Source organism: Nicotiana sylvestris, chromosome 1 (genome assembly GCF_000393655.2).
Source record: "Nicotiana sylvestris chromosome 1, ASM39365v2, whole genome shotgun sequence".
Taxonomy (NCBI): domain Eukaryota; kingdom Viridiplantae; phylum Streptophyta; class Magnoliopsida; order Solanales; family Solanaceae; genus Nicotiana; species Nicotiana sylvestris.
In genome coordinates, this window is record NC_091057.1 from 5,537,367 (window position 1) to 5,609,455 (window position 72,089).

At 39.0% G+C, this 72,089-nt stretch overlaps 3 protein-coding genes and 1 pseudogene across 3 annotated transcripts; 1 reads left to right on the top strand and 3 right to left on the bottom strand.

The window, feature by feature from the left end:
- The first annotated feature begins 4,566 nt into the window (after positions 1-4,566).
- On the top strand, positions 4,567-8,240 carry LOC104236452 (transcription factor bHLH62-like). The gene is made up of 8 exons (XM_009790373.2): positions 4,567-5,558; positions 5,859-6,050; positions 6,264-6,329; positions 6,423-6,491; positions 6,595-6,666; positions 6,951-7,163; positions 7,381-7,459; positions 7,835-8,240. Exons 1-8 carry the CDS (start codon positions 4,818-4,820, stop codon positions 7,870-7,872), a joined length of 1,470 nt encoding a protein of 489 aa, XP_009788675.1. The 5' UTR covers positions 4,567-4,817; the 3' UTR covers positions 7,873-8,240.
- A 7,696-nt stretch (positions 8,241-15,936) lies between these two features.
- On the bottom strand, positions 15,937-25,752 carry LOC104236453 (kinesin-like protein KIN-12B). The gene is made up of 16 exons (XM_009790374.2): positions 25,233-25,752; positions 24,505-24,642; positions 24,235-24,318; positions 24,010-24,135; positions 23,852-23,911; positions 23,713-23,766; positions 23,494-23,586; positions 22,639-22,734; positions 22,217-22,362; positions 21,234-21,383; positions 20,987-21,116; positions 19,650-20,879; positions 19,469-19,567; positions 19,234-19,386; positions 18,353-19,153; positions 15,937-16,463 (listed from the first exon to the last, which is right to left on the bottom strand). Exons 1-16 carry the CDS (start codon positions 25,560-25,562, stop codon positions 16,155-16,157), a joined length of 3,999 nt encoding a protein of 1,332 aa, XP_009788676.1. The 5' UTR covers positions 25,563-25,752; the 3' UTR covers positions 15,937-16,154.
- Positions 25,753-31,150: 5,398 nt separating this feature from the next.
- LOC138889577 (uncharacterized) lies at positions 31,151-33,697 on the bottom strand. Its single transcript, XM_070172910.1, has 2 exons — positions 33,026-33,697; positions 31,151-32,932 (listed from the first exon to the last, which is right to left on the bottom strand). Exons 1-2 carry the CDS (start codon positions 33,695-33,697, stop codon positions 31,151-31,153), a joined length of 2,454 nt encoding a protein of 817 aa, XP_070029011.1.
- A 3,353-nt stretch (positions 33,698-37,050) lies between these two features.
- Positions 37,051-37,508, bottom strand: LOC138878611 (uncharacterized; annotated as a pseudogene).
- Positions 37,509-72,089: the final 34,581 nt, after the last annotated feature.

Sequence of the window (72,089 nt, forward strand, 5' to 3'; positions counted from 1 at the left end):
GACCAATTTTAGGCAATTTATCAGACTTCTTAGTTCTATTTGCCTCTCTCCTTCTAACCTTTTTTGGTCTACCAGGCATGCTTTTGACAACGGTGGTGAAACAAAAGGGTTATTCAGGCCACATTGGCATATTACTCACTGGTTGAATGAAATTAGAATAAGTTAACAAGTATGTCTCTTTGTTGTAGCAGCTATCAATGAAGTCGGTTCAACATTATCATAATACATTGCACATATAGCATGTGGACATGGTATCCCCTTTAGCATCCAAGATCTGCAACTACAAACCTTCTTTCTAAGGCACACAGTATGTTGTTTACCATCATCTATTACTTCATATCCTGTTTGTCCATTAAACTCAATGGTACATGTCATTGATTTTTTAATATTGTCCTCCAATATCTTTAAGGCCATTGGAGAGATGTTGCTGCTCCATGTGTTTGCAAATGCCCTTAGCTTGCCTATTCTTGTCATCATCTTGATTCTAATCTCTTCAAGCATGCTAATAATAATCTTGTGCCTTGCTGCCAAGATCCAGGAATTAAAACTCTCTGACATGTTATTATCCACTATATCACACTTGACTTCATAGTTAAAATACACCTTGCACCAATACTCTTTGTCATAGTATAGTAGATCATCCACTATGTTCTTACCAAGCATTGACAGTGTTTTCAGATTTTTTTTAAATTCAGCTTTATAAGTGCTTCTGACACACTTCCAGAATAAGTTCCTCCTTTGGAGGCCTCTCCATTTCTTTGACCAATTAGCTAAGGTGTGCCTAGTATACATCCTTTGTTCACAAGCTTTTAATTGCTGAATCCAAGCCATGTAAATTACAGTTTCATGAAACATAAAAAATGAAACATAAGTCAGTTTTAAAGAAGGAAAGTGAAGCTAATGAAACACAAAATTGCTTATGACATGAAATATACCTTTTGCATGTTAGTGATCATAGTGAAGCCTGTGCCATCACCCAATCCCAAGTCTTCCTTCAACAAAGTTAAGAACCATGACCATGTACTTTTCTTCTCATATTCTACTACAGCCCAAGCAAGTGGAAGCATTTGGTTATTACCATCCTTAGCCACAATAACTAGTAGTTGCCCCCTACTTACACCCTTCAGGAAACAACCATCCAATCCTATGCATTTTCTACACCACAAGAGTGCATTTTTAATGCCTCAAAACAGATGTAAAAACTTACAAACACTAGCCTACCAAGTTCATCCGGTTTACCAAGATTCACAATACAAGTGCTCCTAGGGTTAGTCCTTAACAACTCATCCCTGTAATCAAGAATTCTACCAAACTCCACTTTATGATCACCCATTATTTGCTGCAGTACTTTAGCTCTTGCTCTCCTGGCTGTGGTCTTATCAACATGAACTTTGAATTTCTTCCTAATTAATTCTTGCAACTTGAAGACTCTTATATTTGGTTGTTCAATTATTCTATCTTTGAAGACCTTGGCCAAGAATTTAGAATTGTACAAATAATTTCTGGAGGCCGTCTTACACTTGTGAACTGGATTGTAAGTCCTTATAACAAAATTATTACTTACACTATCCAAGCTTGCAAACAAAAGCCAATTGCAGTTATCCTTGGTGCACCTCATCCTGACTCTTGTTGGCTCAATTACATACTTTTCAATCAGAACTCTTTTTTGTAGTGCATACCTAGTTAATACATCTCTAAAGTCATCAACACTCTCAAAGATCATACCCAGCTGCCATACAATCTTTTTACATGTTTTATCAAACTTCACACTCTTTGTAGATTTGGATCTCCTTTTTGTTAGCTTTACCTTCTTGTCTTCCCCATCTTCATCCCAACATTCATCTTCATCAGTTTCAAAGCTACAAGCATCAGAACTTGGATAATATGACTCATCACCACCTAGCCTGCCTTCTACACTTTTTTTACCTATTTCAGTCTCATCAAAACCAATATCTGGCCCAGCATCACCACATGGTACATCTTTAGTATCAACAACAACTTTCTCCTTTGAAATGACCTACTTTCCTTCCTAATCTCTATGTACTCCTCATGTACATCACTGCCATAATCGCCCCCCCCAAAGAAGTCACTTTCAAGATCACTTGAGTAATCTTCAGTTGGAGAAGATACTGGATCTGAGAGTGCAACTGCTGTGAATGTTGGATCAACAATTGGATCACCAGAAACAACTGTATTTGGAGGAGAAGTGTGTGGAGGAGCAGAAGTGTTTGGAGTAGGAGCAACATTAATTGAAGGAGGAACAACAATGTTTGAAGGAGCATTAGTGTTTGGAGGAGCAGCAGAACCATTAAAAGTAGCCCCTTTATTAAAAGCTGAACAAGATTCCTCCTCAGGCATGTGCATATATACTTCCAAAACAGCCCCATATTGTAAAGACTTACCAATTGCTAAAAGAGCCCTGTTATTTTCAATATCTCCTAAAATGTCACAGTTAGTTGGCCGAATACTAAATTTATAACTTGAGTTGTACCCTAATTCTTTAATATAATCCTTCAACTCAAAATAGGATAGGGTATCCACGTCAACATCCAAATATTCACTCATTACCCCACCAATATATTTTGGTTCCCCATTTCTAAACTCTAACACCCCACCATGATATAGTCTTAAAGTGGTTAAAGCAAACCCATTCATAACTATATGCAAACAAAGAAAAAAAAATCGATAAAACAAAATTCAACAGAATTCGACAAACTGTAGATACTAGTATTAGAAAGTACTTACTTGCTAAAAACCAAAAGTTTTCACTGAACCCATGCACAATCGAATCTCTGGGATTAATATGCAGACAAGAAACCTCAAATTTAATCTGCCAATCACAAAATTGCAATGGCTAAAAATATTTAAAAACCCTAAACTAACATAAAAGTAATTAAATGCAGTAAAGAACTAACTTTTGCTCTTGGATTGTGACGAATAAAAAGCTTAGCCTTCCAATCTGACCTTCAATCGATACACAAAAAACCCTAGAACATTATTCTTGTTTAACCTTTGAATCTGACCTTCCATTCCTTGAATTGAACCATTAAAATTGGGCTTTATACTTGTTTTCGATCTAGTAGTATTCAATTGCAAGAGAACAAAGAATTTTTTTTATTTCTTGATAATTTGGTTAAAGGATCGAAGAGTGCAGTGAAGAATGGGAGAAATTTTTGGGTCTCAGATAGTCTCTTGTGTTATGTTTTAATGAAGAGATAAAAAAAAGATAAAAAGGGGAATGGAATGGGGGCCCATCGATTAATGATGCACGTGTCTACACCGCATGTATTTTAATTGGGGTTCCAGTCCAGCTCAGCACAAAAGGTCCAAGATATTAAGGTAAAAAAATAGTTTGGGGGAGGGGGGGTACTAGGATTCCCGTGAATAAAAAATGTGTAGTTGAAACTTTGGGTATAGATTAGGGGGATAATTATGTATTTTCCCGATTTTTTTTATAGAAAACTTTAAGACTTCGAGTCTAAAGCTTTTTATTTATAAGTTTCAACAAGAAAATTTGTAAATATTATCGTCATGATACCGAAAATAACTCGTACGGATACGTAAATACTAATAAAGAGAACTTAGATCCACTCAACTAATATGACATCCCTATGAGTGGAGTTTCCTTATTTAAAAAGAAAAATTCCATAAATACACACTAATAAAGGCAAAAAAGGAAGAGAAGAATATTTTATTTTATTTTAATAAAAATAAAAGAAGAAGGAGAAGGAATTGAAATGGAAAAAATGCCAAAAACACAAAGGCTTTCCTACCTCTTTCCTCTAAATAGAACAAAGAATGAAATAAATAGCAAGGAACAAGAAAAACAAATTCAATATTTTTTTTAAATACTTACTATCTATCTATACTTAGCATCTAATGCGAAAAAGATACTTTCAGCAGCAAAAGGCTAGCAGATACCGTCTGTGATTTATAAATCCTGAGAAATCATATTCAACCTCTATAGAAAATTTGTGCTTTTTAGACTTTTTAAACTTAACGAACTGAAATATCTTAATATTATAAGAAATCAACCCCTATTTAATGAGAAAATGACAATGTATAGCCGATGTAAAAATAATAGTCAAAAAAAATATAAAATTTGTATATTTAAATTTTATATACTTTTTCGACTAACAAATATAAATAATTTCTAGCACAGACTAAAAATAATAATACCCCATATCTAATCCTACAAGATACAAAAAAACAATAGGTCTTTTCATTTCAAGCATCTATTTCCATTTATCTTATACTTAACGTAAATTAGCTCGGATACTACTTATAAAAATACTCCACTTATCTTATACTTCTATAGTTTTTTCATTTATTTCCATAAGAAAGGAAACATCAGCTAGTTTGACGTTTAAGGCCCGGCAACCACCCCCCTACTTACCCCCATTCCTAACCCCACCTCCAGCCCCACCCCCACCCCACCCCCACCCCACCCCCACCCCCACACCTACCCAACCCACCAGCTATTAGGAAAAGGTCAAACAGACATGTCCATTTTCTTTATCTTTCCTCTTGCTTCCTCTTTACTTTCCTCCTATTTTTTCTGTCTCACTTTCCTCATTTTCTTCTTCCATTCTCTCTATTTCTCTTTTCCTTTCACCTCTTTATCTCAATGATCATAACCTTCTCATTTTAAGTGAATTCAAAGAGCAAAGTCATTATCACAATCACCTTTTCTAGCTCCCCTTAGTTTCTAACTTCATTTTCTAGTCTTGTTTCTTCTATATTTAGTAACATAAACATTCACTCTAGTTCCCATTTTCTCAAGAAAATTCCTACCCTTTTCTTTTCTTGTTTTTCCAATGGAGAAGGGAAATTTATTTACAAATGATGGTAACACTACAATGGGCAACTATGGAATTGGAATTCAAGAAAATGAGCAAATTCAAAATTGTTTTTTTAATCCCAATTGGGAAAATTCTGATCCATTTGAGTCAGCATTAAGTTCAATGGTATCATCTCCAAATGCCAATATTCCAAATGGTAGCACAAATAATAGTAGTGGTGAGAATTTTGTACTAAGGGAATTAATTGGTAGATTAGGTAGTATTTGCAATTCAAGAGAAATGTCACCAAATTCCAATATGATTAATAGTAGTACTAACAATTCTTGTTATAGTACTCCATTAAATTCTCCACCAAAATTAAATCTTTCTATGAGGGGGAATTTGTCACATAATCAATTGCCACAATTCAGTGCTGATCCTGGATTTGCAGAAAGAGCAGCAAGATTTTCTTGTTTTGCTAATAAAACTTTCAAGAGTTTTAATGAAGCTGAATTGTTGCAACACAATAGACTAATTGTAGCACAGCCAAATTTGGAAAGTGGGAAACTTTCAAGAGTTTCAAGCAATCAGTCTATTAAAGTCTCATCTGGATCTCAAATTCAAGAATTCAAAGATGTGAATTTAGTTCCAAAAAACTCTGAATTGGGAGATTCAAGGGAAAATTCTTCAGTTTCTGAGCAGATCCCAGTTGGTGAAAATGATACCAATTCAAGAAAAAGGAAATCAATTTCCAAGGGAAAATCCAAGAATGCTAATGTAATGTACCTTTCGTTTAGGCTTTGTGATTGCATTACTTAGTATTTTTCTTGTATTTTCGCTTCGGATTTTTTGATTGGTTTGTTTATTGTTGTTCCTTCATTTTATCTTTCGTGAGCTTGAGGCTTTATCGAAAACAACCTCTTTGCCTTTTTTAAAGATAAGGGGAAGATCTGCTTACACACTACTCTCCGATCCCACTTGTGTAATTTCACTGGATTTTTTTTTGTTGTTGCAGCTACTTGGAATTCTAACTAATATTAATTGGTAATTTTTTTTTACTTTGTGTACTTTATGCAGGTTTCATTAGAGAAAAATGAATCAAATGCTAAAAGAAGTAAGTCTGAGGAAAATAATGGAAATGATAAAGCAAAAGAAGAGGAAAAAGCTGCTAAAAAAGAAGAAAAAGCTGTTCCAGAGCCACCAAAGGATTATATTCATGTGAGAGCTAGAAGGGGACAGGCCACAGATGCACATAGTCTAGCTGAAAGAGTATGAAAAAATTTCAATTTTTATGTTGGTCGGATCTTCCAAAAAATGCTCTCTTTTGCGGGTCGAATCCTCAAAAATTATGTTTTTTGAGAATTTGATACGGTCGCGACAACATTTTTGGAAGAGTCGGGCAACATATATTCCAATTCCTCAAATTTCATGTTTTTTCATTTTTTTCCCAATTATATTCTGACATATCCTTCAATTTAACAGGTGAGAAGAGAGAAAATAAGTGAAAGAATGAAGCTTTTACAAGATCTTGTACCAGGCTGCAATAAGGTAGTACTTTTTTTCTTTTTTTGAAAATTTTCTTTTTTGGCTCTGCTAAAAATATTCAGTACTCTAATAGGCAAAATTGAAATTTTACTATAGGTGACTGGAAAAGCCGTGATGCTTGATGAGATTATTAACTATGTACAATCACTTCAACGGCAAGTTGAGGTAAAAAAAAATTTAGTACTAGTCTTATGAAATTCAAATGCCAATAGTAAAAGTTAAAGCAAGATTTACTGAATTCTTATACTTGTTTAATGTCATATTGTAGTTCCTTTCAATGAAGTTAGCTACTGTGAATCCAAGAATGGACTTTACTATGGAAGCTCTTCTTTCCAAGGATGTAAGTCAATTAAATTCTTAGTACTACTTCACCAATATAAAAGGGCAGTCAGGTGCACTAAGCTCCCGTTATGCGCGGGGCCGGATAAAGGCCGGAGTATAAGGGTATATTGTATGCAGCCTTACCCTATATTTCTGCAAAAGACTGTTTTTACGGCTCGAACCCGTGACCTCTTGGTTACATGGCAGTAACTTTATCGTTACGCCAAGGCTCCCTTTCACTTCACCAATAAAGCAAAAATAAAAAAGATTTTGAATTTATGTAATTTTGTGTTTATTTTTCAGATGTTTCAATCTAGAGGATCATTGTCACAAAACATGTATTCATCAGAAACTTCAGCACAAGCATTTCCTTATGGATTTCAATCTCAGCCAGGGCAAAGCTTTCATAAAGGAACAGAGTTTCCATTTCCAATAAACTCCTTGAATAATAATTTGGCTAGAAATTCAAATATGCAATTGCCTTCTCTAGATGGTTATGTTGAATCTACCCCTCAGGTAATGAATAATTTCATTTAATTCACCTATGTTAATCAGATCTTTCAAAAATGTTGTTGCATCTTTATCGGAATTTTTGGAGGATTCTATACAGTTGCAGCGGTATTTTTGGAGGATTCGAGCGATATAGAAATTTATTAAAGTTTGTAATATTCTAAGTGAAATTTTACTTTTTTTAGTAGTTTGCTTGACAAAGGTGGTTTAATTGTTTTTTCAGGTCCCCACATTCTTTGAGGATGATCTCAATAGTGTTGTTCAAATGGGCTTTGGCCAAAATCAGAACCAGAGTTATCCTGGTTAGTAAACTTGTCTCTTTATACTGATACAATCAGATTTTTGTATAACAACAGTCATATATAACAGTCATTCACTGTAAAAGTCAAGTTTTTCTCGGAATCGATTTTTATGTTATGTTATAATATATGTCTTTTATAACAACACTTCACTGTAGCAACCAAAAATTATCAGAACAAATGAGGTTGTTATAGAGTAGTTTGACTGTAACTATTTTAGTAGGTAACCGATACGCTACCTTATATTGGTATATTTGGACCTATTTTAATAGGTAATCTGCCTTATATTTCATGTCACTAATCTCACTGTTTATGATCAGTTACTTGTAGTTATCTTTTAGAGAAGAACGGTGTAACGTTTTTCCTTATGGAATGCAGGTAATGTTCCTACTTCACAAATGAAAGTTGAGCTATGACCAAAAGAGCCAAAAATTGTTGAATTCATTTGAGGCCCCAAATGAGAGAGGCTTCTGTATATAGAGAGACAATTGGCAATTCAGACTTATTCAGAGCAAATTTGGATTAAAGAAGAAGAAAGAAGTAAAAAAGAAGGGATTTTTTCTCTCTTCCAATTCTTGATCTATTTAGTGATTAATTGGCTGATTTTGATTATTATTATTATTACTACTATTTTTTCTTTTCCTATATGGAATTCTTACTACCAAAATTGGAGAGGCAATTAGCTTACACCTTTATGGTGTTGTGAGAACTCTACCAAGATTTGTACTTGTAAAATATAATTTTAGTTGCATTGGTAAGAAAGTATGTTAGAAGAGTTGATGAAGATGGATATGTATTTTTTTTTTTTTTTTTTACATATTTCTTACCATTCTAATTTTTTATCACTAATTCATTGAAGACAAATTTGTTACTTGTATATTATTTTCTTAGTTATATTATTGTTTGTAGCTTTCTTGAAAATTGTCTTTTTACACCCTAAAATTCTGCGCCAATTGCGGTGAGTGTTGCAACTTATCCAAGCTGCAACTTGCACGTCTCTATTGTTATTTGTCATTGGAACTTATTACTATTTGATAAACCTTTGGTATAATATATTTTGGTATGGCGGTGGTGTTTGAATCAGCTTGTCGCATGGAAATTTTGTTTGGCACCATGTACTTTGCCAACTACTCATGCAAGGTTCATAATCAAATACCTGAACCGTTGATTCTATCTATTCATTAAATTCTTTTTTCGTGTGAATCCTCCAAAGGACATATTCAAAACTTGTGTATTTTATTTCTGGAGCCACGAAGAAAATCCTTTATGGCCCTACTCTTTGAACAGAGACGGATCCAAGATTTCAAGAGAATTGAGTGCATTATTATGAAGAGGTGGATTTAAAATTTATATTTGAAGTGTTTAATAGTCCCTTACCATGAATCCACTACACTTTAGAGTTTAAAAATTATAGGTTCAAAATTATATTCTTTTTAAAACTTTTGTAATTTTCACGTATTATTTATATTCTGTGCCGAAAATAAGACCGTCAGATATGGGATTTGAATCGCCAATTTTGCTCGTAGAGGTGCACCCAATAATTATTGTACGATAGGAATCTTTGAGCATGGATGCGCATACATATATTTAAGTAATTTTTAAAAAATATTACATTATTATACATAACCGATGGAGAGGAGAACCCATATCCTATAGCTAGATACTCCGAACTCCATGTATCTTTGACTTTATGTATGTGTGCACTTGATACTTTTGACGAGATAATTTAGACAAATATTAGGAAAAACTAATTCTACAAAAAAGAACATCGTTAAATCAGGAAAATAATTTTTTCTGTTTACTGTTTTTTTCATTATAATCTCTATAATTTGTGCAAATGGTGGGAAGAGAATTGAATCTAGAAATTTGACTTCATATCATTGTCTATTGAGGGGTAAAATGATAAATTCAGAAGTAGTTATGCTAATGTTTTTTTTAAAAAGAAGTGTCATAATCAAAAAGGAAGGGGACCCTTGGATCAATATAGTTAAGTTGTCTTCGTGTGACCTATAAGTCATATGTTCGAACCGCAGAATCAGCCATTAAGGTAGATTGTTTATATCATATTGTTAGGGTACGATTCTTCTCCGAATCCAACGTGAATATGAAATACTCGTGCACTGGGCTATCTTTTTTATGTCATAATCACAAAGCTAAGGGAAAAGGTATTTTTTTTGGGGGGGGGGGGGTCAAATTAAATAAAAATGATTTAAAACCTTAAATAGAGTGACTTGAGGGAGGGATTGGATTCTTATTACAAAACAGCTGTTAGTGGGGACAATAGTGTCTAAGTCCAGTTGTTTTGATTAAGAATGATGGTTTGTTAGTGCAATTGAGCTGGAATCCAAAGTTACCTACTTTTAAGAGATTAAACCACTACTAATTTGTTCACACTATAGATTATTTTGATCAAAATTTGCTATCCATCAAAAGTAACTTCTAATATTTTTGGGGGAAATTTGAAATCCCACTTCTATGGTTTTTATTTTATATTATAATTGTTTTAAAACAAAAATGTTTATTACTTAATTTATATCAATTTATGTAGTATTTTCGCTTCTCCAGATTCATACGATGTGAACTTAGACCACCATTTTAGGATATATATTTTCATCAAATTGACATGAGAAGTTGCAACTTACCACATTTTTGTGTAGTTTTTAACTATTAAATTTTAATATAAAAATATCGAGTTGATCATATTCATTTTAGCTTTAAAGATTAGTCGAATTGACTTCTGATAAGCAAGACATATAAAATTGGGATGGATGAAGTACTTTTTTTTTTAAAACTTCACCCTACTCAAATTAGTGGAATTTAATAAAGTTTTTAAAAATAAATAAATGATAATTTTGATAAATACATGCTATTAAATGTTTTTTTTTGAAGTGTGAAAAACTTTAAAATTGAGATAACATGAATCAAAATCTCATTTAGTATAACCGTGTGAATCGCATGCTTTAATTGATATTAAGTGAAGAAGAACCTCGATATACCCTCTTCCACCCTAAAGAAACAACAACAACAATAATAATAACAACAATAATAAATAATAATAATAATAAATAAATTACCAAAAAAAACAAAAAAACAAGAAACAACATTGTAAAACCAGGTTGGCAATGGTGAAGCTCTGACTTGGCTAAAGAATCAGATGACTTTTCCTCAAGTATTTTCTGCTAAGAACACAAAGAATGGAATAAGTAAACCGAGACATATACTTCTCTTTCTCAATTTATATATCATACTTTAATTTATAAATAATTTAACTTTAAACTTTCTATTTTATTTTTAATAAAATAATTTATAGTTAGAGGCGAACCTACCCTTAGGATTGGGTCACCCCTGGTAAAATTTCAGAAAAATGTATGTATATGTATGCATATAACCTAAATAGCATGTAGTATATTTTGATTGACACCCTAAAATTCAAAGCGTTAGCAGTTATATTGGTCGATTTAGGCTGCACAACTTGATTTTTAATGTGTTGCCTAAGGTCGATTCTACTCCAGCATTTGCTCAAATTTTTGTTCAATAGTAATATCCCCGCCACATTCAAATCCTAGGTCCAATTCTACTTATAGCAACATAAATATCCATAGCATATTTTAGATCAAGAGTCAATATAAATTAGAATGGGTGGAGTAATAATTTATTTAAGAAAAAACAGATAGAAATGGATAACTTGAAAACTTAGTACGTAAAAAAGAAGATAAAACTAGTGGAGTTCAGATTGCTTTAAGAAGCAGCCATGAGGATAAGGAAAGTCAAAACTTTTTCTCCATGAGAAGCTGTCAGCAAAATCCAACATCTTATAAAAACCAACAAAAAAATATCTGCAGCCATAACTTGTTTTTGGAGGCTTTTTCTAAAATTTATTTGATTTGAATTTTTGTAATTGATTTTTTATACTATATATATAATATTTTTATTTGATCACTTATATTCTTTCTGATCCCAAATATTCGTCGTATAATGCATTTATTTTAAAATATTTGACGTTTTTCTAAGAACAAGTCCTTTATTACTTTCAAAATATTTGAGGTTTAAGGAGAGACAAAGATTAGTGTATACAAATGCTCTTTAATTAAGATTATTAAGTGGGCGTTTGGACATAAGAATTGTAAAATTCCAAAAAAAAGTAAAATAAATAAATTCAAGTAACAATGCTATTTGAAAATTAAAGTTGTGTTTGAATATGAATATAATTTTGGGTTGTTTTTGAAGTTTTGTGAGTGGTCTGAGTGAATTTTGAAAAATAGTTTTTTGGAGTTTTTCATATTTTTGAAAATATCTAAAATTCATCTTCAAGTGAAAATTAGAAATTTTATGGCCAATTACTGATTTCGAAAAAAAGTGAAAAAATTCTTATGTCCAAACCGGCTCTAAATATATTTCTTATGAAATATGCAACTTTTTTTCTAGTTTTCAAACAAGTTAAAAATCATACTTCTAGAGAAGATACATGAATCTTCCTTTTACTAGTCCTTAAAAAGGTCAACTTGGTTTGGTGAATTAGAAAGATCTGCAGTTATTTGTTAAATCACTTTGATCATACCTAACCTTTTAAAATCATGAGAGGAAAAAAAGACGAAGAAAGAATGATGAATTTTGACTGCATGAAGAGATGTTTAATCATAGCATTTCCATAATTAACTCCGGACATAACGAACAATTAGGGTCCACTAATGAAAGGGATAGTTTGAGGGAGATTGATTGAATATGTTATTTTCTTTTGGGATAGTTGAGATTATTGATCAACCAATTATTTATTTAATTGGATGTTCGATATCTGTATTGGGATTCCAATCAATTGATTTTCAAGATACGGTAGTAGGATTTTGGAGAAATTAAGTAGTGACATTAGCAAAGTAATTTCATGCCGGAAGTAAGGGCGTATTCAGTGTAGAGGCTAGGGGTAGCTTTCGCTCATACCCTATATGTTTGCCTAAAAAAATATTAAATATATACAAATAATAAATTTTGAACCCATTAAATTAGATGAGATGCGGTATAATTGCAAATTTGAACCCATAAAGTTTAAATTCTAGATTTGCCTCAGTCTGCAAGTGTTGTACATTATGCTACAAGAGTTGTACGTTGATATGGCAAGGTAAGAATATAAAAGACTTCATCAATTGCGACAAAACGAGATTACTCGACCGTTACTTGAAGCAAAGAGTGACAGTCTCTACAAAAACAATTCTTGAAATTTTATTCAGCTCATAAAAATCACCTTATATAATTCTTATTATTGTTTATCTTAGAATAATTTGTGTACTTTAATCCCTATATAATTAGTAAGTTAATTAAACAACTCAAATTATAGTACTTTGGATTATCAAGTCTTTGTTGTGTGGTTGGAAGAGGGGTCCAATTACCAGGCTGTCAATCTTCAACATCATGCTGTATATATCATACCTTCCATTCACTTGATGTCTTTTTCTTTCAACTTAAGCAGCAAATTTTCTCTGATATCGTTTGGTATGATATTAAGTAGGGAAAAAATATAAGTACCCCTGACTTACAGGGAATTTTCAACTATAAACTTTATCTATGTGGAGGTCCCAGTACTCTTCTTGAACTGATTAGAAGCAGAATTATTGTGATTTTTCAGAGTTTCAGAATTTGAACTTTATGAGTTTTGAATTGCGCAACGACGGCTTTAAATACTAATAACTGAATTACAAAATTACAAAATTTAAAGTTTATCATATTTAGTGAATTTGATAATATATTATAGGGCTTAAACCAAATTTAGTAACGTCGATTGATCCATAACTTACCTTCTAGATTCGCCTCTGGACCCCAAGTGAGAAGAAAAAGCAGGTTGTGATTTTGAAGATTGAATAACCAGCCCCATCATTTTGCTTTCACCAACTAGATCTTTTACTTTCATTTCTTCAATCAATTGTAATCTCTAAAGAATATCTCAAGATTTCTACTTAATGTCTATATCAAGAGGTACATAGATTTGGATTATAGCACAGATTTGCGTCTTGTCAAAGTAATCTTGCTTAAGATTAATTTATTAAAGCACATAGTACTAATCTTTAAAGCACATCTTACTCTAACGAGACATTAGTACGCCATTGACAATGTCATTATTGAATTTGATTTTGTAAATCATGTAATAATCAAAGATAAAAAAAGACGAGAATCTGAATAAAAAATGCCATAGCTACATCTTTTTCTTTTTTTTTAAATAACTACTCAGACAATGTCGCACGATTCGAGGAATGGTTGATAATGGATCTGCCCCTCTACTCAGACAATGTCGCACGGTTCGAGGAATGGTTGATAATGGATCTGACCCCCTACCCCTCTCCACTTGAATAACGGGTTTTTATCTATAACATGATTCAAACTCGTAATGTATATCATGTTCTATACTCTTATTGCTAGACCTAAGCCATGAGGGCAAATGTCGTACCTACATTTAATTTGACTTTATTTAATAATGAAGCAGAAAGTAGACAGTATTTTTTTTCTTCCTACTTGGTAAATTGGAAATAAGAAAAATATTTATAGCCACAGAAAAACAGTCTCTTTCTATTTTAATTTCTATTTTCTTTTTTGCAAAGATTTGTTTCTTTCATTGGGCCAAATGAGATATTGTAATTACCAAACAGTGTATCTTTAATGGACCACAAAGAGAACCAAAACTTGCCCCATGTTACTGTTCCATTTCCCTTTCATGATCAAAATGGTAGGTTTCATTTACATGTCATTTTCATCATCATTTGCACCATTGATTTTCTTTAAAGGAGGTGTCTATCCCTTCCTATAATAAAGGAGAAATATGGATATATGTCAAATTCTTGGGTAATTTTAAAGTCTCATACATGGGTTAAAAAGGTATAATTTGTAGTGAGTTCTCGTGGATGGGAATAACAAGTGCATTTACCCTAGATGTGATAAGTGGTGCTTTTAATCACACAAATAAGGTAAAAAGATGTTATATGTACAATTGGATAATTTGAATAATCAGCCACCAGACATGTCTTACATTAGTTGGTTTATTTTTTTGAAACTTTCAGATTTTAAAGATTTTTCGAAAAATAATTTAGATAGGAGATTCCTTTTGAGCCTTGGCGAGTAGAATTTCTCAGTACATGTGTTGGTGTGAAAAAACATGTATCCAATGGAATAGTGAAGACATGCACAAGTTAATCCACACCAATATTATAAAAAGGAAAATTATGGGATCCACATCTCAATTCCATGGTTAATATATGGCCAGGGTATGAGTAGGAGTGGTAAACGGGCGGGTCGGGTCGGATATGGTTCAGGTCAAAACGGGTAATGAAAAACGGATCAATTATCCGACCCAACCCATATTTAATACAGATAAAAAACGGGTTAACTGGCGGATAATATGGGTTACCCATATTATCCATGACTTCTTGTATATGATCACTTTTGGGAGAATTCTTAGTCTCCCTAACTTGAGGAACCCCCAATATGAGGCTTCACAAATGTAAAAGTTAGACTCATTGGTTATCCATTGGTTACTTATGGTTCTTATCCATATTTGACCCGTTTTTAAAAAGTTCATTATCCAACCCATTTTTTAGTGGATAATATGGGTGGTTAACTATTTTCTTTGAACCATTTTGCTACCCCTAGGTATGAGCCTACATGTATCTTTTCCTATCTTTTGTATTTAAGTGAAAAAGAAGTGTCTGTGCAAAAAAGAGAGAAAGAAATGGTCCACAAGTAGGGAGAGTTACATGTCAGGGAAGACAATCCCACAAGCTACTTGTTTAATGGTTCCTTGACAGGATAGACTACAATATCAACAAAGCTGCCAAAGTTTTCACAAGTACTAATGGACTGTCTGTTCTTGGCTTCCAATACTTACACAAAAATGCAATGGCATACTAGTCTGAGCCACTTGAAGATTGCCTCCTATCCACTTGACACCAAAACCAAGCAAATAAATGATCTAAGCTACTAGTAAACATCCATGTTCCTTCTTGGTATCTTTCTACAGTTCCTATTGTCTCTACTTCTGGGTCCTACCCTATCCAAATAATGCACAGTCCAAACTTTTCAAAAAATAAATAAGAAAATGTAATCTCACTTTACCACATTTCGTACCTTGTATATGGTGATGATATGAGTTGAGCTTAAGTGAAGATGTGAGGATTCATTACGCCGATCTCCCACTTGTTTGGGATTGAGACGTTGTTAAAGTACCACATTTCAACACCTACATAAACATATAATTTTATGTCTTGTAAGGATAAATATATAAAAAAAAATGCTTGATTCTCACTTTCCTTGATGCATCCATTGAAAGCAGGATAAAATAGGAGTACAAGGTATGAATCCTTAATAATTGTAGAAACTTTGATAGAGATTGAAATATACCTTTGTTGGAGGCTTGAATCCAACACTTGTACCAAGTCCAAATTAGTCACTAGCAGTATGCCAGAGCATGTTGAGATCTGAAATTAAAAAGTAAGAACAAGAACTTGGGCAAAACAAATCATTTTTTTCATTCCCATTGAGCAATTTTAGAAATTGGATACAAAGAGCTTGAATGATCCAGTAAGTTGTTTTTTTCACAATTGGTGATACAATTCCTATCATTGAAATTTGAAGAGAAAAGCTACACCTTTCCAAAACCATATCATATAACACTATTATTGGTACATACAACACACCACCTTTACATCAAACATTTCCTAGTCTATATGTTGCATCTGTCATATCCTGAGAACCAAGAAGATGGCTCTCCTAAATTTGTCAAGTCCTCTTCTCTATTGTAGATTGACTTGAATTCTTCTGTCCACTGCTTATCACCGTTGTTATTCACCTCCCCTACTTCATATGTTGCTGTCACGGAATTATCGTATATGGCTTCTGATCTTTCTTTAGGTTGAGATGATACTTCAAGTAACTGATTCAAATTGTTGATCTCCCTTTCATGTTTCTTCTTCAGTTTATCAATCTGTTTGTAAGCCGCGTTAGCTTCTTGCTCTGCTTCAATGGCTCGTTTCTGCATAACATTAAAACTTATTAGATAACTCTGGCCAAAAGTACATATCCAAGCAAGAGTAACGTGCTTCAGGGCAACCAAATAACGACATATAAGCTGTTTCAATTTCTCATGATATACATCATGAAAAAGCAAGGTTCAAAATATTTGTCATAGAAAAATCACATTCAACGTGATTAAATATTGTAACACCAGTAGCTCAAGCTAACATAGCCAATCTCTTCAGTGGATGCACTACATCATTCACTGTCAATGAGCAGACACTTCCTTCTGGAGAACCAAGTAATCAAACATAAAACAGATCCAAATGCTTATCTGACATAGCTGTAATATATTCAAGAAAAGCACGGAAAGATATAAATACTGTAAAAAGAGTTTGTAAGAGATCAAACAATAAAAACATTCTATGTAATCAGATGAAATGTCAAGTTACGTATTGATTGAAAACCTTTGGAGCATTTTCCCATCCATAATCTTAACAACAGAATTCCTACAAATGAAGATCTAACAAATGCAGCCTAACGGAAAAGAAAAAACAAAAAGGACACATAAGCTTCTTCTGAAACGTGATGTCAGCTCAAGAAAATCATGTATCCTGCGTCGAAAAGTAAATCAAGAAGGTAATATGTGTATTAAAATACTAAACTTTAAATAGAGCTAGTTGGGATCGGCTTATGAATCATCTGTATTCATTTTGCCCTGTTTGGGCTCTCATTCATTTAATACAACCTAATTGTCTTTAAAGAAAAATTGGCAATCCTCTAAATTTGGCACTAGTTTGACTAGCACTGTGGGATGTCACAATCTGTAGTAGTAGTTCAAGAAAATCCTGTATCCTGTGTCGAAATGTAAATCAAGAAGGTAATATGTGTATTAAAATACTAAACTTTAAATAGAGCTAGTTGGGATCGGCTTTTGCCCTGTTTGGGCTCTCATTCATTTAATACAAACTAATTGTCTTTAAAGAAAAATTGGCAATCCTCTAAATTTGGCACTAGTTTGACTAGCACTGTGGGATGTCACAATCTGTAGTAGTAGTTCATCAAATTGTTTAATTCTAAAATAACAGCATACTCTTTATTTGATATGATCCCACTGTACTTATCTATTTACATAGAGATTTATCAACTTTATTTCAACTCTCTAACAATCCTGATCTATTTGAAATGCTTAGGTTCTCTACATCTCTAACTAGACTACAGAAACTCCTAAAGTAAGCTTAAAAACAGCTAAACTAATCCAACTAGCTGGTATCACCTATATGGATCCGTTTATTCCCTTTTTTCATGTTCTTAGCTTATTTATACTTTGTAAAGAAAAATGAATAGACAAACAAATCAATACTACACATTACACGTCATTCAATAAGATGTGACATTGGTCACAGATTACGTGGCACATAGTAAAAAGTCAAATAAGCATGCCAAAATCTGAAGAACGAAGAAGAGTGGCATCTGTTCAGATAAGACAATAAGAAAATTTTCATTATTATGGGAAGAAAGCAGTAAGATTATATGAGAAAGGTTTCCTTGTTACGAGACAAAAGCAGGATCTCTCTATATGTCTCTAATCCTGGTTGCAATGATGTTAGTTCAAATACTCGTTAACCTCACCTACATGACGAGCCTTGAATTACAGGGATACAATTACGCAAAAGCATTCAAAACGCGAGACTCTTTATGTAGAAAATTAGAAAAAGAAAGTAAAAGAAAAGGATTGGAGCAGAGGTGGAGAGAGAGACGTATAGGATACATAATGATGCAAGGAGTAGCATAATGAGTAGTTGACTGTAAACGACCTGGAAAGCAAGCCATACTGCTGCAATGATGAGAAAATACATGCTGATAAAATAAAGTGCAACTACGAAATGAATGATTCCAAAAACTCACCTCAGCGGCTGCAATAGCTTCTTCTGCCTCTTTAAGCCGCACAAGCAATTCACCAGCCGCTTGTACAGCTTCAGCAGTATCCCTCAGTTGAGCCTGAAGCCCCTTATTTTCTTCTCTAAAAATTCGCCTCTCCTTTTCCCTTTCGACTTTTAGAGCTGAAATTTCTGCAGCAAGAGCATTGATAAATTTGGATTCAGCACCCCTGACTCCTGCCTTTGCAGCTGCTTTCTTGACATCCTCTACACCATCTTGGATCTTCCTATGCCTGATAAGCAATTGCATATGTTTCTCCTCGAGTTCAGCATACTGTTCAAGCATGCGTGCATGTCCCTGCATTGCCATCTGCATTGCTTCTTTTAGCTCTTCCGAGCACTTCTTCTCCAAATCTAGTTCTTGTTTATGCTTTTCCGCCATGCTGCGGCTAGCATCTAAGTCTAACCTCAATTCTTCTACAAGAGAAATCCACTTACTTTCTGTTTCAGCCCATTGAATCCTCTCTCTTTCAAGTCTCTGTTCAGCACTCGCCTCAGTTGACTCTGGAATAGTGGATAAAGGCGAAGGCTCACTTGACTCAGATGGATAAGTTAATTGCAGAGGTGAATTTCCTTTCTTGGATGACTTTGGTGAAAAATCTACATAAAACTGGAGCTGGCTTCTCAAATCCTGAATCTCCTCCAGCAAAACTTCCCTCTCACCTAAGTCAAAGAAGTTACGATACCGTTCCAGTTCATCTTGAACTCTTCTTAATTCAATTTTCGCACTTGAAATTTCTGGATGATTTTCATATTTCTCCTTCAGAAGCTGAAAACCATGAGTTAGATATGTATAGCAGGAGGAGAAATTGTAGATATGAATAGCCAAAGTTCAAGTCAGACATATACCTTATGCTCATGAGTGAGTGATAACAGTTCATCCTCCATGAACTCGTCTGTTGGTAGGATTCCATCCATTAAGCTCTCAAGGCGAACAATCTTATCCTCCCGTGTTTGGCCAATAATGGCGTTGCATTCTCGCTCAAGTTTGTATTGTTGAATCTGCCATTGTTTGCAAGACATGTTAAAGATCAGAAGGAAATAATGAAAGTAGAAAGTTGCACAATGGACCAATCAAACCTACCAAGCGGTTGAGTTGCATGATCTCAGAAGTTTGCTTGGCACATATTTCTTCCAGTGCCATCTCTCTCCGTATTGCTCCTGCCAATACCTTTTCTACTGCCTGTAAACAAAGAAAATATTGCACATGAATAAGTACTTTACAGATTACAAAAGCCAAATATTCATAAAATCTTCAAACTTACTTTGGGTACTTGAATCTTGAACTTTCCACAGGACTGTGATCCATCAGCAGGTACCAACTGTGATCCATCAACTGGTACCAACTGCATATTTGAGTCATTTTTGGCATCTTTAGTCTCTTCCTTGGAGTTTCTTGCCTTACATTTACCACACAAAAATATTGAATCTCTAATACTTGTTTGGACGCCCACATCTGCTTTAGCAACTGGTATAATTGCTCTAATATCAGCAGGTTTGCAAGAAAATCTGAATGAGGACCGCCTCAAAGATGTACTTTGGTGATTGCTTATAATTTCAAGTCCCCTATGTAGACTAGCAGCCAAATGCTCAGTCGACGTGAAACAACTTTTACTTCTCTGATTAGGTTGAGAGTTCAAACAAATACTGTTAGAAGGCTTTGCAAAGGACAAATGTGGTGCGTCCAACTTACTCTCTCTAAGATCCTTCTGAGAAGCACTCAGCATCGATGATGTCCTAAGACTTTTCCTACTGCTATTAACTCTTGGTGAAACGCTTGGAGTGGGAGACTTTAAAATGGGAGATTTATCATTTGTGACTATGCTAAGGTCCGTAAAAGCTGCATCACCATCCAAGCATTTAGAAGAGTTTTCAGTAGTTCTTTCATTGTAGTCTTCACATTGCTCTGAGGCTGTTTCTTCTACCAATTCCCTTTTTACTCCTTGATGCAAATTAATGGCCAGCGATGGAAGACACTCTACTTCAATAGGCTCTCGAGAAAGATCACTATCAAGCCTCTTCGACATGGATTTCTTCAAAGCGGCCTCAACATTTTCTTCTTCACAACTTTGATGAATGGATTCTCCAGCCATGGAACAATTATCCAAGGTCCTCACCCCAGCACAATCAATAACTTTGTTTTCAGGTTGGACATGTTCAGATACCTCTTCCTCCATGGTAACGTCTGTATCCTCGGAACCTTCCTCTCTCTTGGCTGTGTTCTCCTTTTCTTCGTCATGTCCTTCAGGAGCAACAACCAAGGAACTCCTGGAAAGAGTTTTTCGCAAGATTCCAATCTCTTTACTTCCTTCTGGTAAGAGACCTAATAGTTCGGCTTCCTCAACAATTTCCATTTCTGTGTCACCATCATCATCTATTGGACGTTTGAGGCTGAATTTCAAAAGATTTAAGCTTCTACGCGCATTCCACCCTGATGAATAATTTCCATTTTGATCTGCTTGAGAGCCGTTGGCCTTCACTCTTATCAGCTCATCCTGTAAAGAGGAAGGAAAATAAGGTGTTCATTCAACCAAGACGCATAAGCAAGGACTACGCTGATCGTTAAGATAGATATTAACAACAAAAGGATTTAAGTGTTTGCCTTTAACTGTCGTATAACTTCCCTCAAGACATTTACATCATCCTGCATTTCCTCATTGACAACTGCCTTATTCTTGATTGCCTTTGCTCGTTGGGCAAATCTCAGGGTACTGAAAGTCTCGCTCTTACAACTGCATTACCAAAAAGAGTAAAAGACCCTAAAAATTATCAACAATAAAATAAAATAAATTGAAATGTAAGCTTTAAGAGAATGAAATACAAATAAGGAAAGTACGTCCTGACTCTACCTCGGGGCCGGAGAAATGGCACATATCATTGCAAGTTTTGCATTTCCACCAAGAGATTCCTGTAACAAAAAAGTCAACTTGGAATCTCTATATGGAATGTGCCGATGCTTTCCTGTTTGGGAAACTTCTGCTAGAATGTTTATCAAGTTCCTGTAGATCTCAAAAAAAAAGTGTAATCAGAACCAAATGTGAAAAATTTAACCTAAAACAAGAAGACAGAAGGAAAAGATGAAAAGTTACAAATTTGACACCCTACGTGAGGCAAATATAGTAATTCTTGAAAACTCTTACATGAAAAGGAAGCTTCTTATTTCACTATGTTGCTATTCTACAAATAAGGGAAACGGTGTTCACGCAATCCTGTATAACTTTGGCAGGAGATAGAAAGGAACAGAAATAGGCAACCCAGTCTCATAATGACTTCTAGTTATAGGAGAAAAAACAGCAACAATGTTACACACAATTTTAGATTTAATAAGATTTATATCATTTACTGGGAACACTATCTGACATCAATGAATATTCATGCACTCGCTCTAGAGGATCCTGCCCATGTTCATTGATAACAGGTCTCAAATGTCCAGATTCCAGGAAGCTACTATTAGACACGGACTTTTCTAGCAACCCCTTTTTGAAGAATGTCTTTCGCTTGAGATTAAAGACAAACTCTTTTCCCTGTCAACAATGTACATAATCGCACCAGGAAAGCAAACAACTACCAGAAAGACAAAAGGATCCCTAGATGGATCAATTCAATGGTGCTGACTCTTTTTGAACCAAAAGATAAAGGAAATTTTCCTATGGTGCCAAGGCCAAGATTGCTGAATGAAGTAAAATTTGTTACATCTTTAAATGGACCAATCCTTTCTTCTTCATTCAATTAGCTAATGAGAAATATGAAATGTGTGTTTATGGACAGTAGATGAAATAGCTAGCTTTTTGAAGGCCAAACCACAGAGAATTTGATCAGCTTAAGAAAATACCCCAGCTGTGATAGGGAGCGATTGATGTTCCCAGCTTCCTTCAGGCGTTCTCCAGCTGCACCAGTTAGCTTTTGCCTTTCTGACCCGGCAAGATCTACGAGATTTATCCTACTTGACTTCAGGCAGCTTAAGCCATCGGCCATCCTCTGAAAATAAAAGTTTATATAAGATCAACAACAAACATTTTCAAATCTCAAATACAACAGACGACTATGAATTATAGCAAGTTTTTCTATGCACCGTCACAGACACCTCAATATGTAAAAGTTCTTTACAACCAAAAATGACAAAGAACAGACCATGCATAATTTAGTCGTTGGTATTTTTAATAGAGATTAGATTTGTTGTAATAAAGAAACGTAAAAGGTCTATAGGATCGTTATAAATCAGATGATAGTCACAAGGACACAAGAAGCTATTACCTTGCATCGTGATTCAACAACACAAGTAAATACACTGTGAGAACGTGAACTCTCAGCGTTTATACTAGTAGCGCCAGTTCTCCTGTTTGACAAGCCCTGCAATATTCATTGAGCAAGTTCCATTAGCTACCTCTAAGTACATCAGGCCATTTTCATAAGGCTACTCCCAAAATACAAGTAAAAGAAGTAGAAGAAAAATAAATTTTGACACTTATCTCAGATGTCACTTGCTACATAACTGACTCTACTTAACAAATACACAGGTTGAAACCTAGAGGATGACGACAAATCAAAATATGTTATCCTCTCCTATTTAATGTGAAGCATAACATTGAAATAGGGAAAAAAAAAGATAACAACAAACTGCAGCCCTAAGCTCTGCCCATAGGAAAAAAAAGTAGATAACAACAAAAGGCAAGATCGTTAAGTTAGGGAAATTAAGACTTTTGCCCTTCCTCTTTTAGGAAATCACAACAATGAAAAACAGTGGAGTAAGAGAATCCCTAAGGCTCTGCCCATTGTTCCAAACTAGAAGATAAGATCAAGTTTCTTTCAAATACATGGACATTTCAATATGTCAAGGAACTGAGGAATAAAAATGTAGTCGTGTTTCATAAAAAAACACACATATCTGTAGCTAAACAGGTTTTTGTTTCTTATCTATTCCATGATAAGGTTTCATAGAATTCCATTTAGTAATCTCATCTTTCAATGGTGGTGCAGCCACCTCACGAACTGCTAACATTTACTGCACAACAGTTGTCGTTTCGTGGTCCTTTTATCTGTAAAAACCTAGACGTGAATGCATTATTCTTCTGTCTAATAAAATGTAATAAAAAAGGCTGCAGTCTGAACCTTCATCAAAAGCTTTGTCACATCCTTCATGGTAGAAACACATTCCTCGGTCAAATTTTCAACATAGACACCAGTCCTCACATCTTCCCTAATCTGAAAAGTGAAGCCAATTAAAGATTATTAATATGAGTTTCTCAGAAATGAGATGATGAATGCAATATCAGTATATGTTGTAGTTTCCTTCTAAATAATCCATCATTATATGTTAGTTCCTTCTACCTGGAGGTTTCGTTGACTAGGATCCAACAAATCAGTGATTTGCTCATTGTATATCTGCAAGTTATGGGACTTAAAGAACTTAGAAGAGTTATGTAATGACCTTTCACATATTGCAAAAGAATCATCCAGATTGCCTAACCTCAAGAAAAGAGCATCTACATTGATACACGAGCTGCTTGTCAGAATGCTTAATTTGCTCCTGAAAAGAAAATGAATTGACAGTCAATACTTATACAACCTACAGTACATCTGGGAAAAAGCAACATTCATATAATAAGAGAGACAGCAGAATATCACCTCCTCAATTCGTTCAAAAAGTCGTTGGAAAACACGTGGTGTCAAGCCTTGTTGATCACTTGCCAAGTTTTCTTCCAACAATGCGTTGGCTGGTCCCCATATTGTATATGTCTTTCCACTACCAGTCTGATTAAGGGGACATGTCAGCAAAAAAAGATTACAGTAGAATATTTGGCATCCTGCAGTTTATATTTAGCATATCGCATAATATGAGGCTAAAGTTACCTGCCCGTAAGCGAATACTGAGCTGTTAAATCCAGCAAGGCAATTTTCAACAAGAGGAGCTCCCACAAGCTGAAATATATCTAGCTGAAAGAGCAATGCAAAAGCAGAACCAATCACATTTAGTTGATATCTCTCACCGAGCACACTAATCAAATTCAAATATATCAAGCGCAAACATAAAAAATAAGGAAGAATCAAGCATGTTTATTTTAAATTTTTATGCATTACTTGTTAAATTTATCTCCTCTACAAGTAAAACATTATGTTTACCTGTGTTGATTGGGTGTCAGCAATAGAGTCAAATGTAAAAGTATGTCCCGATATTGACAAAGAATCATTAGAGACCTTCTGGAGAACAGTTTCACCCTCTTCCTCATCCTTGATTGGTGGCCTCATCCTCACTATAACCTGATTTGCATGGAAAACATTGCAACAAAGTCATTCCAGGATCTACCATAACTACCATAAGCTCTCAGATTAAACTACTTTGCACAAACAAAACAGTAATTTTTTCAGCAAATATGTTCAGTAGGATCAATATTTCGACTAATAAAATTCATCCGTCCATCACATCGAAATATTGGACTCAAATAAAGTACCACACAATTGATGACATTCAGTTTAATCAAAATTTCATCATAAGTAACAAAGAAATTAATTTTCAATTAAAAAAAAAAAGCAAACAAACTGAAATTCACATTTTCAATAAATTCAGAGCAATTTTTCGTAAATTCACCTCAGATTTAGCAATAAGACTGTTCAATCAAATCGAAAATTCATGAACAAACAGTTAATTTTCAAGAAATTCCTTCACCAGAAACAACATTTCGCGGAAAAGTCAACTAAAATTCATCTATTAAAAAATATCAGATGTAATGACAATTCAGATTAATAAAAAATCATTAAAATCAACAAGGATCAATTAATTTTCAAGCAAAAATAAAACCTGAAATTCACATTTTCAATAAAGTCAGAACAATAAATTTACTAGAAATTACTTTGACGCCAGAGTCAGAAGATCCAGCAGCAACGGTGGCGCCGTTCTCCGATTCAACACTGAGCTTCCGCTTTAAAGGATTGGAATTAGGGTGCCGAGGCGGTAACGGACTCTTCATCTTTAACACACCGGTAACAGCCGGTGAGGAATTCAGATCTGAATTGGGATTAGCATTCTCTTTAGACGACGACTTGTTCTTCCGGTACGGTGGTGGCGTTAGCCATTTCTGCTGCTGCTTCGTAGTAGAGCTAGGGTTTGGACTCGCTGGCGGCATCGCTTCGTGATTCTCCCTTAAGATTGTGCTTCTTGGTTGTTGTACGTTGTGCTTCATCGTTAGTACATGAGAAAAATGGTGGATTTTAGGGATAGGGTTAGACAAGAGAGAAGAGAACGAAAAGAAAAGAAACTAGCCGTTGAAGAAATGATGAGATTTGAATTTGAAATAGGGGAAAGAAGAAGGGGTAAAAAGTGCTGGGAATTATCTAAGCCGTTGATTCTGATCACTCGGTTGAAAATGTAGGATTCGAACCGGAAATGAATATATTAAAAATTGGGGTTTGAAAAGTGATAATTAAAAATGTATTGGATCTAGAAGTGGAAGAAGACAAAAGTTAAAGAGAGCGTCTTTTTAAAGAGGGAAATTTTAGAAAAGGTGCTGTTTGGTTAGATCTTGATGATGGATAGTCAAAATTACATTTATTGTACAACAAGTCAAATACTATGGTTTTATTTTTTAGTTTAAACTATATAATATAGTGACAGTATTTATATAATAACATGTGTTTTATATAATTTGTCATAACAATTAAAATTATACTGATAGTATTATATTTTACATTGACATGGATCGTGTTATACATTTAAAAATCTAATGTTTTAATCCTTTGGCTCTTTATTTAACTTTTGTTGGTGAATGCATACAATTGTTTGATAAAATGTCCTTTTAAGTTTTATACAGAAACCTCATATTTTCGAAAAAAAATTTCATTTTTTTTCGAAATCAGTGTTTGATCATAATTTTTCGAAAGAAGGGAATTTTTTTTTTTTTTTTATGTCCAAACGGGCTATGTGTTAGCATTAGTTCTTTTCATTATTTTGCAAGATTAATCTGTATATCTTTTCTTATTTGTTTTTTTTTTTCCAGGGAAAACCATTTTACATAGAAAACTAACAAACAGAAAGAACAACATAAGAAATGAAACCTTTCCAATTTAACCTGCTTTCAAATTAAAATTGCAATATTGTTAACAAATCAGTCTCAGCCTCAGTAAGGCTAGCAAATTCATCGATCCTATAGTATTGTGGCTATCTGCCAAATCTGGCCACAACTCAAAGACATTCCTTAGCACCATCAGAATGCTACAAATAATTGCTGCCAACCATGTCTGTCATCCACACTTATAATCCCTCAAATAAAGACCAACAGTAACGGCACACAAGTTAAAAATCCCAAAGTCACTAGTCATGACTGGCTTAATTAGCATGAGCAGGGGGCGGATTTAGGGTGGCGGAAGGGTGTTCACCCGAACCCCCTTCGCCAAAATATTACACTGTATATGTTAGTCAAAATCTATTTTTTAACCTCTATATATTATGTTTTGAATCCCCTTGATACAACCCAAAAGTATAGTTTAGTGGTCAAGGGGTTCAAAATCTTTGTAAGGTCCTCGGTTCTATTCTCACTAAACATGACCTTTTGAACTTTTTCCTTTTTTGAACCCTTGGTGGTAATCAACATATGGTTCCTTCGGAGACATCCGATAAAATTGGTAGCATAGCCTCATGCGCAAGGATGACACAAATGGTCCATATTTTAGAAGAAAAAAAGAGAGGAAGAAACATATGTATTAATAGGCCAATGGATTCTTGGCTGTTTACTATCATTCCGACCCACAGTCCCACAAATGATCCAACATTGTTGCATGCACGAGCATATTTAGACACAATAACTGTACTTCTTGGGTGCACGATATCAAGATACTTTTTTCTTAGTTCTTGCGCGAATAACAGTAGAGTTAATGTATGGGGTGCCATGCTGTATTACACCTGACAGGGGTGGATTTACATGGTGGCAAGCGGTGTCACAGGACATCGCTTCGTCGAATTTTTTTACTATTTATATATATAAAAATAATAAGTAAAATAGAAATACAAGATAAAACTATTAAAAGTGACACCACCTGTAATAAAACATTTCAATATTATGTGAGAGGTCTTGGGTTCAAACTCCTTGTCCATAAAATATTTTTTTGTAAGCATTATGTGAGAGGGTATCGTACGCCACTGATACCTGGCAAGCAAGGAACTGGAAAATAATTAGGAAGGTAAATGTAAGCATATACCTTGTATATGAACAAATTAGGAAAGAGATTGTAGATAGATTGGAAATAGTACAACAACAACAACGACTCAGTATAATCCCACAAGTGGGGTCTGGGGAGGGTAATATGTACGCAGACCTTACCCCTATCCCGAAGGGTAGAGAGGCTGTTTCCAGGAGACTCTCGGCTCAAAAAAGCAACAGGAGCCGATATATTAGTACCATAAAAATGCATAATAAAATAACAGCAATATACAAGAGATATGAAACACAGAATACGAAATACGAAATAGATGGCTGGTATAGTAAAACTAGAAGGTAAAGCCCTGCATCAATAGACGACCAATGACATTCTTAGTCTAACTTCTAACTGGCTAGTCTCACTCTATTGTGCTGTCGAAATATTCACAACTCTCCCCTAACCTACAACCTTAATATAGGGAAAAAAGAAATAGGAAAAGCAAGGTGTAAAAATTATTTTTGGTTGTTATGGTAATATTCACATTTGTTACCAAAAAAAAAAGTAGAGTTAATGGAAAAAAACATGAGAGCAGCTATAGTGTAGCAACTTAGTCTAGCTTTTCCAACCACATTAAATGAACCTTCCCATCGCAAAAATATCGCGGAAATAACATAAACAAGCAAAAAGAGAGCATGCCACATCTTCTGTTCAAGATTCATCTTGCTAAAAATGTAATAACAAAATGAGACTTGATGAGAAATGTGTGTTTGTCTTAATATTTTTTTTCCTTTTCTCAGCAAAGGTTTATTTATAGACATACCATACGCTTCTAATTAAGCAAAAAATACATAATATTCCTGCCCGGGCAATGAAAGGAATGGCTACAAACAAAACAAAAAAATTACACGTTAATTTGGGCTTATTGTCACGTCCTTAGTTGTTAGCTAAGTACACGTGCGGCATTTGACAACTCGCTCACGATCTTGCACAACTTGCTCACGTTCTTACTATGTCAAGTCAGCCTTACGACACTCAAGATCGCTAAGAGAATGGAAGAAAGAGCACAAGAGAATTGTTAAAGGAAGCTTTGTATTAGAGAGAACTTGAATTGTTTGCTTGGTGAATTACAAATGAATGACCCTTTATATACTAGTTTCCTAGGGGCTAGTGTGTAAATATTAATTATTACACAAGTCCTTGATATTTACAAGATAAAGGCTTTTTCTAGAATTCTCTACAAGCCTAGAAGATTCCAAGGACTTTCCTAGTAAATCCATAAGGATCTAGGTTCTTCCTAAGGAAATGTCCATACCTCTCTAGAATCTTCTCACAAATGCTAGCCTTCTTCTTATGTAAGCTTCCACATGGCATTAATGTATGCCAAATGGCACCTATGTGGCATGATGACATGGCGGATTATCACACTCTCCCCCACCCAATATTGCGACGACCGCGGCGCAATGCTGCTGCATAAACTCTCGGATCTTATCTTTGAATTGCCACAAGTCTTCATATCATTCCCATGTGGCCTCTTCCGGTGATTGCCCTTTCCAATGGACGAGGAACATAGCGGTGGCTTTTTGCCCTTGTTTTCGCCTGGCCTGGTAATCTATGATAGCCTCAATCTCCCGATCATGCGAGGCGGTGATAGTCATTGGCGCTCGACTTGATTGGCCCCTACTCGGATCATCCTTATCTTCATGATATGGCTTAAGCATGCTTGCATGGAAGACAGGGTAGATCTTAAGATACGATGGCATGTCAAGCTTGTATGAGATCTTGCCTACCTTGGCGACGATCTTAAATGGCCCCTCATACTTGCGAATCAGATTCTGATACATGCCCCGTAGTGCCTTGAACTGTCTTGGGTTAAACTTCACCATGACCATGTCCCCAACTCTATAGTCTGTGGGACGCCGCTTACGGTCCGCAAACTTCTTCATCTTCTTAGCTTCCTTATCCAAGTAAGACTTAGCAGTGTCGAGCTGCTCCTCCCATCCTTTGGCCATATGATAAGCCCCCAAACTCTTTCCCTCGAACGGGGCTGGTAATGAATGTGGAGTTTGTGGTTGTTGGCCTGTGTCTAGCTCAAATGGTGTCCGCCCCGTGGACTCACTCCGTTGTAAGTTATAAGAGAATTGGGCAATGTCTAGGAGCCTTGCCCAATCTTTTTGATGCGCGCTTACATAATGCCTCAAGTAGCATTCTAGTAAGGCATTGACCCGTTCTATTTGTTTATCCGTTTGTGGGTGGAAACTTGTAGAAAAGTGCAGTTCCGTGCCAAGTATGTCGAACAACTCTCTCCAAAAGTTCCCAGTGAAGCGGGGTTCTCGATCACTGATGATATGCCTTGGTAAGCCCCAATACTTTACCACGTTCTTAAAGAATAGCTTGGCGGCTTCCTTAGCTGTGCAGCCCGGTGAGGCGGGCATGAAGGTGGCATATTTGGAAAATCTATCCACGACCACTATAATAGTACATAACCATCGGACTTCGGTAGGCAAATAATAAAGTCCATAGTCACCCTCTCCCATGGACGCTCTGCAACTGGTAGTGGCTCCAAAAGTCCTCCGGACTGTTGTTGCTCCACCTTGTCCTACTGACATACAAGACAAGTTTGCACATAACATTCTATATCATCTCGCATGCGTGGCCAATAGTAGACTGACTCAACTAAGGCCCTGGTGCGACGTTGGCCTGGATGACCAGCCCACATTGTATCATGACTCTCCCTTATGATCCACCGTCTAATGTCTCCAAACTTAGGCACGTTGACCTGCCGACCTGTGGTAAGTATTAGGCCGTCTTCTATCCAAAACTGTCTCGTCTTGCCTTTGTTGGCTAAAGCGATAAGCTGTTTGGCTGCTAGATCATGCTGCATGCCTTCTTTTATAGCCTCCCGAATGTCCCATCTCGCTGAAGTGATTGCAGCAAGCTCGGCTTTCCGGCTCAAGGCATCGGCTACAACATTACCTTTTCCCGGCTTATACTCCAGCGCATAATCAAACTCGGCCAAGAAATCCTGCCACCTAGCCTGCTTTGGTGTAAGCTTCTTCTGTGTCTGAAAGTAGCTAGTAGCCACATTATCAGTCTTGACCACGAACCTCGACCCGAGCAGATAATGTCTCCATGTACGAAGTCACTGCACAATGGCAGTCATTTCCTTCTCTTGCACCGTGTAACGCCGCTCCGTCTCATTTAACTTGCGGCTCTCAAATGTTGTGGGATGCTTATCCTGCATCAGGACACCCCCAATGGCAAAGTCTGAGGCATCTGTGTGCACCTCAAATGTCTTGGCAAAGTCAGGTAACGCCAAGACTGGCTCCTCTGTTACAGCTGTCTTAAGGCCTTCAAACGCCTTTTGACAATGCTCCGTCCAAACCCATGGTCTGTTCTTCTTTAGCAACTCAGTCAATGGTGTGGCCTTTGCTGAGTATCCACTGATGAACCGACGATAGTAGTTAACAAGGCCAAGGAAGGATCTCAACTCAGTTACCTTTATGGGTGCCTCCCACTCTTGGATAACACGTACGTTAGCATCGTCCATGCGTAGCTCGCCATTGCTAATGACATGGCCCAAGAAGTGCACATTTGATTGCGCAAACTCACATTTCTCCCTCTTGATGTATAGCTCGTTCTATTGCAAGACTTGGAAAACCTTCCTTAAGTGCTCCATGTGCTCCTCCAAGGTGTTGCTGCAGATGACTATGTCGTCTAGGTAGACTACCACGAACTGATCAAGGTAGGGATGGGAGATCTTGTTCATAAGGGTGCAAAATGTGGCCGGTGCATTGGTTAAGCCGAAGGGCATCACCAAACACTTAAAGGCTCTATATCTCGTCACACATGCTGTCTTTGGCTCATCCCCTTCTGCAATGTGAACCTGATAGTAGCCCTTTCGAAGATCCACCTTGGTAAAGTACTTGGCTTGCCCAAGTCTATCGAACAAATCAGCAATGAGTGGGGTCAGGTACTTATTCTTTACTGTAACCTTATTAAGTGCTCGGTAGTCTATGCACAAGCACAACGATCCATCCTTCTTCCTCTGGAACAATACTGGTGCGCCGAAAGGTGCCTTTGATGGGTGAATGTGACTAGCATCCAACAACTCTTTCAATTGCTTCTTGAGCTCCTCCAGCTCGGGCGGTGCCATACGATATAGGGCAAATGCAGGTGGTTTAGCCCCTGGCTCCAACTCAATCTTGTGATCCACCTCTCGCCTAGGCGGCAAGTGCTTAGCCAACTCCTCGGGCATGACATCTTTGTTATCATCAATCAACTTCTCTATGCAAGGCGGCACTATCTCTTGAAAATTCTTATCTTCCTCTAGACTTGCAATGGTTGCCACGAACGTGGGCTCCCCCTTCTTGATCCCCTTGACAACCTGCATAGCTGAGAGTTGTGCTTGGATCTGTCTGTGTGGCATAGTCACTGTAGGTACCATGCAAGCTCCTTCTCGCTCCATAACCAAGAGACGTTGGAGGTAGGGGTCGATTAAAGTATGACAATGTCTAAAGAACTCTTTCCCCAATATGATATCAAAGATATCCATAGCGGTTACGGTAAAGTTTGTCATACCTTTCCAAGTTCCCAATTTGACACCAACTCCATTAGCTACCCCACGAGCAATCTGTATCTCGGCATTCACGGTCTTGACGCGAGAGTTGGTTGGAGCAAGCTTCAATTCCAGTCTCTTTGCGGCAACCTTAGTCACAAAATTATGAGTTGCTCCAGTGTCCACCATTGCACGAGCGGGCTTGTTATTGATGGTGAGATCCACGTACTGATTGTCATTCTCGGTAGGTTGGATAGCTTGCTTCGTGACAGCACCACATAATCCGATCATACCCAACTGTGTGGTTCCCGGACTCTCTCCTTGTGGCTGCTCCTTCTGCTCATGTACCATGGCACTGAGGCTCTTGAGGTCAGGACAATTCCTGAAGCCATGTGGGCCTCCGCATATATAGCATCCCTTTTTCTCGACCTGTGCCTTCTTCTCGGCGTAGCCCTGATGGCCACTCGACTTTTTGAAATCTTGAGTCTTGGAGTATTGTTGTTGTATCTCCTTGCCTTTGCCACGGTCTCCCCCACCTTTGACATTGTTAACCTTTGACTCATTGCCATTGCCTTTGTCGTGCTTGTCATGCCTGAAGTCCATCAATGATTCGGCCTCCACTATGGCTTGGTCTATATCAGTAACTTGTCGGTGTTGCAACTCTTTCTTAGCGCAATTTTGCAACCCGTCCATGAAGTGGAACAACAAGTCATCATTGGTCAGGTTGGGAATTTGAAGCATAAGGGTATTGAATTCCTTGACATAGTTACGTATGCTCCCTGTTTGCTTTAATTCCCTAAGCTTACGTCTTGCCTCATACAAGACATTGTTTGGAAAAAACTGTCGCTTGAACTCCGCTTTGAACTGATCCCATGTGGTAATAGTACATAGACCTTAATCCACGTCGGCCATCTTCCTTCTCCACCATAGCATGGCAGTCTCTGAGAGGTACAATACCGCAGTATTGATCTTGGCCTCGTCGTCCCTCACTTTACCGTGCCTGAAGTAGTTCTCCAAGTGCCAAAGGAAGTTTTCCACTTCTTGTGCATCACGAACACCTTTGAACACCGGGGGTTTGGGAGCCTCGATCTTGGCCTCCCTCGTCACCACAGCATTACTGGCTACCTCGGTCACACCAGCATTAACATGCTCCTCGAGTGACTCTATCTTTGCCTTCGTAGCATCGATAGTCTTCAAAGCCTCCATGAGTCTGCACTCTAAGGCAATGATGGTTTGCCTTAGTTCCATCTCAATCTGTGTATGTCCCTCCAAGTCATTTCGGATACTCTCAATCTCTTCAAGAGTGTGCCCATCAAGAACGTTAAGGGTGCCTTCCACCTTCCCCAAGCGTTGGCCAAAGATCTCCACGGTGTCCATCCCCGCGTTCATCTTCATAACCCACTCTTTACCGAGTGAGACGTCCTTTAGAAGGACCTCCGCTTCATCCTCGCTTGCCTCAGTGGCAGATGGTTCTTGGAATGTAAGCCCTTCTTTTGACACAACCTCAGGTGGCACCTCCTGGCTCTTGTTGGTGGAATTCCTCTTTTTGCTACGACCGATCTTGCCAGCAGCATCCTGGATGACGTTGGCTTGGATATTGGCAGTGTTAATTTCTCTGTCGTTCGCCATTCCCTTAGTTGAAACCTTCGCTCTGATACCACGTTGTCACGTCCTTAGTTGTTAACTAAGTACACGTGCGGCACTTGACGACTCGCTCACGATCTTGCACAATTTGCTCACGTTCTTGCTATGTCAAGTCAGCCTTACGACACTCAAGATCGCTAAGAGAATGGAAGAAAGAATACAAGAGAATTGTTAAAGGAAGCTTTGTATTAGAGAGAACTTGAATTGTTTGCTTGGTGAATTACAAATGAATGACCCTTTATATACTAATTTCCTAGGGGCTAGTGTGTAAATATTAATTATTGCACAAGTCCTTGATATTTACAAGATAAGGGCTTTTTTCTAGAATTCTCTACAAGCCTAGAAGATTCCAAGGACTTTCCTAGCAAATCCATAAGGATCTAGGTTCTTCCTAAGGAAATGTCCATACCTCTCTAGAATCTTCTCACAAATGCTAGCCTTCTTCTTATGTAAGCTTCTGCATGACATTAATGTATGCCAAATGGCGCCTATATGGCATGATGACACGGCGGATTATCACATTATGGCTATTCCTGCACGGGCAATGAAAGGAATGACTACAAAATAAAAAAAAATAAAAAAATAAAAAAAGGAATTACACGTTAATAACTTAATATTGGGCTTATGACTATTCCGACGGACCTACCCGGGCAATGAAAGGAATGACTACAAAATAAAAATTACACGTCAACTATGGCTATTCCTACCCTGGCAATGAAAGGAATGACTTCAAATAATAATAAAAGAATTACACGTTAATTATGGCTATTCTTACCCGGCAATTAAAAGGAATGTCTACTAATTAAATTAAAAAGTTACCGCTTAATTATGGCTATTACCATAAGTGACTCATGCCAACATACTACCGTACTATTACTATGAGGGATTGTTTGGTTGGAAAGAAGTTTTCTCAGGATTAATTAATTATCCCGAGATTAGTTATTCCACCCTCCCAAGAGATGACTGCAGCAGTTATGGATATCTCGCTCTATTACTAGGTTGCACCACATATTTCTTATGTGTTTGGTCACTTCATGCACGTATCATATGATATCGTGGAAAAAGACTTATTGCTGGAATTAGTAATGCAAGTTCTTGTTTACATGGTGGACGGAGAATTGTTAGTTCTTTGAGCTTCTGCGTTAGTTTATGCTTCTATAAATACATGATATATTGTGCTCCCGAAGTACCTGAACATCCTAAAAAGGAGGCTGAGCGGCTGCCTGTCTGATTTGGAGGTGTCCGTGGTGTAATGGTAATGTTGTTCCGTATAATCTATAGGTCATGGGTTCGAGCCGTAAAATAAGCCACTGATGCTTGCATTAGGGTAGACTGTCTACATCATACCCCCTTAGGGTGCGGCCCTTCCCCCGATCTTGCATGAATGTGGGATGCTTCGTGCACCGAGCTGTTTTTATTTTATTTTATTGCGTATCTTGTGCCCTTATCACTGTGTAACCCATATCAATTGTACGTCAATGGAGAAAAGGAAGAACATTTAGACACAGTTTCCATCAGGAGTTGGCACATTTTTATTAAATATTAGACTGAATGAATTTGCCTCTATGAAAGGGCCCCAAAAATAGAAAGTTTTGGTTGTCTAAGTGAAAAATTGGACAAAACATCTAGAAAAAACGTCTCTTGTATATCTAATTTTTTTTATTGAATAAAGTTCATTTATTGAAAGCAGTACAGTAGTTCAACAGCCCTATCTCCAGGTCGCGGTTTGAAATCTTGTATCAAGGTAATTGAATATAGGATTAGATTCCATTTTTGCAATTTATGTTTTTTATTTTCCCTATAAATTAAATAAATCAGAGTTTGCACTTTGCATAAATGAGATCGTTTTCCTGCTGCTACGCGGTTCCCTTTGTTTCCTTTATTTCTTTCTCCTCCTTGCAAATTTTCAGTCTTTGAAACCCAAAGTAACGGAGCGAGTATTTCAACTTTATGATTTCTAAATTTTAGGATAACGATATCGAGTGTACATATTTAGTGAATTTTTTAATATAAAATATCGAATTCGGCTGGACCGTATATTACTTTCTAGCTTTGCCCCTAGGTAAAGGAACATTTAAAAGAAAAGAAATCCAAGGTTGGTTGTTGGATTTTGAATTTTTGTTTCAGTCGCTTGAACACGTTTGTTTTTTCAATTACTACAAAAATTGTAGCCTACAGAAGATAGAGTTTACAAGTAGTGGCTTCAAGTAGTTTTTCATTTATGCATGGGAATTGACTTTACAAGTAGTGGCTTCAAGTTGTTTGGTGACTTTTTCCCTTGTGGATATTTTAACATCTAATATGAGTTATATTAGCGCACGTTATCTATATCATATCGCTTGAGATATCATTCTTTCCCGAATTCTACGTCAATGTGTGATGCTTTGTACATTAAGTTGTTCTTGCCCTTGAATATGAGTGTGTGTATATATATTTTTACACACACTATTAGCGAAAGATAGAGTTCATAATTATTTTTTCACCCAAATAAAAATAGTAAGTACTACATGGGTTTGAGATTCATATGTCAAAAGTTGTCATTGTGATTCCTTTTGTAATAGAGATTTCAATAGGGGAACAACTACTAAACTAAAGTAGTATGAAAATGCAAAAACTCATTTATTAATTTGACGGGATAGAGTTCTATACATAAAATTGAGATTATATAAAATATAATACAACTAGCCAAACTCACCTCTCATAATCAGCTGAAGTTTTGCTCTTGCAAATTTAAATGCTATGCAAGCTTGATGTACACCGTATATATATAAGAATTTTTGATTAAGCATGATAATTCTAGACACGTGTGTTTGGTAAGAAAGAACATATTTTTTTTAAAAACAATAAACCATTTTTTGCTGTTTGACAATAATATTTTCCAAGTAAATGTTTTTTTTACCAAAACGGAAGATATAACTTCCTTGACTAATCATAAAAATTGTCAATAATCGATGATCACAACAACAACGACCCAATATAATCCCACAAGTGTGGTTTGGGGAGGGTAATATGTACGCAGAACTTACCCCTACCCCGAGGGGCAGAGAGGTTGTTTCCAGGAGACCCTCGGCTCAAGAAAGCAACAAGAGACGATATATTAGTACTATCAATAGACTCATAATAAAATAACATACCATAAAATAACAAAATAACAGCAATATTAGAAATATAGGAAATACGAAAAAGATGGAAGGTATAATATTATCCAGCAGATAAAGCCCTGCATTAATAGCTGACCAGTAGCATCCTAAGACTAACTCCTAACTGGCTAGTCTCACTCTAGTGCACTGTAGAAATATTCACAACTTCCCCTAACCTACAACCTTAATGCTCGACCTCCACAATTCCCTGTCAAGGGCCATGTCCTCAGTAATCCTAAGTTGTGCCATGTCCTGCCTGATCACCTCGCCCCAATACTTCTTAGGTCTCCCTCTACCTCTCCTCGTGCCCACCACAACAGTCGTTCATACCTCCTCACTGGTGCATCAGTGCTCCTCCTCTGAATGTGCCCGAACCATCTGAGTCTTGCTTCCCGCATCTTGTCCTCCATGGGGGCCACGCCCACCTTCTCTCGAATATCTTCATTCCTAATCTTATCTATTCTTGTATGCCCGCACATCTACCTCAACATCCTCATCTCTGCTACTTTCATCATCTAGATGTGTGAGTTCTTAACCGGCCAACACTCGGTCCCATACAACATGGCAGGCCTAACCACTGCTCTATAAAACTTACCTTTTAGTAACAGTGGTACATTCTTGTCACACAGGACTCCCGACGCTAACCTCCACTTCATCCACCCCACCCCTATACGGTGTGTGACATCCTTTTCGATCTCCCCGACCCCCTGAATAACTGACCCAAGGTATTTGAAACTACTCCTCTTAGGAATAACTTGGGAGTCAAGCCTCACTTCCCCTCCCGCTTTCGTCGACTCGGCCCCAAATTTGCACTCGAGGTATTCCGTCTTCGTCCTGCTCAACCTGAAGCCTTTAGACTCAAGTGTCTGTCTCCAAACCTCTAGCCTCTCGTTGACCCCGCCTCGTGTCTCGTCAATTAGAACTATGTCATCAGTAAATAGCATGCACCATGGAACCTTCCCTTGAATATGATGAGTTAGTGCGTCCATCACCAGGGCAAATAGGAAAGGGCTGATCGCAGACCCTTGCTGCAACCCCGTAACAATCGGAATATGCTCGGAGTCTTATCTCCATCATACATGTCTTTAATCACCATAATGTAGGCAACCGGGACCCCTTTAACCTCTAAGCAGCTCCATAAGACCTCCCTAGGAACCCTGTCGTACGCTTTCTCTAGATCAATAAACACCACGTGGAGATCCTTCTTCTTATCCCTGTATTGTTCCACCATCCTCCTAATAAGGTGGATAGCTTCTGTGGTAGATCGCCCCGGCATGAACCCGAACTGGTTGTCTGAAATAGACACAGTCCTTCGCACTCTCATTTCTACCACTCTCTCCAGACTTTCATGGTATGACTCAATAATTTGATACCCCTATAGTTGTTACAGCTCTGAATATCGCCTTTGTTCTTATACAACGGAACCATTGTACTCCACCTCCACTCTTCAGGCATCCTATTAGTCTTGAATATAATATTAAACAACCCAGTAAGCCATTCTAAGCCTGCTCTACCCACTCACCTCCAAAGTTCAATTGGAATTTCGTTTGGTGCGGTAGCTCTGCCCCTTCTCATCTTACGAATTGCCTCCATGACCTCATTGAGCTCAATGTCCCTACAATAACTTAATTCATGGGGACTGCCGGCATTCCTCAATTCACCTAGTACAATATCCTGATCCGCTTCTTCATTTAAAAGTTTATGAAAGTAGGTCTGTCATCTCCTCTTAATCTGGTCATCCCCCATCAAAACTTTTTCGTCATCATCTTTTATGCACCTCACTTGGTCCAGATCCTAAGTCGTCCTCTCTCTCACCTTAGCGAGTTGGAATAACTTCTTCTCCCTGCCTTTGTTACCTAGTTCCTCATACAGATGAGCGAAAGCTGCCGTCTTAGCCTCTGTTACTGCCATCTTCGCCTCCTTCCTAGCTACCTTATACCTCTCCTTGTTCGCTCGCTTCTCTTCCTCGCCAGTTCTCCTTATTAACCGTAGGTAAGCCGCCTTCTTTGCTTCCACTTTACCTTGGACAATTGCATTCTACCACCAGTCTCTTTTGTGGCTACCGGTGCATCCCAAAGATATCCCTAACACCTCTCTCGCCACCTTCCTTATACAGTCCGCCGTCGTAGACCATATAGTGTTCGCGTCCCCACTACTTCTCCAAGCTCCCATTGCCGATAACCTTTCTTCTAGCTCCTGAGCTTTATCCTTAGTCAAAGCGCCCCACCTAATCCTCGGGCGGCCTCGTACTGACCTCTTCTTCCTCCTTATCATAATACCAATGTCCATCACCAAAAGCCTATGATGCGTTGCAAGGGTCTCACCTGGGATAACCTTGCAATCCTTGCACAACCTTCTGTCGCATCTCCTACGGAGGAGATATTCAATCTGAGTTTTCGCCACCGAACTTTGGTAAGTAACCAAATGCTCCTCCCACTTCGAAAAACTTGAGTTCGCAATCACTAGATCGAATGCCTTGGCAAAGTCCAACAACGAATTGCCCTCTCCGTTCCGCTCCCCGAAACCAAAGCCGCCATGTACCTCAGTATAACCACCTACAGATGACCCAATATGACCATTGAAATCTCCTCCTATGAGTAACCTCTCAGAAGGCAGAATACTACGAACGATGTCATCCAACCCCTCCCAAAGCGCCTTTTAATCTCCTCATCCAAGCCTACTTGCGGCGCGTACGCGCTAATGACATTTAAAGTACACTCACCCACCACCAATTTAATAGTCATTAGTCTGTCATTCACCCGCCTGACCTCTACCACCGACTCTCTAAAATGGCTATCTACCAGGATACCCACTGCATTCTTACCCCTCCGGACTCCAGAGTACCATAACTTATACCCATCCGCGTTTTTCGCCCTCGATCCAACCTACCTAGTCTCCTGGACACAAGCTATATTAATCTTCCTCTTCTGAAGGATCTTCGCCAACTCTATAGACTTACTAGTTAGTGAACCTATGTTCCATGACCCGATTCTCAACCTATAGGCTCTCTTGCCCCCTCTACCTCCCCTGCTTCCCATCCCACCCCCTGACCCCGGCCCCACACTTTGCCCCACCCGAGGACATGCCCCTAATCTATCATCCCAGACTGCAGCCATTACACCTATGACAATCTAAAGAAGACTCGCTAGTGCACAACGGACAACGAAACGAACTAGAAGGAAACAAGTGACTACTAGTACACTAGTTGAATGATTGAACTATTGTGAACTAAAGTAACATCAATTTAGCTAACACCAAAAGGGAAATAGTAGAACAGGAGGTACCAACTTCCGAGAATCAAACCTGTGTTGATTTGCTGTACTCGATGTAGTTGTACGTTCACGCACCGCTTCCCACCGCCCTTTGCTGACGTTCTTCCAGGTTGCTCTCCTTTGCTAGTGCTCGTGCGCCCAACTTGTATCCAACAACTTCGAGAATTTTCCTGAAAATACAGAAAATACTGTAAGCACGTGATTTTTGCCCTATGAGAGAATTACTCCAAAAAAATCCAAAATAAAATAATTTTCCTTTGTGTGCAATTTTAGAATTTTTGTGGCATTTTTGATAATTATTTGTATTTCTGTCTGTGCGTGTTTATTGGTTAAATTAATAAAAAATTACAAAAATATGTCGCATTTGCATTTAGTATTTATTTAAGTTTGTTTTACAAAATCATAAAAATAATGTACATTGCATTTTTAGCATTTAACGTCTAAATTGTGTGATTTTTATAGTTAATTGCTATTTAAATGTGCGATAATTGTTATTTGGACAAATTTTGGAAGTTATAACAGATTTTGAATCAGGGCAGTAACAGTAGTTTTAGGGGTAATACAGGAATTAACCAATTGCAGATTATTTAATTATGGTGGGGGACAAGACGTAATGATAAAAGCAAAAAAGAAAAGGTGGATAATGATGTCTTCTTTTCAAAAAGAGAGAACAGGGGGCCCACTTTGATTACTTTTCAAAAAGAGGGAACATGGGGGCCCACTTTGACTACTTTTCAAAAAGAGGGAACACGGGGGCCCACGTTGACTACTTTTACTAAAGTAAAAGTGTGGGTAATAATAAAAGTTAAAGGGAAAAGAGGTAAAAGGGGGTCTTGCTTTGTATATAAGGGGGGATGAGGGGATTGAATTTGGGGAGGAGATTTTTTTAGCAGAATTTTGGGGAGAGATAAAAAATTTCAGAATAAAAGAGGAGATATTGGGGAGAACATTTTGGAGAGAGAAATACGTTCTGAAAATCTGAAGAGAGTGTGATAGAGTTTAAAAAGAGAAAACAAAAACAAAGTGAGAAACGAGTTTAGTTTCGGGTTTTAATACACGCGTGGGTTGTTGCTGTTTAGTTTGTTTACATACTTTTGGGTTTGTTCTATTGAGTTGTTCGATTTTCTTCAAAGTTTTCTGCGCCTTGAATCTGGGTCGAATTGCTGCTGGGTTGCTGTGTATTTACACCACTGCTGCTTCTACTGATCTTCATCTTCTTTCCTTGCTTTCCAAATACCAGGTACACAAACTGATACACTGGTTCATCTTGTAAGCCACACGAAGCATGAATGCAAAAAAATGAGAAAGATTTGAAGTTGTAGTTTAATTTAGTCTTTTCTTTCTTTTACTGTCTGTATATAGAACATTATATCCGTTGTCCATGTAAACTCTTTGAACGACTCACTTTCGAAATTTGACTATAATAACTCGAAAGTATGTAAATAAAGTACGACCTTTTCTTCATTTATTTTAGAGAAAACGAAAAATAAAAAAATGTAGTCATTCTAAGATTATTTTTTTTTTTTAAAAAATAATAATAATGAGACGAGCCTCGCTAAATAAAAATGCAAATTGCGGGGCCCTCACAAAAATGTATGTGTTAATTACTTAGAACTCGGGATAGGCCGCTTAGTGAACTCCACGGCCTTACTCAAAATAACAACACGCTAGTTTCTTTAGGACACGTCTTAATTAATCTTACTTTCTTAAGCTCGGGTGCACATTTATGTGACCCAAATCCAAATCTCAGCGGAGTCGAAATGTGTCTCTAATCACGGGTACATTGATTGTGACGTGGTTCGAGATGCGTGTCCATGACGTTGCAAATTCCTTTTAAAAAAAATAAGAATGAGATGAGCCTCGCCCAATAAAACGCACCAATTGCGGGGCCCTCAATAAATGTTTAATTGAAGTAATAAAGCGTTAGATTCTTTAGGCACGATTTTAATAATGCGTGTCCATGGCCTTCTCCAAAGTAATAAAGCGTTAGATTCTTTAGGCACGATTTTAATAATACTACATCCCTAAACTCGGGTGCGCATTTATGCGGCCCAAATCCAAATCTCAACGGAGTCAAAATGTGTCAACAACCATGGGTGCATTGATTGCGGTGTGGTTCGAGACACATTTTTACGACGTTGCAATTCTAAAAAATAATAATAATGACAACGGTTAAGAGTTAAAATTTGCACATGAGCTCATAATTGTATAAAATCAGATAAACAAGCCGAATATGACAGTTGAGCGACCGTGCTAGAACCACGGAACTCGGGAATGCCTAACACCTTCTCCCGGGTTAACAGAATTCCTTATCCGGATTTCTGGTTCGCGGACTGTAATACAGAGTCATTCTTTTCCTCGATTCGGGATTAAATTGGTGACTTGGGACACCCTAAATCTCCCAAGTGGCGACTCTGAAATAAACAAACAAATCCCGTTTCGATTGTCCTTTAATTGGAAAAAACTCCTACGCCCCTCGCGGGGGCAGAAAAAGGAGGTGTGACAGCTCTGGCGACTCTGCTGGGGAATAGTAACCCAGAACCACTGGTTCGGGGTTAGAGATTCGAGCTTAGATAAATTGTTATATTTGGCTTTATCTGATTTTTACATGTTTGAGCCTAATGTGCTAAATGCTGCTTTTACCGCTTTGATATTATTTGACTGTATATATAAACTGTGCCGAACCCTTCTCTCTTCACCTCCGGGGATGTGCTTACTGGTTGAGACTCCCTATTCTGTTAGTGTCATACCCTGAAATAAAAAAGAGGCTCGGATAAGTTACGAAGCCGGATGGCCTTTTGGTTCCCGGTAAGTTGCCCCTCCTCGACTCGAGTTGTCCGCTCGGGCACACAGTCTAGAACACCGACCCAGGTTTTGAACATAAAATAACGTGACTTCATGCCGGATCCCTAGTAGGAACGCTTATTTGCATCACGTTGCATTTGACTTAGGGGACTCAACACGGGTGTTGGGTCCGTCTAGGACTAGCAACCTGATATGAAAAGACCATCCTGATGCATCCTATTTGTTTTGGTGCATTTATTTGTCTTGCGTCCGCATGCCGACCGGTGTTTGAATATTAGGAATATTGTGAAATTGAAAAAAAAAATAGCGGTTAGGGAGTTAATTGTTTATTTTTTGGAAACCCCAATGCCCAAATACCGTCGAACTCTGCTGAAATTTTGTGAAAATAATAATAAAAATGTCGTATTAATTTGTTTTACTAAAAGCAAAGGAAAAATAGGAAAAAAAAATGTTGTTCTGTCTCGTTTTCAAAAATAGAAAAAATAAAATAGTTTGTTCTCTTATGGGAAAAGAAAAAGAGTCTTGATTTTTATTTCAAAATAGTTTATTTGCCAATGGAAGCGAAAATATGTTATTTTTTTAATAGTTTTTTTATTTTATTCATTTATTTTGCTTGAAATGCTAAAAATTAAAAAAAAGAGTTGTGTTTTAAAATAATTTGTTTAATGTCCCGAACTACGCGGGTTTGATTCTCACAGGATGTGAGATACGTAGGCAACCCTCATCGGATCCAACCCCACCTTTTGCTAAAATAGCCAAAAAAACAAATAAATAAAAAAAAAAACATGTCAAAATTTTAAATTTTGTCATAAATAAGTCGGGTGATGTCCAACCTCCCCTTTTGCAAAAATAAAAAAATAAAAAAAAAGTATAGCAATATATATATATATATTTATATATGTCAATTTTTAAATTCATCATAAAGAAGTCGGGTGACGCTGTTTTGTCAAGACATAGCCGAATGTTCCCGAAAGGGATGTCGGAAGGCTGACTTTGCATAAACAGCTACCTTTTGGGTCATAAATAAGTCGGGTGATGCTGTTTTGTCATAAATAGCCGAATGTTCCCGAAAGGGACGTCGGAGGGCTGACTTTGCATAAGCAGCCACCTTTGGGTCATTGTTTTAGATTTGGTCCAGTTGACCCACACAGCCTTAAAAATCTTCGTCCCCGAGGCGCTGAAGGTCCGTGTTTGCAACACCAGGTTTTATTGTAATTTGAAAAAAAAAACAAAGAGTCAGCGGTCAGGAGAATACCGTTTGGGCTTTTGGTCAGTGTCTTAAACCGTTCTTGCCGAAATATCCTTAGAGTATCTTTCAGTTATCGAAAGGCTATTTTCATAAAAGAACGGACAAGTTTGTAAAGTGTCATAAAATAATCCTCCCCGGCCTCAAAATTCATGTGAGATTTGGAAAGGGCCACATTTGCAAAAATAACCGTTTGGTTGCATTTGTCAAACGGAGAAAGGGAGCTGGACTTTTGTTTTAAGGTTGTAAATCTTTTGACTAGAATATGTGGGTTGTTTGATTTTTGAGTTTGTTGGTCATCTTTCAACCTTTGAAACCCAGTTTGTTTTATTATGAAAATCGATAAAGAAAAAAATGTCTCATTGTTGTTACCTTTCATTTTGTCCGAACTACGCAAGGTCTGATTCATGCGGGGTCATGATACGTAGGCAATCTCCATAAGATTCGACCACAACATAAAAGCAAAAAAAAAGAATGGAAAAAAATGAAAAAGAAAAAAAATGAAAAAGAAAAAGAAAAAAAGATGTTGTTAATAATGAGGACCGACTGAGTCCATTCTAACCTGTTTTGCTTTGAATCACAAAGAAAGTGAGGTGGTTGGTTTGTGGTAAGCCGGAAATACAAGACCCAGAAGCACACTTTGTGGGGATCAGGCCTGATAACAGAAGCACTCGAATCCTATTGGGACTTGTTGACTAAGGTTGATGATATTGAAGTTGGCAATGGTCTGGACAATACTGATGCGAAGCTCAGTGGCTGAGATGCCAGTTTTGATAAAATGGGAGGACGCTCCGTTCCTTAGTTAGCAAGAGAGAAGCTTTTGGTGGCTTATTTTGTTGTCGTTTCTGTTCTCCGGATTATTAGGGTTGTAATTCGGATATTGCCTTATGTCAAACTTTCTTATCTTTCCATTTTGTCATAGTGGTTTGTTTAAGTTTTGGCCAGGTTATTTTAGGATTTTATTCTGGTTTGTTTTTGTTTGTTTTGTTATTCAAACCATTTCACCGGTAGTCGAATACAAAATCTGGTCTTTTATTATTTCCAGTCATCTTTTTGTTTAGTCCTTTTATCATTTTTTGTTCAGCGCCGATTCGAGTGACATGATATGCGCACATAGTTTGGGCCTAATCTTAAAAGTTAATCATAGAACCCCGAAAAGATGATCAGAACATTTAAAGGAAATAAGGACGGTTTGAGATCATTCGGAGCTCGAGTCATACGGAACTAGGGCAAGTAAAACACAAAGAAAACCGTTAAAAGCAAGATTCGCAAAAGTGACATAAGGGTCGTTCATGATAATGAGAGTGAGAGTGTCGCCAAACGGTGCTTTAGAAATGACAAATGAAAAAGCAAATGTGTGAATATAATTGTCAAGTCCAGCACCATCAGAAGAGGCTACAAATCTCTGTTTAATTGTGTTGTTTGCACTTGGCATGTTTTGAAGGCTGGAATGACGAAGGCATTTTGTTCTGCTACCTAAATACTTTATCTTTCGTTACCTCTTTTGAGCCTTATTTATTTTTCTTTCATACCCCTCATTCGGAATCGGTAACAACAGGTTAGAAACACAAAACATGGAAGATAAAAAGAAAAAAAAAGAAAACAACAGAATGAAAAAAAAGAGAAAAAAAGAGAAAAGAAAAGAAAAATGCTAAAAAAAAAACAAAAGAAAGTCAATTGAAAAAAGAGGAATTGGGAACTACGTTTGACCTGATTCCTCAAAGAGGATACGTAGGCGCTTCACGGCTCGGTCATAGGGTGCATAATGTGCATAGGGTGCATAATGTGCATAGGGTGCATAGTGTGCATAAGAGTGCATAGTGTGCATAGTGTAACGTAGTATAACAAAAATAAATAATCCCCAAGCAAGAAACTGGGGCAAGGATTGCGCTTGTTGTAAACAAATATGGTTCCGAAGGTTGTAATTTTGAACCTCAAATTGATTTGTTTTTGAGCCTTTAATACCCTTTCTTTCTAGCCTATCCAAAAACCCACATTACGTTCCAAAGAAAGACCTTCTTATCAGTCTTCAAAAGATGCCAAGTCATACAAATAAGAGTCTTACCCATGAACATAACACTCTGATCCACAACAGAAAGGACTCTAATCCCCAGCAGAGAGAGTCATATCGGCTACACTCCAAATCCCCATCTGGAAAATGATACAAATAAGAGAGTCTTATCGGTGAAAATCTTCACGGGCACCATAAGGCGATGAAAGCTGAGAGAAAAACCAAAATGAGAAAGGCTTGATAGTGAAAACCCTTCGGGCACTACAACTCGAATAAGATTGAGAATCAGATGGGGAATCACCAAATGAAGATCTTGAAAGACAATTGACGGAGGAGGATATGCCACATGTGCATGTCATGACCATTAGAGTCGATATCTATGTTTGATAGGTTTTTATTTATAGTTTCTTTTGTTAAAGAGTCATATTTTTCCTTTGTCTTTTATTCTGTTCCTTTTTATCTTTCTCCTTTCATAGAAAAATTCCCAGTAGAGTCTATTTGGTCAGAACAAGTGAGAAATGACTTCAAAATATGCCATCAGCTTTCCAATTATGCAAGATGAGATCTGACTAGTACATCCAAGTGGTATAGTCAGCAAGGAACAAGCGCGAGGCCAGTGTCAAGAAAGATATCCCCAGCAAAAGGGAATTGACAAAAGGATTAACGAGTGTCAAGAGGGATATCCTTGCCGAAATCAAAGGTTATAAACCTCAAGGCCAAGGCCCGTGGACAAATCAAGGAAAGAAATGATCATGATTTGGGAAATTCATACAAGACTAAAAGGTCGGGGAAATGCCAGTTTCCGAGCTATGCTACAAAAGAAGAGGGATATCCCCAGCAGAAAGGGATTATCCCCAGCAAATAATATCATCCCCAACAAGTTTTGGAACGCAGAGCAGGGAAGGAGAAAGGGAAAAGCCATCCCAGTAGGAGTATCACAACCAACCACCGCGTTTTAAACTAACAAATTTTGTTTGATTTGAAACAGGTAAAGGAAATGGCATTGATGACGGAAATGCATGCCACAAGGGAGATTATCAAACTGGGGCAGAAAATTTTCCTTCCATTTAGAAAATTTTCTGGAAGTCAGGTACCCATTTGAGGAAGAATAAAGATAACACCAATATCAAGGGAAGTGGTCTTTGAACCAGTGTTGCCCCCAACATAATAAGTTTCAATGGAGGAAGTTGTTCCCCAGCGGACAGAACAAAAGGATGAAACTTGTGCTCGGAAAAAGCAAAAGGCCAGTATCATTCCCAACAGCCTTCCGAAGAGTGAAGCACTAGTTCTGAAGGAATCAGAATCCCCCAGCAGTGTTATCCTCGACAGTGTTATCCCCAGCTAATAACATTTTATCCCCCAACAGGTAAGTAAATAATTCCCCAGCAGTGTTATCCCCAGCAGTTACGAGGGAAGACAACACAAGTTTTTAAGGAAATGGTTCACGTATTTCATCCGCCCTCGAATAGGATATCTTGGGTTCATCCGCCCTCGAATAGGATATCTTGGGTTCATCCGCCCTCGAATAGGATATCTTGGGTTCATCCGCCCTCGAATAGGATATCTTGGGTTCATCCGCCCTCGAATAGGATATCTTGGGTTCATCCGCCCTCGAATAGGATATCTTGGGTTCATCCGCCCTCGAATAGGATATCTTGGGTTCATCCGCCCTCGAATAGGATATCTTGGGTTCATCCGCCCTCGAATAGGATATCTTGGGTTCATCCGCCCTCGAATAGGATATCTTGGGTTCATCCGCCCTCGAATAGGATATCTTGGGTTCATCCGCCCTCGAATAGGATATCTTGGGTTCATCCGCCCTCGAATAGGATATCTTGGGTTCATCCGCCCTCGAATAGGATATCTTGGGTTCATCCGCCCTCGAATAGGATATCTTGGGTTCATCCGCCCTCGAATAGGATATCTTGGGTTCATCCGCCCTCGAATAGGATATCTTGGGTTCATCCGCCCTCGAATAGGATATCTTGGGTTCATCCGCCCTCGAATAGGATATCTTGGGTTCATCCGCCCTCGAATAGGATATCTTGGGTTCATCCGCCCTCGAATAGGATATCTTGGGTTCATCCGCCCTCGAATAGGATATCTTGGGTTCATCCGCCCTCGAATAGGATATCTTGGGTTCATCCGCCCTCGAATAGGATATCTTGGGTTCATCCGCCCTCGAATAGGATATCTTGGGTTCATCCGCCCTCGAATAGGATATCTTGGGTTCATCCGCCCTCGAATAGGATATCTTGGGTTCATCCGCCCTCGAATAGGATATCTTGGGTTCATCCGCCCTCGAATAGGATATCTTGGGTTCATCCGCCCTCGAATAGGATATCTTGGGTTCATCCGCCCTCGAATAGGATATCTTGGGTTCATCCGCCCTCGAATAGGATATCTTGGGTTCATCCGCCCTCGAATAGGATATCTTGGGTTCATCCGCCCTCGAATAGGATATCTTGGGTTCATCCGCCCTCGAATAGGATATCTTGGGTTCATCCGCCCTCGAATAGGATATCTTGGGTTCATCCGCCCTCGAATAGGATATCTTGGGTTCATCCGCCCTCGAATAGGATATCTTGGGTTCATCCGCCCTCGAATAGGATATCTTGGGTTCATCCGCCCTCGAATAGGATATCTTGGGTTCATCCGCCCTCGAATAGGATATCTTGGGTTCATCCGCCCTCGAATAGGATATCTTGGGTTCATCCGCCCTCGAATAGGATATCTTGGGACAAGAGGTCCCAGTACAAGTTCAAGCGCATAAGTCAAAAGGAAGAAAGACGCGTCTTGAAAGAAGCGGCCTGTGAACATTAAATTATGCCCAGCATAACAAATCTGATGAAGAAAGCCGTATCCCCAGAGGAACCACCGAAAAGCTTAATGAAGGTGGCCATATCCCCAATAGACCGAACAAAATGATGAAAACTGGTATTCAGAAAAGCAAAAGGCTAGTGTCATCCCCAAATTCTCGGAAGAAAAGCATCAGAAGAAACACAAGCCGACAAGAAAGCAAGGCAACAAGAACAAGTTGAAGATAGATGAGATCTTATGATCCGTAGTCTAGCCCAGCTTCTTGTTTTCTTTTAAGCACGGTGTAACAAGGAGATCGGTAAGCAGTGGTAATAACATGCAACAACAGTAATATTGCAGTCCCATGGTAGTCTCAGCTACCAAAACTTCTCGAACTACATTAACCTGATTCCCCTATAGCCAGGGATATGTAGGAAACCTTTGAAGCAAAGGTTCGGTTAAATCTTTTTCAAAAAATGCTTCACACGGAGTACTCAGATGGGCAAAAATCGCTCACTTTATCTTTGCACGAAAACCCTTCGTGTCTTCGGGCAAAGAGGGGCAGCTGTAAGCACGTGATTTTTGCCCTATGAGAGAATTACTCCAAAAAAATCCAAAATAAAACAATTTTCCTTTGTGTGCAATTTTAGAATTTTTGTGGCATTTTTGATAATTATTTGTATTTCTGTCTGTGCGTGTTTATTAGTTAAATTAATAAAAAATTACAAAAATATGTCGCATTTGCATTTAGTATTTATTTAAGTTTGTTTTAAAAAATCATAGAAATAATGTACGTTGCATTTTTAGCATTTAACGTCTAAATTGTGTGATTTTTATAGTTAATTGCTATTTAAATGTGCGATAATTGTTATTTGGACAGATTTTTGAAGTTATAACAGATTTTGAATCAGGGCAGTAACAGTAGTTTTAGGGGTAATACGGGAATTAACCAATTGCAGATTATTTAATTATGGTGGGGGACAAGACGTAATGATAAAAGCAAAAAGGAAAAGGTAGATAATGATGTCTTCTTTTCAAAAAGAGGGAACAAGGAGGCCCACTTTGACTACTTTTCAAAAAGAGGGAACATGGGGGCCCACTTTGACTACTTTTCAAAAAGAGGGAACACGGGGGGGCCCACGTTGACTACTTTTACTAAAGTAAAAGTGTGGATAATAATAAAAGCTAAAGGGAAAAGAGGTAAAAGAGGGTCTTGCTTTGTATATAAGGGGGGATGAGGGGATTGAATTTGGGGAGGAGATTTTTTTAGCAGAATTTTGGGGAGAGATAAAAAAATTCAGAATAAAAGAGGAGATATTGGGGAGAACATTTTGGAGAGAGGAATACATTCTGAAAATCTGAAGAGAGTGTGATAGAGTTTAAAAAGAGAACAATTTGAATCAGTTGGCTATTGGTTGTATATGTTATAACTAGTATAGTCGATTCGATTCGTGTCGTCGATTAGTTTCAACTGTTTGAATAAGAACAATTTGATTTGTTTCCTGCTGAAACTTTGTTTGAGTCAAATTAGAAACTGAGTGTTGTCTGTGTTTGTTTGGTTTGAATCAGAAACATTTATAAGTTTAGTTTGTGATTTCAGTTCAGCTTGAGTTCTGAGTTGCTAGCATGTGCACCATAGTGCTTTAATAATTAGAACAAATGGGACAGCATGGGCTGTCAGGCCATGGGCAGCCTGCCCAAACCTTTGTTTAGTTTAATAAGTGGATTAAAAGGGACTGTCAGGTATTATCATGTGAGGGTTCTACTTTTAAAAATGAGTGGAAAAACAGCAGAAAAGGGGGGGGGGGGTTTGAGTTGTCCAACAGACTGTAAAGGGCTGATGCTAGGCTATAAAAGAGGAGAACTTCCATTAGAACAGGGGGCAGAATTTTGAGGCTGAAGAGAGTTTTTTTTTTAGAAAAATTGAAAGAAAAACAGGAAGAAATTTTCAGAACACTATAACTAAACACTGTCCAAAGCTGCATAAGAAATTAAGTTGGTTAAGCTGTCTTGGCCAAGTCAGTTGGTTCTAACTGGGGCTGTTACTATCCCATTAGGAGATTCTGTTTGTTTTCTGCTGGGATTGCTACTATTCTGAGTTTCTATATGCTGTGGATTGAGTCTTGGTCTCGCTGATTATCGAAGCTGTGTTGGTTGTTTGCTGAGCTTTTGTGGTTATTGAATTTCTGTTGCTATTGCATTGAACATTCTGGTTTTCTCGGCTGTATTTTACTACTCTGTTTCCTGGGTTTGGTTTGCTTGGTGCTCGACCACTTGTGAGCTTCACCATTGTGGCTGGTTGTTGTTGTTGTGTTGTTTGCTGTTGGGTTGCCTGTTGCTGATACTTTTCTTCTTCTCCTTCTTATTGTCCAAACATCCAGGTACACATTCTAAATTCATTGATGTAAATGGTGAAGTTTGGAGTTGAATAAGAGCATGAGAAGTATTGCAGTCCAAACATTAGCATAGTTACCATTTTTCTGCTGCTGTAGTTTAGAATACTTGTATGTTCAACATGTAAAGTTTGGCTTTCAAACTATGTAACGAAACAATTTTTAGTCTTATTGAGTTTGGTCCGTAACCTGTTGTTGTATGTAAATCAGAAAGAAGCTAGCTGAAGAATAGTGATACTCGGCCAACAAGGGTTTCACATAGGGTCTGTTAAAATAAATGCAGTGATCACATTTGTGTCACCTTAATTCATCAGTAGGTAATGTGTATTTCGAAGGCATATTAGGCAATTTGGATTATAGCAAAAAGATAAAAAAAAAAATAGTGTAGCTAAACACATGGTAATACCATTTATGTTAGATAGGGTTGGTTTCAGTTGTTCCGTTTTTAAGTGTCAAGCATGTAAGAAATAATTAACTGAACTTCGTACGTATGCCCGTCAATGAATAAGGTCGAATACGTCTAATTTCTTCGCCTAAGAATAATCTGCTTCGATATTATTGTGCGTCAATCTCATGTTTCAGTCTTCTTGAATAATAGAATATAGAACGAAAGCAATCCGTTTTGTACAAACTCTGCTGCAATTTTTCATTTGTGTTAGTCGTAAACTAATAACTAACAAATTACGTTTTTCAGCATGTAATTAATTAAGAATTTTTCCTTTATTTTAGAGACGAACTTAATAGAAAAATGTAGTTGCTATAGGTTTATCTTTTTAAAAAAAATGAGATGAGCCTCGCCGAATAAAAATGCAAATCGCGGGGCCCTCATTAATTAGTCATAATAAATACTTAGAATTTGGGATGGACTGTTTAGTGAATTTCACTGTCTTCCCCAAAGATAATAACGCGTTAGCCTCTTTAGATGCGATCTAATTAAAATACTTTCTTAAACTCGGGTGCGCATTTATGTGTCCACGACGTTGCAAATTCCTTTTAAAAATAATGAATGAGACGAGCCTCGACAAACAAAATGCACAAGCTGCGGAGCCCTCTAAATGTATATATTAAAATACTTAGGATTTGGGACAGGCCGTTTAGCGAATTTCACGGCCTTTTCCCAACATAACAATACGCTAGTTGTTTTAAGCGCGTATTTAATAATGTTATCTTCCTAAACTCGAGTGCACATTTATATGACCCAAATTCCAATCTCAACAGAGTTGAAACGTAGCTCTAACCACGGGTACATTGATTGTAACGTGGTTCGAGGTGTGTTTCCACGATGTTGCAATTCTTTATAAAAATAACATTAAATGATAAAAGCGGTTAAAAGATAAAATTGACACATAAGTTCATATTTGTATAAAATCAGATAATCAAGCCGAATATAACAGTTGAGCGACCGTGCTAGAACCACGGAACTCGGGAATGCCTAACACCTTCTCTCGGGTTAACAGAATTCCTTATCCGGATTTCTGGTACGCAGACTGTAACATGGAGTCATTCTTTTCCTCGATTCGGGATTAAAATTGGTGACTTGGGACACCCTAAATCTCCCAAGTGGCGACTCTGAAATAAATAAACAAATCCCTTTTCGATTGTCCTTTAATTGGAAAAAACTCCCTTGCACCCTCGCGGGTACGGAAAAAGGAGGTGTGACAGCTCTGGCGACTCCGCTGGGGATTCCAAAACCCAGAACCACTGGTTCAGGGTTAGAAATTCGAGCTTAGATAAATTGTTATGTTTGGTTTTATCTGATTTTTACATTTTTGAGCCTAATGTGCTAAATGCTGCTTTTACCGCTTTGATATTATTTGAAATATATATAAACTGTGCCGAAACCCTTCTCTTCTTACCTCCGTGGAGAAGCTCGCTGTTCGAGACTCCCTATTCTGTTAGTGTCAATACCCCAGTAGAAAGAGGCTCGGATAAGTTATAAAGCCGGACGACCTCGCGGGTCCCCAGTACGTAGCTCCCTCCTCGACTCGAGTTGTCCGCTCGTGTAAGCCAGGTCTAGAACAAAGCCCAGTTTGAAGCTTAGTAAAACATAACTCCATGCCGGATCCCTAGTAGAAAAACGCTTATTTGCATCACGTTGCATTTGACTTAGGGGGCTCAACACAGGGGTTGGGCCCGTCCAGGAATAGCAACCTGAAACAAAACAAAAGGGAGACCATCATGTGGCATTTTGTCTGTTATCGCATTAATTTGCTTCAAATTTGCATGTTGACCGGCAGGTGGTAACGGAAATTTTGAAATAAATAAATAAATAATGAAATAAAAAAAAATGAAAAAAAGGAATTTCAAAATTTCTCGCTTGAAAGGCAGTGTCCAAATATTTTTGAAAACCGTGATAAATTTCTTACCCAAACTACGTCGGTTTGATTCCCACCGGATGTGGGATACATAGGCAACCCTTATCGGGTCCAACTCCCCGATTTTGTTTTACCAATAATTATATATATATATATATACCCATGTATGTATATACACATATTATTTCCTTCAAAAAAAAATGTTTGGAGTCAAAATAAAAAAATAAAAAAAAAATAAAAAAAATTTCCTTGTCTGAAATCACCTTAATAAATGTGCAGAATGAGCACAAGTAGGAGTTCATCTGAGGCCATTATAAACAAAGTTCCTCTGGGCTTACGCATGTGGTGGAACGACTTGGGAGGATCAGGGCAAGATACGGTCAAAATATACTTGGGAAATTTGGTTGGATTGCTGGACATCGATCCACGAGGGGACGTTATCAGGGCTCTAATTTCATTTTGGGACTCGGCTCACAACGTATTTCACTTCTCAGATTTCGAACTCACCCCGACACTGGAGGAGTTGGCAGGGTACATTGGATGTCCTAACATCCCTATGAAAGAGCAGTATCTCATTGCACCAAGGACCGTAACCATACACAAATTCCTGGACATCGTAAAGATCCGCAGAACGGTACATAACCCAGAATTATCAAAAGGGTTTTGTAGTTTTGCATTCCTGTACGACAGGTACGGTCATCTGGGAGGGTTCAACAATCCCGAGAATAAGATTTGCAGTGGGGAAAGCCGTTTGAAATGGGAATGGCATAGATGTATTGCTTTCATGATAGCCTTTCTAGGTTTTCTGGTGTTTCCTAGAGAGGATGGGAAAATTAACATACAAATCGCTGGGGTCGTCAACACTTTGCTCAAGCAAGAAAACAGCACTCTAGCACCAATGATAATAGCAGATATTTTCCGCGCACTCACTATTTGCAAAACCGGAGGGGTTTTCTTCGAAGGATGTAACATACTACTGCAAATGTGGATGATAGAGCATCTATGTCATCACCCTCAATTGCTGAAATATGGGTCATCACAAAAGACTTGTATAGAAGAGTTTCCCACCAGGATCGATGGTTTCAGATTGCCGGAAGGGGTCGCCGAATGGGTCACGCTACTGCGCTCTATTTCAGCAAACCAGATAGAGTGGGAATTCGAATGGTTACCCATAGAGGAAGTCATACACATGTCAGCCACCAAGTCTTATTTACTATTGATGGGTCTCCAAAGTATCCAGCCCTACGCACCATGCAGAGTGTTGAGACAGTTGGGACGATACCAAATAATCCCAAAAGAAGAGGATCTCAGTAGTCAGGTGATCGAAATCGGGCCTGGTGGGCAGTTCCCTGAGGCGATCGTTCGGCGAATCTGGAATGAATGTCAAACCCTGAAGGTAGATACTTGTGTACGAGACAGGGCCAAGGGCGAAGTGTCGCCAAAATACCTTACGTGGTACCGAAGAGAGCTTGAGCACCAGAGACCAACTAAGAGAGCTCACATCCAAGACTTTGAGGAATCATCACATGCACAATGGGACTGGTTAAAAAGAGAGGAAGGTTACCGGGCTGAAATCGGGAAGCTAAAACAACAAGTTGAAAAGCTTGTATTTGAGAACAACATGCAAATCGCCTCTGAGCGGGTTGAGAAGAACAAGTTAGCCCAAGAAAACCAGACACTAAAAGCCCGCATTCGCCAAGCCAGTAAGAGTAACATCGACCGATAGAAGCATCGCTCCAACGAAAGATTGATAGCAAGTTTGAGAAATCAGGTCATCCAAAGCCAAGGAAAATTAGAACAATCAGAAGCTTGCGTAGCAAGGATGAAGGTCAGATGGGCAAAATGCACAATGGCCCGGAGGCAGCGTCTGCAACAGGTCATAAGGGATTATGAAATGAGCATCGGGATATTAAGGAAAACGAACTCCACTCTTCATGATCGGATCACCAAACAAGCACGAGATGCCCAGGCCGACAGAAGACATTGTTACGATGCAATGGCCTGCATGGAAAGACAAATGGAGTTGTTCCAGGATCGACTTGCCAACAATGCTCAGGCACTGGGATTAAAGAACCGACGAATCAGGCAATTGTTCGTTGAAAGGGACAACATTCGAGGAAGGATCGACGAAATTGGGCATTACATCTATATGAAATGCCTAGCATGCGAGCAAATACCTCGGGATACCCTCCTTATTTCCATCATGGGCTGCGTCCACCGGATTATGAACGAGTTGAAAAGCTTGCAGAGAGACCTCACACCAAGGGCCGCGGAAAGGACGAATGATGCTTCGCGGGCCCCTAAGTTGGAAAATTAATCTTTGGTCGAGTCCTGTTTATTTGACTTTGTTGCTTTCCCATAAGTTGTTTTCTTTTCTTTTAGTCAAATCGGTTTAAGAACTGTGGAGTCTGTACCATTGCTGTTCCTTGTTTGAAGTAATTTGTAATAGCAAAATTTTGAGAATGAATTTAATGATTCCAAAAGAATTTTGTGTTTCTTTACTTTATGGCAGAACTACGTCGGTCTGATTCACGCGGGGACGTGATACGTAGGCAATCCACATAAGATTCGACCGCCTTTAATAAAGAAAGAAAGAAAGGGAGAAAAAAAAAGAAGAAAATACAAAAATAAAGTAAAATACAGGGTTTCCAAAGTACTTTAGAGGGACAAATGAGCAAGCCGGAATGACGCATGTTGTTTGAAGCAAAGCATGTTAGAAACGGTTAACTGCCTAGGAGCATTGCATCCTCAATATGTTGTTATCAAATTTGTTAATATCTAACGCTAACAAAGTTTGTTGTTGTCTGGATTCCAGATAGTTAGTTGTTAAAGAATTCTGGCAACACACCCTTACCAAACCAGATCCAAAGGACCAGTAGCAACAAGCATGACTACTTCAGAGAATAGTACCGAGGGAGAAAGGCCGATGAGCCAATTGTTAAAAGAAGCGATGGAAAAGATTGAAAGGATGGGACTAGAGATGAATGCAATGCAGCTAGCTTTAGCCAAAGCACAAAAGAACCCTAAGCCACTGGGGCACATGCCGGAATACCATCACTCCAGCCCTTCAACAAGCCTCACAAATCCCCGTTATCATCAAGAAAGAAGCCCCCACGATTCACAAGCTCCACCACTGCATCAACCTCTCCCAACACCAAATGTTCCCACTTTTGTGGGACCCACATCAGCCACCCTACAAAGAACGGCCAGCGAGCCATTGTTTCAGGCTCCCGATACGCAATATTATCCCCCTGAGCCTACATTCCATGCCCCCGAACCACATGCCTACAATCCGCATTTGGAGGTACCGACAGAAATTGAAAAGCCGGTTAAAGCCCCAGAACAAGATGAGGTATTGAGGAAATTCAAAAGCCTGGAGCAGTCCTTCAGGAACCTGCACGGATTGGGTAACCAGGTCAGCGTGGCCTACAAAGATTTATGCCCTTTCCCAGACGTCCAACTCCCGGCTAGATTCAAAATGCCTAAGTTTGATTTATATGAAGGGCACGGTGACCCCATGGCACATTTGCGGGGTTTCTGCAGCAAAATGAGGGGGGCAGGCGGCAAAGACGAGCTGCTGATAGCTTATTTCGGCCAAAGTCTGAGCGGATCGGCACTAGAATGGTATACCAGGCAGGATGCCAGCAGATGGTACACCTGGGATGATCTGGCGCAGGCTTTCGCAGGTCATTTCCAATACAATCTCGAGATAGTCCCTGACTGTCTCACGTTGTTGAGGACCGGGAAGAAACCCGGGGAAAGTTTTCGCGAGTTCAGGTTCCGTTGGAGAGAGCAAGCAGCCAGAGTCGATCCTCCCATGAGAGAGGGAGAGATGCTGGACTATTTCTTGCAAACATTGGATCCAACCTACTTTGGTCACTTGGTGACGACGGTTGGAAAATCCTTCAACGAGGTGGTGAAGATATGGGTCATGATAGAAGAGGGTCTGAGGTCTGACAAAATCCTGAATTACTCAGCACTCAAGGCAACGACCCAGGCTATTTAGAACGGCACGGGAGGTGCACTGAGAAGAAAGAAAGAAGAAATTGCCACGATCGAGGCAGGCAGTTGGTCCGGGTCTGGCAAGCCACACTACAACCAACCCAGACCTCACAGGCCAAGCTACCCATACAACCCACCACATCACTACTATCCACCCCAAGAACCGCATTTCACCGTCCATCAAGCCCAGACATACACCCAACCTCCGGTTCGCCCACAATGGCGTGCGCCAGCTCTCCACAATACATACCCAGCTCCACATAATACCTACCCACCACCACAAAATACCTACCCTCCACCCAGAGCATACAGGAACCCTCCAGGGACAGGTTTTCGAGGGAGTCAAGCTGCTAAAAATGATAGGCTACAGAAACATAGAGCCTTTACTGAGCTGGGAGAGTCCTATACCGCCGTATTCCACAAATTGAGATGGTTGGGTTTGGTGAGTCCTGTCGAACCTAGAGAGCAAAACCCCCCATCCCAAAATGTGAACAGGTCAATAAGCTGCGAGTACTGCTCGGGAATGCTGGGACATGAAACTGAAAAATGTTGGAGACTAAAGCAGGCGATACAAGACCTCATTGATGCTAACAAAATCGAGGTCCAGACGCCGGAGGCACCTAACATCAATCAGAACCCACTGCCAGCGCATCACGAGACTCACATGATCGAGTTGGTGTATGAAGGAGGAGAGCTGAGAAAGCCCTTGCAAACATTAATGATGATCCAGGCTGCTCCGAGAGAAGGATCGACCAGTGGAGGAACGGGGATACAGTCGCAGGGAGAAGGCGTCAAGCTAGTAGTGATATTGGGAAAAAGCCCGTCCGCCATAACAAGCAGACCCGAGCCAAACAAGTTGGTAATATTAGGGACCCCACCCACGCCTGCAGTTGTGTTGAAAGGGGTATACAGGGAACTGGTCACCATAAAGCCTGTAGTTCAGCTGCCGATGATTGATTGCAAGGCTGTGCCTTGGAAATACTAGAAGGCAGTGGTGATGTACAAAGGAAAACAAGTGGAGGAAGTTAGTTGTGAAGCGCAAGGGCTGACTCGATCAGGTCGGTGTTTTGCTCCGGTGGAGCTGAGAAGAACCAACCCCGCTACAATCAAGAAATCTGTGTCCGAAGAAGAAGCTGAGGAGTTCTTGAGGAAAATGAAAGTACAGGACTACTCCGTGGTCGAACAGCTGAGGAAAACACCGGCCCAAATCTCGCTGCTGTCATTACTAATCCATTCTGAGGAGCATCGTCGGGCCCTAATGAAAATACTAAACGAAGCTCATGTACCCAAAGAGATTTCTGTAAACCACCTGGAAACCATTGCCAACAAGATTTTCGAGGTGAACAGGGTAACATTCTCAGATGATGATCTGCCAGTGGAAGGTACGGAGCACAATAAAGCTCTCTACCTAACTGTCAAATGCGAAAACTCGGTAGTTGCTCGGGTATTGGTGGATAACGGTTCGAGTGCCAATATTTGTCCATTATCCACTCTGAACCAGTTAAAGATCGACCACGGAAGAATCCACAAGAATAGCATCTGTGTCCGGGGATTTGACGAAAATGGAACAGCCACTGTGGGAGATGTTGTGCTTGAATTGACCATCGGTCTGGTCCAGTTTACAATGGAGTTCCAGGTATTAGAAGCCACAGTATCTTATAACATGCTGCTAGGACGACCATGGATCCACACAGCCAAAGCAGTGCCTTCCACCCTACATCAGATGGTCAAGTTCGAGTGAAATAGACAAGAGGTCGTACTACACGGCGAGGACACGTCATGCACCATGGGTGGCGCCATTGTGCCATTCATAGAGACCGATGATGACAAAGGTCCTTGGGTCTACCAGATCTTCGATACAATGTCGGCATACAAAATTTATGAGGGTGAGATCCTTCAGTACCCTAGGGTAGCTTCTGCAACAATCATGATGGTCTCGGAGATGCTGGGCAATGGGTTTATGCCAGGAAAAGGCTTGGGGGTTGAGCTTCAGGGGACTGTCCAACCTGTCTCCCTGCCCAAGAACTTGGAAAACTTCGGTTTGGGGTTCAAACCAACTGCAGCAGATAGGAAGCAAGCGCGAAAAATGAAGAAGAGGGTTTGGTTTCTGCCCAAGCCGATGCCACGTCTCTCTAGGTCTTTTGTCAGAGCAAGTGCCAAGGGGCCGCCAGTCCCAAAGATTCTAGGACCATTGATTGGTATGGATGGGGACCTGAATCAGAGTTTCGAGAGGCTATTCGCTGATGTTAATATGGTAGAAGCTGGAGAGAGTTCCTGCAGAGCGGAGATACAATTTGTGGGGCCTGAGGCCAAAACCAACAATTGGACAGTTACTCCTCTTCCTGTCCGAGGGGAGTCTTGGTAGTAGGCTTTGATTTATGTTTTTTTTGTTTGTTTTGTTTTGTTTGGATTATTCCAAGGTGTAATCCAAATTTTACTTTTGTTTTGTAAAAGTGTGAACCCTTTTATCCCGCAAGTTTAATAAAGTTCTCTTCTTTTGTCTCATTTTAATTTTGTTTTGTTCTTTTTTCTTTCTGAACAGTTCTCTTTTTACTGGTTCTAATGACATGGCATGCACAGCGGATCTTCGACCTAGTCTAATAAATCAATCTGCATCCGACTTAATGATACAAGAGGTCGCTTGTGACAATGAATCTGAATATGACGAAGATAAAGCCATCGAAGAGATAAACCGAGAACTGTGCCAATTTGAAGAAAAACCCAAACCTAACCTAAATGACACCGAGGCTGTAAATCTAGGAGATGCCGGTAATGTCCGAGAAACCAAGATCAACATCCATATTGAGCCGAATGTCAGGGCGGAATTGATCAAAACCCTCGTGGAATTCAAAGATATTTTTGCATGGTCATATGATGATATGCCGGGATTAAGCACCAATTTAGTGGTTCACAAATTGCCCACTGACCCGGCATACCCTCCGGTCAAGCAAAAGCTAAGGAAGTTTAAAACAGAAATGAGCGTAAAGATCAAAGAAGAGGTGATTAAGCAGTTGCAGGCGAAGGTTATTCGGGTCACTCGATATCCCGAGTGGTTGGCCAATGTGGTACCAGTTCCAAAGAAGGATGGGAAAATCAAGGTGTGCGTCGACTACCGCAACCTCAACAAAGCAAGTCCCAAGGACAATTTTCCATTGCCCAACATCCATATCCTGATCGATAATTGCGCTGGGCGCAAGATCGGATCCTTTGTGGATTGTTATGCGGGTTATCATCAGATCCTGATAGACGAGGAAGATGCGGAAAAGACAGCATTTATCACACCATGGGGAACTTACTGCTATCGGGTAATGTCGTTCGGACTGAAGAATGTCGGGGCAACGTACATGCGAGCAATGACTGCTGTGTTTCACGACATGATACACAAAGAAATTGAGGTGTACGTAGATGATGTGATCATAAAGTCTTGGCATCAGGAAGACCATGTAGCAGACCTAAGAAGATTCTTCTAAAGACTCCGAAGGTATGATATCAAGCTTAACCCGGCCAAATGCACATTCGGGGTTCCATTAGGAAAGCTGTTAGGATTCATCGTCAGTCGACGGGGTATTGAGTTAGACCCATCTAAGATCAAATCCATCCGAGATTTGCCACCGCCAAAGAACAAAACAGAGGTAATGAGTCTGTTGGGTAGACTCAATTACATCAGCAGGTTCATCGCTCAACTCACAGCAACTTGTGAGCCCATATTTCGGCTGCTGAAAAAGGATGCTGCGGTAAGTTGGACGGCAGAGTGTCAAGAGGCTTTCGACCAAATCAAAGGGTATCTGTCTAATCCACCCGTGTTGGTCCCGCCTAAGCCAGGGAAGCCCTTAATTCTTTATCTGACGGTCCTGGAAAATTCATTTGGTTGTGTACTGGGGCAACACGATGACACAGGAAGGAAGGAGCAGGCCATTTACTATCTTAGCAAGAAATTCACAGTATATGAGGTCAAGTACACTCAACTCGAGAAAACATGCTGCGCCCTAACTTGGGTAGCTCAGAAGTTGAAACACTACCTGTCCTCGTATACTACTTATCTCATATCCCGTTTGGACCCATTGAAGTATATCTTTCAGAAACCTATGCCCACAGGGAGGTTGGCAAAATGGCAAATTTTGCTCACAGAGTTCGATATCGTCTATGTGACGAGGACAGCCATGAAAGCCCAAGCGCTGGCCGACCATTTGGCAGAGAATCCCGTTGATGAAAAATACGAGCCTTTAAGAACGTATTTTCCCGACGAAGAAGTGATGCATACAAATGAACTGGAGTTACCCGAGGAACCGGGTTGGAAGCTTTTCTTCGACGGAGCTGCAAACGCGAAAGGGGTTGGAATAGGAGCAGTACTCATTTCTGAAACAGGACACCATTATCCTGTTACAGCTCAACTGTGCTTCTATTGCACCAATAATATGGCCGAGTATGAAGCTTGCATTTTGGGTCTGCGATTAGCTGCGAACATGGATGTCCGAGACATTTTGGTCTTAGGAGACTCGGACCTCTTGGTTCATCAAATTCAGGGTGAATGGGAAACACGGGATTTGAAACTCATACCATATCGGCAATGCTTGCACGATCTGAGCAAGCGATTTCGATCGGTGAAGTTCAAACATATCCCGAGAGTTCATAACGAGGTTGCGGATGCATTGGCCACCTTAGCATCAATGTTGTACCACCCTGACAAAATGTATGTTGACCCTCTGCACATCCAGGTTCGTGATCAGCACGCTTATTGCAACGCGGTGGAAGATGAAGCAGATGGCGAGCCTTGGTTTCATGATATCAAGGAGTACCTCAGAATGGGGATATATCCGGAACAGGCCACTGGAGACCAAAAAGAGCCCTTCGGCGTTTGTCGAATGGTTTCTTCCTCAGCGGAGGAGTGTTGTACAAAAGAACCCCGGATTTGGGATTGTTAAGATGTATAGACGCTGGTCAAGCCACAACGGTTATGGTAGAGGTACATGTTAGAGTTTGTGGGCCACATATGAGCGGATATGTATTGGCAAGGAAGATCCCTCAGGGCAGGGTATCATTGGCTCACCATGGAACACGACTGTATCACTTTCGTAAGGAAATGCCATCAGTGTCAGATACATGGAGATCTGATTCATTCTCCGCCAACAGAGTTACATACGATGTCAGCACCCTGGCCGTTTGTGGCATGGGGCATGGATGTCATTGGACCTATCGAGCCGGCAGCATCCAACGGTCATAGGTTCATTCTAGTAACCATTGACTACTTCACCAAATGGGTTGAGGCTAAAACCTTCAAGTCGGTAACTAAAAAGGCAGTGGTGGATTTTGTGCACTCCCATATCATCTGCAGATTTGGGATCCCAAAAGTAATCATCACGGATAACGGTGCAAATCTTAACAGCAGCCTGATGAGAGAGGTATGCCAACAATTCAAGATTACACATCGCAATTCCACCCCATATCGTCCCAAGGCGAATGGAGCGGTCGAAGCAGCCAATAAGAACATCAAGAAGATACTGCAGAAGATGGTGGAAGGGTCCAGACAATGGCACGAGAGATTACCCTTTGCTTTGTTGGGTTACCGCACTATAGTCCGGATTTCCATAGGTACAACTCCTTATTTGTTGGTGTACGGAACTGAGGCCGTAATACCGGCGGAGGTCAAAATTCCGTCCCTCCGGATTGTCGCTGAAGCCGAGATTGATGATGATGAATGGGTCAAAGCTCGATTGGAACAGTTGAGCTTGATAGACGAGAAAAGATTGGCAGCGGTGTGCCATGGTCAGCTGTATCAGAAGAGAATGGCAAGGACATATAATAAGAAGGTACGCCCCAGGAAGTTTGAAGTAGGGCAGCAGGTGTTGAAGAGGATCCTCCCGCATCAGGTCGAAGCAAAAGGCAAGTTCGCCCCAAATTGGCAAGGGCCTTATATCGTGACCAAAGTGTTTTCCAACGGTGCTTTGTGTTTGACGGATATCGAGGGAAGATGTGTTGACATGGCTATCAATTCGGATGCAGTCAAAAGATATTATGCGTAATTTTTTTGATTATGGCAATTATTGGTTCGTTTGTTTGTACTTGATACTTATTGGATAATGAAATGATGGAGACAATTCTTTCTTCTATCCAAACACTTTTTACCCTTGTTTCCCCATTTTGAGCCTTTAGTTATTCTTTCATACCCCTCTTTTGGAATCACTAATGGAAAGATATGAAAAGGAGAAAGAAAAGAAAAGAAAAGAAAATTTTTAAAAAAGAAAAAAAAAGAGAAAAAAAAGAGAAGATAAAAATCACAAGAAAAACAAAACCATGGGAACTACGTTTGACCTGATTCCTCAAAGAGGATACGTAGGCGCCTCACGGCTCGGTCATAGTGTGCATAGTGTGCATAGTGTGCATAGTGTACATAAGTGTGCATAATAGGCACAGTGTGCGTAACGCACATAGCTCAATATAGAGTAAAAAAATAAAATCCCCCAAGCAAGAAAACTGGGGCAGAGGTTATGTTTTAAAGTTCCAACAAAGGTTTGATTCCAAAAGTTGTAGCGGATCACCCATCAAAGTTATTTCATTTTTGATAGCCTTTCTTTTAGTCCCACACCAAAACCAACATCGACGTCCAAAAGACCTCCCGATCAATACCCAAGAGGTGCCAAATCAGGCAAATAAAGCCGAGAATAATACACTGATCCCCGACGAAGAAGAGGATCATAAAACTGGAAATGAATTGATTGTCCAAAGGAATCTCCAAAAGAGAGGATCACATCGGCAGCACTCCAATTCTCCGTTGAAGAAATAAAATGAGAGAGTCTTGGCGGTGAAAACCTTCGCAGGCACCACAAGGCGACGAAAGAGGAGAGATATAAAACGAGAGAGTTTTATCGGTGTAAACCTTCACAGGCACCATAAAGTGCCGGGAGCTGAGAAAAAGAGAGAGTCTCATTAGTGAAAACCCCTCAAGGGCACTATGAGGCGACAAGACAGGTCAGCAAAAGGATCCACGTTCACAAAGAAATGGACGCCCATTTATCCCCAGCAAGTAAGGTCATCAGGAAAGTTGATTGATACAAATAGACTGGGTCGGGAATCTATGGTGCACGTCATGATCACAAGGACCAGTCACGTCATCCAGATAAGTTTTTCTCTTTTCCTTTTTCCACCAAGTATTGGTTCAGAAAAATTTTCCTCCTTTTTCTATCTCTTTCATTTTTCTTTCTAAGAATTCGTGTTGAAAGAGATTTTTTCAAAGTTTACTACCAGAGGTCGAAGGGGCACAAAAGCAGAATATGAAAAGGGTAGGCCAAGAGCCGAGGCAATAAGACAAAAGGCATCGGCTGCAAAACCAAAGGACGAATTGTGTAGAAAGAAGGGTGACGTAAAGAGAGCGGAAAATGACGGGTGAAGGACTTGTGGACCAAGTTCCGAGAAGGTTTCCCCGCAGAATGTTGATAAATCCCGGACCCAAACCCAAAGTGGTCAGACGCCACGAGAAAGGGAAATCAATCCGGTGCAGGATATCCCTAGGCAATGCAATTCTATGCCTTGCAGTTCCGGGAGGAAGTAAACTCCTGAAGGGAGTAGTTTCGGGATTAAAAGCAGACTCCCACAGCATGTCCTGAAAAGAGAAGGCAGAAAAGGGGATAAATGGAAAAACCACCCCCAGCAGGCAGGGGACCCCCAGCAAGCAACGTCATCCACCAACCAGTTGTTGGAGCACATAGCGAGGAAAAGAAAAGGGAAAAATCACCCCCCAGCGGGAAGGTCACCGCTGCCCCACCATGATCAAAACTAACTAAATCCTTTTGTCTGCTGCAGGGAAATAAAGGTTGATGGTGGCAGAAGGATGCGATACCAGAAGGGTCACCAAAACCGGGGCAGAAAATTTTCTACCATTGCCAAAATTTTCTCGGAGGAACGAGAAAACAAAATCAAATATGTCTTAGTTTAAATAGGCGCCCACCTGTATAACGAGAGGAATAATTTTCATGTCTTAGTTTAAATAGGCGCCCACCTGTATAACGAGAGGAATAATTTTCATGTCTTAGTTTAAATAGACGCCCACCTGTATAACGAGAGGAATAATTTTCATGTCTTAGTTTAAATAGGCGCCCACCTGTATAACGAGAGGAATAATTTTCATGTCTTAGTTTAAATAGGCGCCCACCTGTATAACGAGAGGAATAATTTTCATGTATTAGTTTAAATAGGCGCCCACCTGTATAACGAGAGGAATAATTTTCATGTCTTAGTTTAAATAGGCGCCCACCTGTATAACGAGAGGAATAATTTTCATGTCTTAGTTTAAATAGGCGCCCACCTGTATAATGAGAGGAATATTTTCATGTTTTAGTGTTTCAGATGTGGAGAGCAGTAACCCCACCGGAAGGTAGAAGATTACAACAGGAATCCCCAGCTGGAAACAATAAAAATCCCCAGCACCGGGAAGCAAAGGTTGCGACAAGAGGTCCCAGCATAAATTCAGGCGCATGAGTTAAAAGGAAGAAAGGACGCGTCTTGAAAGAAGCGGCTTGTGAACACTAAATCATGCCCAGCATAACAAATTTGATAAAGAGAACCGTACCACCCGAGGAACCACTGAAAAGCTTAATGAAGAAAGCCAGGTCCCCAGCGGGCCAAGCAAAATGATGAGAACCGACATTCAGAAAGGCGGAGGACCAGTGCCATCCCCAAGATTACAAAATAAAGGCGTCGGAGAAGAAAGCAAGGCGACAAGAACAAGTTGAAGGTGGATGAGATCTTGTGATCCATAGTCTAGCCTAGCTTCTTGTTTTTTCTTTTAGCACAATGTAACAAGGAGGTCGGTAAGCAGTAACGGCATACAGCAGCACATAACAGCACACAACAACAGCAAACATGACAGTCACACGGTAGTCCCAGCTACCGAAACTTCCCGAACTACATTGACCTGATTCCTGTTCAGCCCAAGATATGTAGGAAACCTCTGAAGCAAGGGTTCGGTCAAATCTTTTTCAAAAAAATTGCTTCACACAGAGCACTCGGATAAGCAAAAATCGCTCGCTTTATCTTTGCACGAAAACCCTTCGCGTCTTCGGGCAAATAGGGGCAGCAGTAAGCATGTGATTTTTGCTTCACGGGAATTACTCTAAAAAGAAAAGTAAGAAACTCAAAAATATATGCGTAAGTGTTTTGTCATCGAGATGATTTTTATTTAATGTTAAAATTGTGTGTTAACTACTATAGGTAATAACCAATATGGGGTAATTGTATTTAATTTTTGCAATTTATTTAGGAGTTTTGGTTTAATTTTGTTAATTAAAGAAAAAAAAAGGCTGTGGAAAATCAGATTGGGCCCCAAAATGAGGCCCAAAATCAAAACAAAGATCCAGTCCAAACCAGGCCTGCCCAGGCACGACCCCAATACGACGCCGTATGGGCCATCTGATCTGAGCCATCCGTCCAGGCCAATCCAACGGCCCAGGATCCCTTTCAGTAACCCGTTTCCAAACCCGACCCAGTAACCAGTTCGAACCGACCCCCAACCAAGGCCAAACGGTGTCGTTCCGTATTAAGTGAAAGATCCTGGCCATCAATCTCGATTCATCCAACGGCTAGGATCTAATTGCCCGTTACATATATAAGCCTAACCCTTTACCCAGCCCCCCTATACGAACACCCCCCCTTTCATCGTCCCCAAACACGAACTCAGACCTCCCATTAGGAACCCTAGCCGCCCCATTTCCCCTCACCATTAACCCTAGCGGAAAGGACGCCGGTGACCCCCACCTTAACACCCTAGGACCGCCTCACCACCCTTAACATAGATCTGTTGTTCTTTTGTCTCGAATCAAACCCTAGGTTCTCGAATCTTCATTTGAAGATTCGAGCAAAATTCGATCTACCCCAGGTTCATACCAGACACCCCCTGACCTCCCCCATGACCAAACCATGCTTGGTTTGGTCCGAATCTAACTAGGGAAACCCAAAATCCAAATCTGCCCTCTAGGAACCCTAGGAGTCCTCAGGTCCGATCTGTGTCAGATGAACCAGATGATTAGGGTCTAATGGACCTTAATCGAAGTGTTTTCATTAGAGAACACTTCGATTAAAGTCCATTCAACCCCAAGAAAGGTCGATTTCAAATCCGAGCTGGGGTTTTCTGATTTTTCAAGGTTTTAAGGTAATTTTTGTTTTCTTTATCAGTTTATTTGGTCTGCTGTAATTGAATGTCTGTTCATGTGTCCAAAAATTCTGTTTAATTTATGTTATTGAATTTTTGTTGACTGTTGTTATCCACCTTGCCCGGACCTCTGTATTTGGCCAAGTTCTTTCCATTTACTGATCATGTGTATGTGTGTAAGCTGTACAATCGATTGAACTTAAATTTGATTGATTAATTAATTCCCCAGCACAACTTTTGCTTAGTCAGTACAATTTGAATCGCATGATGATAATGTTGGATTTCTGATCATTGGCTATTGGTTGTATATGTTATAACTAGTATAGTCGATTCGATTCGTGTCGTCGATCAGTTTCAACTGTTTGAATAAGAACAATTTGATTTGTTTCCTGCTGAAACTTTGTTTGAGTCAAATTAGAAACTGAGTGTTGTCTGTGTTTGTTTGGTTTGAATCAGAAACATTTATAAGTTTAGTTTGTGATTTCAGTTCAACTTGAGTTCTGAGTTGCTAGCATGTGCACCATAGTGCTTTAATAATTAGAACAAATGGGACAACATGGGCTGTCAGGCCATGGGCAGCCTGCCCAAACCTTTGTTTAGTTTAATAAGTGGATTAAAAGGGGCTGTCATGTATTATCATGGGAGGGTTCTACTTTTAAAAATGAGTGGAAAAACAGCAGAAAAGGGGGGGGGGGGTTCTGAGTTGTCCAACAGACTATAAAGGGCTGATGCTAGGCTATAAAAGAGGAGAACTTCCATTAGAACAGGGGGCAGAATTTTGAGGCTGAAGAGAGTTTTTTTTAGAACAATTGAAAGAAAAACAGGAAGAAATTTTCAGAACACTATAACTAAACACTGTCCAAAGCTGCATAAGAAATTAAGTTGGTTAAGCTGTCTTGGCCAAGTCAATTGGTTCTAACTGGGGCTGTTACTATCCCATTAGGAGATTCTGTTTGTTTTCTGCTGGGATTGCTACTATTCTGAGTTTCTATATGCTGTGGATTGAGTCTTGGTCTCGCTGATTATCGAAGCTGTGTTGGTTGTTTGCTGAGCTTTTGTGGTTATTGAATTTTTGTTGCTATTGCATTGAACATTCTGGTTTTCTCGGCTGTATTTTACTACTCTGTTTCCTGGGTTTGGTTTGCTTGGTGCTCGACCACTTGTGAGCTTCATCATTGTGGTTGGTTGTTGTTGCTGTGTTGTTTGCTGTTGGGTTGCCTGTTGCTGATACTTTTATTCTTCTCCTTCTTATTGTCCAAACATCCAGGTACACATTCTAAATTCATTGATGTAAATGGTGAAGTTTGGAGTTGAATAAGAGCATGAGAAGTATTGCAGTCCAAACATTAGCATAGTTACCATTTTTCTGCTGCTGTAGTTTAGAATACTTGTATGTTCAACATGTAAAGTTTGGCTTTCAAACTATGTAACGAAACAATTTTTAGTCTTATTGAGTTTGGTCCGTAACCTGTTGTTGTATGTAAATCAGAAAGAAGCTAGCTGAAGAATAGTGATACTCGACCAACAAGGGTTTCACATAGGGTCTGTTAAAATAAATGCAGTGATCACATTTGTGTCACCTTAATTCATCTGTAGGTAATGTGTATTTCGAAGGCATATTAGGCAATTTGGATTATAGCAAAAAGATAAAAAAAAAATAGTGTAGCTAAACACATGGTAATACCATTTAGGTTAGATAGGGTTAGTTTTAGTTGTTCCATTTTTAAGTGTCAAGCATGTAAGAAATAATTAACTGAACTTCGTACGTATGCCCGTCAATGAATAAGGTCGAATACGTCTAATTTCTTCGCCTAAGAATAATCTGCTTCGATATTATTGTGCGTCAATCTCATGTTTCAGTCTTCTTGAATAATAGAATATAGAACGAAAGCAATCCCTTTTGTACAAACTCTGCTGCAATTTTTCATTTGTGTTAGTTGTAAACTAATAACTAACAAATTACGTTTTTCAGCATGTAATTAATTAAGAATTTTTCCTTTATTTTAGAGACGAACTTAATAGAAAAATGTAGTTGCTATAGGTTTATCTTTAAAAAAATGAGATGAGCCTCGCCGAATAAAAATGCAAATCGCGGGGCCCTCAATAATTAGTCATAATAAATACTTAGAATTTGGGATGGACTGTTTAGTGAATTTTACTGTCTTCCCCAAAGATAATAACGCGTTAGCCTCTTTAGACGCGATCTAATTAAAATACTTTCTTAAACTCGGGTGCACATTTATGTGACCCAAATCCAAATCTCAGCGGAGTTGAAATGTGTCTCTGATCACGGGTACATTGATTGTGACGTGGTTCGAGATGCATGTCCACGATGTTGCAAATTCCTTTTAAAAATAATGAATGAGACGAGCCTCGACAAACAAAATGCACAAGCTGCGGAGCCCTCTAAATGTATATATTAAAATACTTAGGATTTGGGACAGGCCGTTTAGCGAATTTCACGGCCTTTTCCCAACATAACAATACGCTAGTTGTTTTAAGTGCGTATTTAATAATGTTATCTTCCTAAACTCGGGTGCACATTTATATGACCCAAATTCCAATCTCAACAGAGTTGAAACGTAGCTCTAACCACGGGTACATTAATTGTAACGTGGTTCGAGGTGTGTTTCCACGATGTTGCAATTTTTTATAAAAATAACATTAAATGATAAAAGCGGTTAAAAGATAAAATTGGCACATAAGTTCATATTTGTATAAAATCAGATAATCAAGCCGAATATAACAGTTGAGCGACCGTGCTAGAACCACGGAACTCGGGAATGCCTAACACCTTCTCTCGGGTTAACAGAATTCCTTATCCGGATTTCTGGTACGCAGACTGTAATATGGAGTCATTCTTTTCCTCGATTCGGGATTAAAATTGGTGACTTGGGACACCCTAAATCTCCCAAGTGGCGACTCTGAAATAAATAAACAAATCCCGTTTCGATTGTCCTTTAATTGGAAAAAACTCCCTTGCACCCTCGCGGGTACGAAAAAAGGAGGTGTGACACCAGGTACACAAACTGATACACTGGTTCATCTTGTAAGCCACTCGAAGCATGAATGCAAAAAAATGAGAAAGATTTGAAGTTGTAGTTTAATGTAGTCTTTTCTTTCTTTTACTGTCTGTATATAGAACATTATATCCGTTGTCCATGTAAACTCTTTAAACGACTCACTTTCGAAATTTGACTATAATAACTCGAAAGTATGTAAATAAAGTAGGACCTTTTCTTCATTTATTTTAGAGAAAACGAAAAATAAAAAAATGTAGTCATTCTAAGATTATTTTTTTAAAAAAAAATAATAATGAGACGAGCCTCGCCAAATAAAAATGCAAATTGCGGGGCCCTCACAAAAATGTATGTGTTAATTACTTAGAACTCGGGATAGGCCGCTTAGCGAACTCCACGGCCTTACTCAAAATAACAACACGCTAGTTTCTTTAGGACGCGTCTTAATTAATCTTACTTTCTTAAACTCGGGTGCACATTTATGTGACCCAAATCCAAATCTCAGCGGAGTCGAAATGTGTCTCTAATCACGGGTACATTGATTGTGACGTGGTTCGAGATACGTGTCCATGACGTTGCAAATTCCTTTTAAAAAAAATAAGAATGAGATGAGCCTCGCCCAATAAAATGCACCAATTGCGGGGCCCTCAATAAATGTTTAATTGAATACTTAGATTTTGAGATGGGTCGTTTAGCAAATTTCACGGCCTTCTCCAAAGTAATAAAGTGTTAGATTCTTTAGGTGCGATTTTAATAATACTACATCCCTAAACTCGGGTGCGCATTTATGCGGCCCAAATCCAAATCTCAACGGAGTCAAAACGTGTCAACAACCATGGGTGCATTGATTGCGGTGTGGTTCGAGACACATTTTTACGACGTTGCAATTCTAAAAAATAATAATAATGACAAAAACAGTTAAGAGTTAAAATTTGCACATGAGCTCATAATTGTATAAAATCAGATAAACAAGCCGAATATGACAGTTGAGCGACCGTGCTAGAACCACGGAACTCGGGAATGCCTAACACCTTCTCCCGGGTTAACAGAATTCCTTATCCGGATTTCTGGTTCGCGGACTGTAATACAGAGTCATTCTTTTCCTCGATTCGGGATTAAATTGGTGACTTGGGACACCCTAAATCTCCCAAGTGGCGACTCTGAAATAAACAAACAAATCCCGTTTCGATTGTCCTTTAATTGGAAAAAACTCCTACGCCCCTCGCGGGGGCG

Excerpts from the sequence above, each read along its gene's own strand:
- LOC104236452 (XM_009790373.2), top strand. The coding sequence starts at position 4,818 with ATGGAGAAGGGAAATTTATTTACAAATGATGGTAACACTACAATGGGC. Across the intron at positions 6,667-6,950 it reads AAGCTCTTCTTTCCAAGGAT|ATGTTTCAATCTAGAGGATC; the intron begins GTAAGTCAATTA and ends TTTATTTTTCAG. Across the intron at positions 7,164-7,380 it reads ATGTTGAATCTACCCCTCAG|GTCCCCACATTCTTTGAGGA; the intron begins GTAATGAATAAT and ends TTGTTTTTTCAG.
- LOC104236453 (XM_009790374.2), bottom strand. The coding sequence starts at position 25,562 with ATGAAGCACAACGTACAACAACCAAGAAGCACAATCTTAAGGGAGAAT. Across the intron at positions 22,735-23,493 it reads TGACAAAGCTTTTGATGAAG|GGCTTGTCAAACAGGAGAAC; the intron begins GTTCAGACTGCA and ends TGAATATTGCAG. Across the intron at positions 21,384-22,216 it reads CGCTCCCTATCACAGCTGGG|GAACTTGATAAACATTCTAG; the intron begins GTATTTTCTTAA and ends TGAGATCTACAG.
- LOC138889577 (XM_070172910.1), bottom strand. The coding sequence starts at position 33,697 with ATGGCGAACGACAGAGAAATTAACACTGCCAATATCCAAGCCAACGTC. Across the intron at positions 32,933-33,025 it reads AGGCCAAGATCAATACTGCG|TTCAAAGCGGAGTTCAAGCG; the intron begins GTATTGTACCTC and ends ACATGGGATCAG.